This window comes from Onychomys torridus, chromosome 7 (assembly GCF_903995425.1).
Source record: "Onychomys torridus chromosome 7, mOncTor1.1, whole genome shotgun sequence".
NCBI lineage: Eukaryota > Metazoa > Chordata > Mammalia > Rodentia > Cricetidae > Onychomys > Onychomys torridus.
In genome coordinates, this window is record NC_050449.1 from 59076587 (window position 1) to 59144909 (window position 68323).

The window sequence follows — 68323 nt, forward strand, 5'->3', positions numbered from 1 at the left end:
GGGATTTATACCCTACAACCTGACCTGAAATCTAGCCCAGGGCTTTCTGGAACACTTTCCTCAATGGGACTATGATGGCAGGGGTCCAGGTTCATTCCTAACCAGGTCCAAGCTCTGAGGATTAAATAGAAGCACCGTTTTGGAATCACTGGGTAAACACTTGTTCGGCAAGTATCATCAGTAGACAGGGGGGTGGGGGCTTGCAATGGTCTTCCATTTCCATACCTCCCAGAACACTTGTTAGTTGCGAAAATAAAAAACAAAGCAAAGTAAAACACTAATTATACAGTAGGAAAAAAAAATCTTGGGTTGGGGATTTAGCTCAGTGGTAGAGCGCTTGCCTAGCAAGCGCAAGGCCCTGGGTTCGATCCTCAGCTAAAAAAATCAGACTCATTGCCCAGGTGATCAAAACAAACATTGATGCTGGGGATGGAGCTCCATAGTGTTAAGAATTCTTACAGCAGGTGTAAGGCCATGGGTTCAACCCCCAACACCATGAAAGAGGGAGAGAAAAGAATATCATCACTGAGGCACAAGATGTCATGGGTTTCCAGATGGGATACCCTGAGAAAGACTGTTGGCACTCATGTAATTTTCCAGCTGGGAATTTCTAACCTCCACTTAATCATGACAAAACCCCAAACCCAAAAGAGGTCTATTACTAATAGGGGAGAGCTAGTTGTCACCTCGGCACACATTTTTTGTAACCCCAGCACTTCTGAAGTGGAGGCAGGACCAAGGATTTAAATTCATCCTTAGCTACAAGCCAAGTTAAAGGTCAGATTGAGTTACTTTAAAAAAAAAAAAAAAAAAAGCCTGGCCGGGAGGTGGTAGCACACGCCTTTAATCCCAGCACTCAGGAGGCAGATCTCTGTGAGCTGGAGGCCAGCCTGGTCTACAGAGCAAGTTCCAGGACAGTCAGGACTGTAACACAGAGAAACCCTGTCTTGACAGCTGTAGAGCCTGCATGGGACCAGATTAGACCCTCTGCATACAAGAGACAGTTGTTGTGTAGCTGGGTCTGTTTGAGAGGCCCCTGGCAGTGAGATCAGGATCTATCCCTGGTGCATGAGCTGGCTTTCTGGAGCCCATTCCCTATGGTGGGACACCTTGCTCAGCCTTGATGCAGGGGGCAGGGGCTTGGTCCTGCCTCAACTGAATGTGCCAGGCTCTGCTGACTCCTCACAGGAGGCCTTACCCTTTGGGAGGAGTGGATGGGGGGCGAGTTGGGGGAGGGAGGAGGCTGGGGGGAGGGAATCAGGAGGAGGGATGAGGGAGGATCTGTGGTTGGTACATAAAATGAATAAAAAAAATTCTTAAATAAAAATTTAAAAAGAAAAGAAACCTTGTCTTGAAAAACAAAAAGAAAAAATGCTAGGGGTTAGGGCACAGCTGGTATGGTGGCACATATGTGTATCCTTAACACTGGAGGAAAGCCTGAGGCCGGAAAAGAGTTTAAGGCTGTGCTTTCTATCAAGATCCTGTCTGTCTCAAATTAAAAAGAGGGATGAAGAGGTGGGTGGATCTCTGAGTTTGAGGCTAGCCTGGTCTACATAGGCAGTTCCAGCCCAGCCAGGGCTATATAGTGAAACTCTGTTTCAAACAAAACAAAACCACAAAAAAAAAGCTGGGTGAGGTAGTACAGAATTTTAATCCTAGCACTTGGGAGGCAAAGGCCGAGGGATCTCGGAGTTCCAGGACAACCAGGCAAAACAGAGAACCCCTGTCTGGGGGTGAAGGAGCACACACACAATAAAACAACACCCAGAAAGGGTTGGGGAATAAATGGGTGGAGGAAGACATCTGTCTGTAATCCCAGCTTGTGGCAGGTGGAGGCAGGAGAATGAAGAGTTAGTTCCATACCATTCTCATCCCATAACCAGATTAAGGATAGCATGGGCTACTTGAAATAAAAAGAAAAGAAAATGGGCTGGAGAGATGGCTCAGCGGTCAAGAGCACTGGCTGCTCTTCCAGAGGACCCAGGTTCAATTCCCACGTGGCAGCGCACATCTGTCTGACAAACTCCCCTAGACACACATGCAAGCAAAACACTGTACATAAAGTAGATCTTAAAAACAACAACAGAAAGTCAATGTTTATGAGAAAGAAAAGCATGCTGAGGAATTGCTTCAAATTAAAGGAAACTAAAAAGAAAAATGACGAAGAGCCAGGCACCACTTCTAACTCCGCCACTCTGGGGCTGAGGCAGGAGGACGATTGTGAATTTGTGGCTAACCAAGGCTGCATAGCAGAACTTTGTCTCAAAAAAAAAAAGTGAAATAAAATAAGTGCTGGATGTAATGGTACACACCTTTAATCCCAGAACTCGGGAGACAGAGGTAGGAAGATCTGTGAGTTTGAGGCCAGCCTGGTCTACAGAGTGAGTTCTAGGACAGCCAGGGCTACAGAGTGAGACCCTGTCTCGAAAGAAAGAAATAACAAGACTTTCTTTTATATTATACTGACTTTAAGTCTACTGTGGGTTATCACTGTATGTTCCAAAAAGACAGGATAGGTTGACTTATTTATTTAAAATATCTATCTATCTATCTATCTATCTATCTATCTATCTATCTATCTATCTATCTACCTACCTACCTACCTACCTACCTACCTATCCATCCATCTATTTTGGTTTCTTTTTTGTTTGTTTTTCTTTTGTTTCTTTGTTTTTGAGACAGGGTTTCTCTGTGTAGCCCTCGCTGTCCTGGAACTCACTCTGTAGACCAGGCTGGCCTCGAACTCACTGAGATCCGCCTGCCTCTGCCTCCCGAGTGCTGGGATTAAAGGCGTGAGCCACCACCACCCAGCTTAGATTGACTTTTTTAAAAAGTACATATTTAAAAGCACGATAACTACCTTTCCAGAACTGAGTTTGGAAGGCTGGTATTACCACTGACCAATTGCAAGAACAAGCCCCAACTGTTCTCTGGGGGCTGGCCTCAGTGCTAGCTCCCATACCAACATACAGGCTTGGGGCAGAGAAGTTCCATAAAATGAGATTTATTGCCAGATTTCAAGAAAGATGGTTCATAAGCAGAAGACATCGGATGCCTCCTTCCATGGTGACAGGGAGGCAGTCCTATGCAGTCCCCATCCCCAACCCACCTCTCCAGCATGAGAACCAACGGCATTTGGTCGTTAAGATAGTAGCCCCAAGACTACTTGCCCAACTAGTCACTTGACAGCACAGACTGGGGCTCTAATTCCTGGAAGCAGGGGACTTGGCAGAAGTCCAGCAGCCCTGGCTGCCGCAGAGGATGATTGTTCCCAGGGGAAGATGGCAGGGGATCAGGACCGGACACCTGAGGACATTCTTGCTCTTGTATGGGGAAACAGAGGGAAAGGCAGGCCGGCATAGGAGCCCAAGGAGTGTAGTTTGAAGCTGACAGTGAGTGGGGGGCTCGCAAGCCAGACATTGCTGTTTACTCTGCCACTGTCTACTACTACCCACAGCAAGAAAACAGTACAGTGATGAAGGCACCAACCTGCAGGGCTGGCAGGCCTTGGTGGGCACATCTGGCGGCCTGGAGCAGGGTGAGTGGAGAGGCCACTGGCTGCTGTGACCCTCCTTTCTCTTCCAGTAAACAAAAGTGCACATGCAGAATCCTCAGGGCAGATTCTATGTGAGGATCCCCTCCCTCCAGTCCTCCCCCCCTCCCCCCACCTCGCCCAGGCTCCAGCCTCAGTCCTGCTGGAGTCTCTTGAGTGGCCCCCAGAGGCAGAGGCAATGGAGGAGGGAGGGTGAAGGGGAGGGAGAGGGAGAAGACACTTGGAAGCTAAGGAGGGGCCACCCACCAGGGGCCTGATAGGTGGGTTTAGTCACAGACTCCGGGGTGGGTGTCAGCGGTCCAATCATAGAGACCCAGATAAATCCCATCTGGGAGGCACAGAAGGTGTGGGTGGGGCAGAGGCCTCTAAAGGTTGATTAATGATAATTACATACAGGTTTTTCAGATGGTAGCACAGGCCACTCTAGGGTTTTCATCTTCAGGAATGTGCAAAGATGGACGGAAGCTGGTCTGGGAGCAGAGACTGCTCCAGGAGGCCGGAGATCCTCTTCTCCCCTGAAAGCCTGATCATCTAATCACAGCTCTCCAAAGAGAAAAGGACACTACAGAGAAGATCTGCAGTTTGTAGAAAGGGAAACGCCAGAGTAAATGGCTCCTTCGCCCAGACATTTACCCATCTTTAGGTTCTAGCAAAGGGCCAGATTTCCCTCAGCTGACAGATGACCCTACAGCCTGGACCCAAGGTCCCTATAGCTACCCATAACAGGTGGGTGTGGCTGGTTGGAAAGTGCCTGCTGACCAGGAGATGGGAGCCTCAGGCCGCTCAGCTGTGCTCTACACAGAAGTCAGGAATGTAAACTATTGGGGGTGAAAACAGAGATGACACCATCCGGGAAACTCCAAGCACAGTGCCAAAGCCCTGGGGCAGTTGGCCACAACCACACAGACCGCAAGAGTATATGCCCTATCCCAAGTCCAGAGCCTGGAAGAGGCCAGAACTGGGAGCCAGACAGGTAGCCATAGGTGAGACCTGGCACCACTAGCCAGGGTAGGGTAGAAAGGACATCAGGAGCTTCAAGTCCTGGACAAACTTGATGTCCCCAATGGTGTGTCTACAGCCTGAGCTGTAGCTCATTTCTTCATAAGGCTGGGCAGTGTGACTTGGGTGGTAGATGAGTTTGTGCCTCGGGCTTGGCACCTAGGGTGCACTTCTCCTGTAGAGGGTCACCAGCTCCTTCCGTTTCTGCACTAGCCCAGGCGTTTCTTGGTTCAGCTCTCCCAAACCCCTCATTTCCTGCAGGACCTGGGTGGCCTGCCTCAGCTGCTCCACAGCCTGGCTGAGCAATGACTCCGCACACACAGGTTGTGCGTCGCTGCCCAGCACCTGGTGCAACAACTGCTCGGTCTGTTTGGAGGCCACCTTCACTTCCAGCTGGGCCCGATACAACTTCTCCTTGGGCAGCTGTGGATGCTGAGGTCCGTCTCTGAGTAGGTCCCCGAGGGAAGAGGAACGAGGGTGAAACTGTGACGCCAAGTCCCAGGAGGGTGGTGCTGGGGATGCTGCTGCATCCTCTGGGGCGGTTCCAGGGGTGCCCATGGCCTCAGATGGTATGGCAGACTCCGGATTGTCATCCACGCCATTCACAGAGACCTGTGTTGGGCCTGGGGCAGTCGTCTCAGGAGCCTCCGAACTCTGGGATGGACCAGAAGCATCCACCCCACTGATGTGGGCCTTCATCTTCTCTGACAGGATCTTGGGAGGGGGTGTGGGGGGCTTTTTGCTCTCCCTGGGGGCAGCCTCTGTAGTCTCCGAAGAGGGCACCCTGGGCAGCTGTGCACTCTCAAGAGCACAAGGCTCCTCTGGGCTGGGGTTCTCCCAGCTCACCTTCAGTTTCTCAGACAATGTGCTGTTAGGGAGCCTCTTAAAGCCACCGTCCTCCTCCTCCTCCTCCTCCTCCTCGGCCGGAGTCTCTGCATGGTCTTGACTCTCGGGATTGGCCTCGGGGCTGGCTGAGACAGGAGTTGGGGCTCTCTCTCCAGCAGGTGTCTCCATGGTGTCATCAGCAGCGCTGGAAGTCTCTGGTCCTGGGGAAGGCTTGACGGGAGGCATGAGAGCCCGAGGTGGCTCCTGGGGCTTGGTTTCACTGGCTTCGTCGACAGGAGCTGGTGGTCCACTGTCTGGGACGTCAAGGTCCAGGCGCGAAAGCCCATCAGAAGCTGCACTGGCTACCTGGTGTGAGGATGGTATCCAGGTGTCATCTTGGATGGCCACTGGGTCAAATATAGGTTCCCCAAACTGCCTACTTCACCTGCTTCTGCTTGCCTAGAGACCGCTATCCAGTCTTTCAGCCCTTGACGTGGCCCGATTCTGGGACCTTCCTCACAGTATGGGAACCAGTAGGGCTGAGCAGGAAGCCCCTTCCAAGGTCCCTCAGATGGTATGGGGGTGGGGTGGGTGGAGTCCAGCTTGGGACTCTCACACCCTTGTACATTCACCACATGGTCTGGCCAGCACTTGGGACCACTATGAGGCAGGCCCCTTCCTAGATAGATTCTCAGTCTCTTCTCCAAGGCTGGATTTCAACCTACACCACACCCTCCCCTTGGCTAGTCCTTCTTCTGTTTCTCTGTGACTCCTCTCTCTCAGCTGACAGATAAGAACAGGCTATCTCACATCAAGAACAAACCTTCCAAGGACCCTGTGTCCTTCCTGACTGTGGTCCCTCTTTGGGGCCCCTGCCGTACCTATGGCTAAACCGATTCTTTCTCTTTGAAAACATGCTGCACATGTGACCATTTACATTCTCCTCAGTTCCTCCCTTCCTATTGTGGCTGCCGGGTCCTGTACTGATGCCCCCAAATCCTAAGCCCAAGTCACCCAAGTCCACTTGCTTCTGCTAGCATTTCTTGATGATCTCTGTCCTAGCCACCAGCCCTCTCCTTTTAAAAGGCCTTCTCTTCTGTGGTAGCCATTGCTGGCGGCCCTTAAATGTATTTGCTGAGGATTTTTTCCTGCCCTTTAAAGCCTCTCCCCATCAGTTCTACAGTCTTTTTTTTTTTTTGGTTTTTGAGACAGGGTTTCTCTGTGCAGCTTTGCGCCTTTCCTGGATCTTGCTTTGTAGTCCAGGCTGGCCTTGAACTCACAGAGATCCACCTGCCTCTGCCTCCCGAGTGCTGGGATTAAAGGCGTGTGCCACTGCCACCTGCAGTTCCACAGTCTTTTAGAGGGTACTCCTTATGGCTTCCCCTTCTCCACACCTGCTCCCAAACTGCCTGTACCTGGGCCGGTGACATCTTTTGCTTCCCACTGAGTATTATCAGCCTTTCTCTTCCTCCTCAACCCCTGGCAGAACCCGGAACCCTCTCCCTTCGTTTCTTCTTTCAACCCAAATCCACCCTACAAAGGATCTCAAGCTGATCTCCGGAACATTTCTTCAGTCCTATCCCCAACTCCTGCATCCTAGGCCTCCGTAATCCCCCTTCATTCCCAGCCTAATCCCGAGCCAACTGAGCCCCTCCCTCGGCACACCCTCAATTGTCAGGCCTGGTGCCTCAGCTCATACCAATTCCTCCAACAGGCGTCCCTCTCACTCCTGCCCATCAACTAAACTGCTGCTGTCGGATTTTAAGCTATTGTCATCTTCAAACACAGCTCCTCCTCCACAGTCCCTCCTGCATCACTCTCCGGGGGTCATTTTACCTCGGGCACCAGTCACAGCAATAGGAGCAGGCCAACTTTCCTGCTGGAAGCCCGTCAGTCACAAGCACCAGCTTCCCCAGCCTGTTCCCTCAGTCCCAGGCCGCTGTGTGAACCCCAACTGAAAAAGGGCCCAGACATCTCTGTTGTCCTCCCTAAACACATACCGCTCAGCAAAGCCCAACTCCAGGCTAGCCCTGAGCGTTGATTGCCACCCTAAGGACCTGGAATCCCAGGCTCAGCTGACTTCCCATTATTCAAGCCAAGGGAAGACCTTACCTCCTTTAAGTGGATTCTTGTTGGTGGCCGGCGCCGCTGGCCCCCACGTGCCCGGTTCCGTGTCACATGCTCAAGGGCACAGGTCTTGTCTACTTTTACCTGGGAAGGTGTGAGAAGCGGGTGAGTCCCTGCCAGGTCTTGGGAAGATAGGAACACACTCACTGCGCCGAGTCAGGGCCAGCCTCTCCCTAGGTGTCTCCCCACTGTGCGCCTCTGCTTCTCTGTGTGTCTACCTTGTCACAGGTGTTCGCTCTGCTGCGTGGGAAGCGTTCTCATTCTCAGCCTCTTCGGCTCAATCCAGTACAAATACCTAAGCAGCCCCAAGGCTGCTTTGGGGCTCAGCTGGGGCAGGAGGGGGATGCCAGATCATGACCCCTCTGGTGTCTAGCATGCATGAAAGACTTGTGCCCTGACCTCTGTTACTCTTCTAACCCATGCTCAGGCCAGGAAAGGGCAGGGCCCCATGGCTGGACCTGACTCTGTGGAAGGTAGCCTCTCTTCTCTGAGTCAGGAAAGGTGGGCACGTAACATGGGCGGTCTGGACTCTGGATGCCAGAACTGGCTGTTCCTGTGAGGGAGGAGACTCCTACTCCACTGAGGAACAGAGGGAACCTGCCCAAACTGCCAGTGACCTGTGAGGCCATGGCTTCTGTGGCCACTTTGTCGTCCATGATGTGGCCTACCATCCCTTCTCCCATATAGGAACATTTTTCCATATAGTGAAAGGCTGAGCATGATACGGTGACGTGGGTGAACACACAGGACTCATAGGCTGGGACAGGGCAAGGAGGCTCCTCTCAAGTCTTGTCTTCTGCCATCCAAGTTGTTTTCAAAATAGATTTTAGCCCAAACAGCTAAGGACTCATGATATCAAAGGCAGATCCTTCCTAGGAGATCCTGGTTCCATCTTGACCCCAAGCCTGGCTTTTTTTTTTCTTTTCCGAGACAGGGTTTCTCTGTGTAGCCCTGGCTGTCCTGGAACTTGCTCTGTAGACCAGGCTGGCCTCGAACTCACAGAGATCTGCCACCACTGCCTGGCAAGCCTGGTCTTTTAAACCACCATAACCATAGCCACCACTATAGTACAGGGGCCTCAGGAATGGAAGATCATTGCAGACAAACAGGAAAGCCATGCCCAGCCAAGGTTTGTAGGCCAATTGAAGAAGGAGCTCATGGGCTGGGCAGTGGTGTAGCACACACCTTTAGTTCCAGCACTCAGGAGGCAGAGGCAGGCAGATATCTGAGCCCAAGGCCAGGCTGGTCTATACAGCAAGTTCCAGGACAGTCAGGATTACACAGAGAAACCATGTCTCAAAAAAAAAAAAAAAGGAAGGTGCTCATGGGCTCTAAGCTCACCCCCAGCCCTCAGGCTTGGGGCTGCCACTGTTTACCCACTGAGGTAGGGTTGGAAAGACATACAGACAGTTCAGCCAGTTAAATTCTACCCACTACCTACTTTCTTTTCTTCCCCCTTAGGTATGGGTGATTGAGCCCAAGAGCCTGTGCAGATGCCCACAATTATGCTCCCAGCCCACATGCTTTTTAATGTAAAACAAATGCCTTAAGGGCTGGGAATGTGGCTCAGCTGTTAGAGCACTTGTCTAGCATACAGGAAGTCCTGGTTTAATCTCCAGCACCTCCTAAAACCAGGCTTGGTGGCACACCTGTAATCCTAGCATTTGGGAGGTGGAGGCAGGAGAATCAGAAGTTCAAGGTCATCCTTGGCTGCATAGTGAGTTCAAAACCAGAATGCACAAGCTGACATTCTGTCTCAAAGGGGAAAAAAAAATTACCTAATTTCCTCAAGCCTTGGTTTCACCCGTCGAAACTGGATACTACCACTCACTTTGAAGGGCTTTTGGGAGACTAAATGAAGTTGGCTCCAGTGTATGTAGCAATGACAGAACTGGGGGTAGTCTGGAGTGAGGTGGGCACAGTCTTCTCCTAAACTGGTGCATCAGAGAACGAAGAACCATCCAGAGGACCACACCCCATACCTCATCAAAAGCCTTGTTCTTCCCGAGGTTGATTCCTTCATTGAGGGCTTTGATCCAGGATTCCTTTTCTTCCCCACTGGGGGCCTGGAATTTGATGTCACTGACCTGTGAGAGACAAGTGGGGAGGATGGCAGATATTTTTAGGGCTCACATTTGGGGTCTTTAGGAAGCATCCCAACCCAGCTTCCGAAGTGAACCCTAAATGGCCCAGAGCAGTTCTGACATTGGCTTTAAGTGGGGGAGGGGTCCCCTCCAGTCGGCAGCTTCCAAAGGCTTGGAGGGAATCCTGCAGAAAGGTTCTGATTCAGTCCTGCGTCATAAGGCTCTGTCTCGGGATAAGATAAATAAATAAAATCATGCTACGTGAAGTAAGAACAAGCCAGAGACGGAGTGCCTCCTGCTATGAGGTACCTAGAAAAACCAAAAGTGGAGACAGAAAATAGAGCGGTGACTGGGAGGGACTGGAAGAAGAGAGAATGGGAACCAGTGTTTAATGGATGTGGTTGCAGTTCCATGAGGTTTTTTTTTTTTTTTCTTCAGAGCTGAAGACTGAACCCAGGGCTTTGTACTTGCTAGGCAAGCGCTCTACCACTGAGCTAAATCTTCAACCCCAACAAAGATTTGTTTTATTTATTATGTATACATATTATGTATACAGTGGTCTGACTGCATGTATGACTGCACGCCAGAAAGGAGAACCAGATCTCATTATAGATGGTTGTGAGTCATCATGTAGTTGCTGGGATTTGAACTCAAGACCTCTGGAAGAGCAGTCAGTGCTCTTAACCTCTGAGCCATCTCACCTCTCCGAGTTCCATGAGTTTTAAGAGTTCTGAAGGAGGATGGTGGTGATGGCGCCTCAATAAAAGTGAAGTGAGCACCTCTGAACTGTTCGCTCAAAAGTTAAGGGAATTTTGGTCAGCAATAATAGTGCATGTTATTAATCCCAACACTCAAGGGGTAGAGGCAGATCTCTATGTGCTTGAAACCATTCTGGTTTACATAGAGTTCCAGGCCAGCCAGGGACAGGGGCTACATGGTGAGACCATGTCTTAAAAAAAAAAAAATTCTTTGTGTTTGATCATAGTTCTTACTTTTTCTTTCATATGTGTATGTATATGGTGTGTGTGCTGCATGCTCACATATGTTTTGGAGCATGAATATGTGTCTGCATGCTGACATGTGTTAAGTGTGATTGTGCGTGTGCGTGTGCGTGTGCGTGTGTGTGTGTGTGTGTGTGTGTGTGTGTGTGTGTGTGTAGGTTCAAGGTGATGACAGGCTGAGATCCAGTGTCTTCCTCAATCACTCTCTGTCTTCTGTGTGGGCTGCTCAGTATCTTGTGGAACCCAGAGCTCCCAGTGTGGCTGATCTGGCTAGCCTGATTACTTTAGGGATTCTGTGTCTCTGCCTGCTGTGCACTGGGGTTACAATGGCTTTCCAGGCGTACTGGCTGGGGATCTGAACTCGGGTACACATGTCAGTGTGGTCAGCACTTTGCCACTGAGCCATCTCCCCTGCAACAGAACTGTTTTAAAAAGATGTACCTAGAGCTTGGGATTCAGCTTGGTTATTGGTGGAGGGCTTGTCTGGCAAGCACCAAGCCCTGGCTTCAATCCCCGGCACCACACCAACCAGCTGTGGCTGTGTACGCCTGCAATCCCAGCCATTGGGAGGGAGAGGCAGAGGCAGATTTAGAGGTTCCAGGCCAGCTCGTATACCTGAACTAAATCTGCAGCTGGCCAGAATGAGTGCGTACAGCATCCCAGCCTTCACCTGGGCAGTCTTACTTTTCTGATCCATAAAATGGGATAACAGAATTACAAAGCAATAACATGATCAAAACTAAGGACTGGCACATAGTAGATGTTCAGTAAGTAGTGAGTGAATGAGACAAGACATGAATGAACTGGCCCTGGGTTCCTTCCCTCACCCCGTTTCTGGGCGGCTGCCTACTCTCTGACCTCAAGATGCCCTAGTTCTCTGTTGCTGTGGCCAGTTTGCCCATCCCCCGCCCTGGTATTAGATAGCACCTCCTGCCCCTCTGCCAGTCAGTTATGTAACAGCACAGTACAGTGCGCTTGGCCCGGCCCCCTCAGCATCCTCATTATATAACTTCCTCCTGGCAGTACCACCTCCTCCTCACACAGGACCCTAGGTCCCCCTCCACGCCAGCCACAGCCAAATGCTCATTTGCATGACCGGGCTAAATTAGATCCTGGCAGCAGATCTGCAGTTAAGTCAGAAACCCTAGGGCACCTTGGCAACTTCCTCTCAGCCCAGCCTTCAGGGCTGCAGGGTCTCAGGGAGAGACTACACGGCATACCGGGGCTCCATCGGCCACCCAATCCCGTGATGTGCTAGGGGTCAGCCCTTCTGACCCCTGCTGCTGCACCCATTAGTGGTTCTGAGTTTGTGGGGCTCCCTCCCTGGAACAGACAGGCGTCTCAGAGTTGAGGAACATACAGTGGCTGCAGGAGTGGGACAGGGAATAGTCAGGTGCTGAGTAACTCTGGTCTCAAAGGGCTGAGAACAGAAATATTAGACTCAGTTGGCCTTTCCCCACCAGCCATAGACTGCAGGGTGGGTATTAGCTCCCTAGGAGAGAGATGGCCTCAGGGAAAACCTACTTGTGTTGGCCAATGGGGCTCACAGAGACGAGAGAACACAGTGTCATGGGGATCTAAAGTACTATGTTACCCTGACTCAATGAGCTCCGCATACCACAGGGTTGACCGTCATAGGGACAATCGGAATGGACACCAAGAAGCTCCGCCTGGTGTGCTCAGGCTGCAGCTCCATGCCACAAGCCCTCTGAGGAAGCTCTAAGAACAGACTCTAGCAGGAGAATAATCCATGCTAATAAGAAGGGCTGCAGAACAGGCAGCCAAGGCCTGGGGGAGGGGGAAGGGCAGAGGGGCAGATAGGAAAGTGGGGGAGGGGAAGAAGAGGCCGGAAAGAGGAAAGGGCCAAGCTGGCCTAGACCAGCAGGGCAGCAAGGTCCCCACAGTGGCCACCCTGCTTCCTGGCAGCCGCTGTCTGTGACCTCATGGACAGGGGCGTGGGGATGAAGCGGCAGGGGAGCGGGGCACACAAGACACTGGAGTCTTTGTTTATTTGATTAGAGAGGAAAAAAAGGCAGCCTCAGGACCAGACAGCCAGGGTCACGTGACCTCCTGGCCAGCGAGAGGCCACAAGGAAGTTGGGGAACACCCAGGGCGATGGGAAAAGCAGGCACAGCAGGAAGATGTGCAGGGCCTCTGGGGAGCCCCACTCCAGTGTGGAATGATGAGGGTCAAGGGCCCTGGAGCGGGAGTCTGCTTGTATCTTCGTCTCCACAGCCGCACCACTGGCTCCTGCCCATCTCCCAAACTGTCCTGTTCCCCATCCCCCAGAACCAACTCAACTCTTGGAAGGGGAAGGGGCAGGAGGAAGGCTGTTACCACAGAAGCCGAGAGAGGCTGCTATACAGACAGGCTTCTCTGAAGGGGTCAGTCGTCCTACTGCTGGGTGACACCCTCCACCCCCCAGCAGACCACTAGCCGGCAAAGTAGGTGACATGGGCAAAGGACAAAGAGGCACCGTCTCCTGTCCCCCCACATCCACAGAAGACACGCACACACAATGACCTCAGGGCTAAGTGGTATTCACACATAGGGAAGCGCACATGCCTGGGCAGACAGAGGTGCTGCTGACCTTTGTGTACAAGGTACTTTTGCACCTCTCAAGCACAGATGCATACTTCACACTGCTCAGAAGGGCAGCAGGTCTCTAGGACAAGAAAAGGCTTACAGGGCCTGAAAGACCATTCTCTTGTCCTCAAAGTACCCTAAGCCACAGCTTATCAAATGAACTTGGGCCCTGGCCTTGACCCTCAGGACACCATAAACCTGCCCCTGTCTTGGTGATACATTCTTGGGCACAACAGACTAATGAGGAAAGCTCTGTGATATCTTCCAGGGAGAGAAACAGGATGGTTCTAGTAGGCCCAGACTAGACCTGCTCCCCTCACCCAGCTTCTGCAATGAAGCCTTGCTTTGGCAGGCTCCTGGTGATGTGGAGAGGTTAGGGTGAGGTGTGGCAGCAGCTGGTGAGAAGTACCATGCACTTCGGCTGACTTCAGATCTGATCTTCCTCCTGACATCCATGAAACTGTACATGTGTCAACAATACCCAGCAGACTTCTCTCTGGGAAAAGTGGTAGACAGGCTGAAGAGATGCTCAGTGGTGAAGAGCACCAGCTGTTCTTGCAGAGGACCTAGGTTTGATTCCCAGTACCCACATGGTAACTCACAACCATCTGTAACTCCAGTTCCAGGAGAGCTGACAACCTGGCACCTGGCATGCATGTGGTGTACAGGTATACATTCAGGCAAACACACTCACAAAAGAAAAATAAACCTTACAATAAACGTAAATGGTACAAACAGCAAACTTCACCTCTACCTAAAGAGAGTCTCAAGCAAAGCACAAAAAGAGGAAAAGCCAGGGCTATGGGCCTCCTAGCTCTGGGCCCAGGAGAAGCCTGGAGGGAGGATGGAAAGGAAGCCATATTCTCGCCTCTGCTCCTGACTCTGTCAGGGTAGAGGACTTTTCCATAGCTGCCCTCTCTCAGCCTGTGCCTCCTATGTCCAGAATTCAGGGTCTGCCTTCCAGTGCATGCTTCCAATTACAGCCTGCAATGGTTGTCTCAGGGCTGAGGAAGGGAGAATTTCCAGCACAGACCACATCACCCATCAACCAGGGGATGCTGCTGGATTTAGGCCTTGGCCCACCTAACAGGGAAACTGTGGACTGCCCTCACCTTGTTCCCCGGGGATCTCAGCAGGATAAAGCGGTGCTTCCGCTTGAAGACGGCACGAAGGTCCTGACACTTCTCATAGCTTCCGAGTTCCACGGTCTCTACACATTTCTGCTCGTCCTGGGGAGAGAGAGAGCCCAAAGAAGTGGCCTGGTGAGAGATCCTCCAACCGCCTCAGTCCCTGAACACTCACGCCAGACTCTGGTTCTACTCGGCAAGAACAGCGTATCACCAAGATGTGGTATTCAGACTCTAGCGAGGAAACAGTGCCAGTGTGTGCTGGGGGCAGGTGTCCACAGTGTTCACCATCCTGATAAGAAGTGGGAAACACGGTTTAGGGTGGGTTTGTGCCTAAGGGTTGGGTCCAGTGGGCCTAACCAGAGGCAAACGTAGGAGAAGCTAGGGAGGCTTAGAGGAGGATGCCTGCGGGTCTGTGCAGGCCCAGTGGCAGAGGATGCCTGGGGGTCTGTGCAGGCCCAGTGGCAGAGGATGCCTGGGGGTCTGTGCAGTGGCTGGGCAGAAATCTGTAGAAGAGGAAGCCTAGAATCCAGGATGACCTGAAACATGGTAAGATCTTCCCATGAAGAGCATGAACCAGACAGGCGTGGGCTCACATACCCTACTTTCAGCCTAGTGATCCGTGAGGGAGTCATCCAGCTCCCTCACTTGACATCTCCCCATCCAGACTGCTAGCTAGGCAGAGGGGCCCCTCACCCCAGGCTCAAGGCTGCACACAGAGAGGGCAAGAGCGTTAAGGACATCCCCCTCCGCCAGACTACCACTTCAGCTTCATCACTGTGTAGGCCAGTGGCCACGCAGTGCCTGGTCCCCACCACTGGCTAGTTGTCCTGTGACAGTCTCTGCCAAGACCAAAACCTTCCATCCTTCAGGGCAGCTCCTTAAGCAGTGAGGTAAATAACAACAACAATAAAGCTTTAAGAACTCCCTGAAAATGACCAGATTCAGTAGGCCCCTTCCCTGCCACAGGAAGCAGAGCCAGGTGAAAGGACTCTGAGAAGCTGAGCTGCAAAGAAAAGCTACCTGGAAGAGGTTTAGAGCAACCGAGGCATCTGAGGAGGACGCTCTCCAACCTGTTAAGCTGCCTGCTGTGCAGTGGACTCCAAGCTCCCAGCTTCTGTGAGCTGTCACCCATGCTGGGTGGGCTTTGGAGATGCAGCTGTCTCTAAGTCATTTCTGCTCCTGTAAGAAACCTCGTACCCATGTTCTGTAAGTCACCCCGAGAAAACTCACTTGTTCTCCAAGCTGGACTTCGGTGGTGTCCATACTCTGATCTGTTGTGGGCTCCCTGTCTGGGGTGAGTAGATGAGTGTGTTTTGCCTCCCCAGGAAAATTTTTGTCACACGACACCAGCCTGCCCTCTAAACTTCCTGCCTGCCAGCCCCAACACTAGAAAGGTTTGGGGCATAGGATACCTCTCGGGCAAGCTGCCTAGAATAAGCTCTCCCTTAATAGTGGTCAATTGGTTCCTCTTCTGGAGGTGACCCAGTTGGTACAACTTCCTGGGAAGCAGAAGCAGGCCGTGTGTGTGTGTGTGTGTGTGTGTGTGTGTGTGTGTGTGTGTGTGTGCACGCGCGCGCCTGCGTGTACCCCCGGATCCCCGGATAGCCTGCAATTTGCTATGTAGACCTCGAACTCACAGAGATCCGCCTGCCTTTGCCTCCCGAGAGCTGGGGTTACAGACTTGTGCCACCACCGCCCGGCTTGATTGATGCTTCTTAATTGGTTGCTCTGTGCCAGTGGCCCTCCAGTGCAGGATCTAATGCTCTCCTGCCTCTGAGGTCCCCGTCACTTACCTCAGAGCCACGCAAACATCTACAAAAGCGCCAGCCAGTGCATTAATACCACTTGATAACTTTTGCTAGAAATGCAACTTTGTGGGTGCCTTCTGACCCAATCCTAAACTTCGGGAGCATGGGCCTGAAATATGAATTGTTCGTTTGTTTGTTTGTTTTGTTTTTCAAGACAAGGTTTCTCTGTGCAGCCCTGGCTGTCCTAGAACTCACTCTGTAGACCAGGCCAGCTTCAAACTCACAAAGATCCAGCTGCCTCTGCTTCCCAAGTGCTGGGGACAATGTGAATTTTAACTATCACTCCAGGTGACCTGGTGTAAGTAAACCCCTGAGAACCATACACCAGACGTATTCAATCTCAGCAGCCTTGAGTCTTTTAATAACATCTAAACCTGCTAAAGACACCACACACCTTGGCTGCAGGTCAGAGAACTCAGGGGACTGAGCAGGAGGCTGCTTCCCAGCTGGCTAGCTTCCAGGGTGCTGGAAGGTGTTATGTGAACTGCTGGGAGAAAACGGTCATCAGTGGGCTTTTCCAGCTAAACACCTGCAAGCTACAAGTCAATCTGCCAGGCAAGATGTGCTCACTGATGCAATAATGTCACAGCTGTTATGGGTATAACCAACTTGTTTCTGACCAGAGCTGATGCCTGCTCTACAGAAGAGAATTCTTACCTGCTATTATTAAACCTGTCATGGTCTGGAGAGATGGCTCAGAGGTTAAGAACAATTGTTGCTCTTGCAGAGCACCTGGGTTCAGTTCCCACATCCTCATGGCATTTCATAACCATCCATAATTCCAGTTCTAAGGGAGGATCTAATGACTTTTCCTCTGACCTCCATAAACACTAGGCATGAATGTGATGCACATATATACATGTAGGCAAAAACATTCAAGCACATAAAATAATTTTTTTTTTTTTTGAGACAGGGTTTCTCTGTCCAGCCCTGGCTGTCCTGAAACTCCCTCTGTGGATCAGGCTGGCCTGGAACTCAGGGATCTGCCTGCCTCTGCTTCCTGAGTGCTAGGACTTAAGGTGTGTGCCACCGCTGCCTTGAAAGATAAATCTTAAAAAACAGTAACGACAAAAAATAAAATAAAATAAAAAACACCTGGTCAAAGACCATGTTGGGGAAGTCCAAGCTGGGAACTTACTACTACTGTTTTCTTAAATGCATATGTTGTCAAACTGCCTTTTACATATATGTCTATAATCCACAGATTAGTGTTGCTCTCAGCCTTGGTCAGAGAATTTCTGTTTACAGTGGCGAACGTTAATGCAAAGAGTCAGAACTGATCAGAGTGTTGAGAATAACTGTTAAGTGCTCAACTCTAAACAGGACAACTATATCAATCCCTTTAAGGATCAGAGAACATCACGGGAGTGTGGGCGGCAAGAATGTAAGAGCCAGTGGATGGGAAGGAGAGCTGTGAAACGCTGCCTCCTGGACATGATAGGACTGTTGCAACCATGAATTCCCAACAGTGGTGGCTACCTGCACACGATTCTCACAAGACTGAGCCCATCAACATTCTGTCATGGATGGGGAGGGGATCATGAGGCCCCACCCAACCCCGAGGAGCAATCTGAGAAAGAAGTCATATTCCTGGTGGTGTAATCACTGTTAACATACCCGTGCTTAAGTAAATAACCCCTTACTTACAGCCATGTAAGCAATCCTAGTTAAAGTATATACATACATACATACATACACACACACACACACACCATACTGGGTATGGTGGCACACACCTTTAATCCCATCACTTGAGAGAGACAGAGACAGGAAGATCTCTGAGTGTGAGACCAGCCTGGTCTACATACTGAGTTCTAAGCCAGCCAGTGCTATACACTGAGATCTTGACTTATAACAAAACCAAAAACAAACTCCAACCAAATATGGAACTAAATGAGGGACTTGTTAGGAAGAAAGAGTTCAACGGGAGTTGAGGGGAGTTACACAGGTAACTGGGGGAGGGGGGAGGTATGATCACAGTAAAATAATATACATAAAAATTAAAAAGAAAAGCAGAGAGCCAGCAAGATTGCTGAGCAGGTGCGCTAGGTAGTTTTGTGTGTGAACTTGACACAAGCTAGAGTCAGAGAGGGAGGAGCCTCGGCTGAGGAAACGCCTCCTTGAGATTCAGCAGTACAGCATCTTCTCATTTAGTGATCACTGGAGGAGGGTCCAGCCCATGATCCCTGGGCTGCTGGTCCTGGGTTCTATAAGAAGGTGAGCTGAGCAAGCCATGGGAAGCAAGCCAGTAAGCAGCTCCCCTCTGTGGCCTCTGCATCCAGGATCCTGCCCTGTTTGAGTTCCTGTCCTGACTTCCTTCCATCGTGAACAGCAATGCTGAAGTGTGAGCCTAATAAACCCTTTCCTCCCCAACTTGCTTTTTGGTCATGGTGTTTGGTCACAGCAATAGAAACCCTAACTAAGACAGTAGGTAAATAGTCTTACTGCCAAATTTGGTAGCCCGAGTTCAATCCCCAGGGCCCACATGGTGGAAGGAAGAAGAGAATTATTTCCTCAATTTGTCCACAATAACAGTATGGCATGTGTCCCTCCACCCCACAAGTAAGTAAATAAATAAATAAGGCAAAGGACTTTTGTAAGAACCCCCACACCCAGATAACATCTCATATCAACGTTAGAGGTGAGGCACAGACCTCAGTACTTTTCAAGGCAGATGGCTATATGGATAAGGTAGCTAACCACTGACCTGTTTTCTCTTCAGCCTCTCATGGGGAAAAAGACTGGATGGCCAGGGCACCTGATCTCTCTGTCAGGTTCCATCAGGTGCCATTTCCCATTTTTTTCTTCCTACATTCCTTTTGAACTACTGATCCTCAATCCTGTCCAGGTTCTTCCAAGAAGCATATGACCAGAAAAATGCTTCTATTCTGGGATACTCCCCTGCCATGATCCTCCAAACTTCAGTGCTCTTGTGTCTTACCCACTCCTGGGGAGAGGAGGTGCAAACATCTGTACAGTGCCCGCCAAGTACCACGCTAGATGCCAGAAACACTGAGCCTTGACAAGAGGAGCATGGTTCTCCGGTGTTCTGTCTCCTTTATGCTCCCCAGTGGCACTCCACATGAAGTAGTTCTCAGAGGAGGAACATAGGGTCTGCAGTGTAGCCCTGGGTTTCCTCCTCAGCATCACACAAACCAGGCATAATGGCTTGATGGCTGACAACTTGAGGGGGTCCCTTCTCTCCTTCTACCACATGGGTCCTGGGGATCGAATTGAGGTCATCAAGCTTGGCAGTTGTCTCATGTATCAAGTGATAAACACCATGACCCAAAGCAACGTGGGGAGGAAAGGGTTTATTTCATTTTACAACTTGGAGTCCATCACTCAGGGAAGTCACCATTAGGGCAGGAACAGGAACCTGGGTATAGGAGCTGATGGAAACACTGCTTACTGGCTTGCTCCTGTGGCTTATGCAGCTTTTTCATAGCACCCAGGACCACTAGCCCGAGGGTGGCACTACCTTTTGAGGGATGGGCATTCCAACATCAATAACCAAGCAAGAAAAAGAACCCACACGCTCGCCCATAGGCTAGTGTGGTGATGGAATTTTCTCAACTAAGATTCCCTCTTCCAAAATGACTCTAGCCTCTGTCAAGTTGACATAACAACTAGCCAGCCCAGAGACACACACCTACAATCCCTTGGGAGGTAGAAGCAGGAGAATTAGAAATTCAAGGACATCCTTAGCTAGTTCAAGGCCTGTCGGGGTCACATAAAACCCTGCCTTTAAACACACACACACACACACACACACACACACACACACACACACACACAGAGAGAGAGAGACAGAGAGACAGAGAGACAGAGACAGAGACAGGGAGAGACAGAGAGAGATGAGACAGAGACAGAGACAGAGACTCAGAGAGAGAAACAGAGAGAAACTAATTTGCCAGAATGGTGCCCAGCCTAGAGTAAGACCTCCAAAGTCTTCCTGGGCATCCAGGAGAAGCCCCGGCAACAACATCACACCCACGCCTCCCCAGTGGACAACTATCAGCCCAAATGTCCCCTCTTCTTAGGAACAAATTCAGCCATCTTCACTACCCCGCTCCCCAACGCTGCCTGGCTTGGGCCAACTCCTCTACACCCGAAGTGCTGAATCATGCAGGACCTTCTGCAGTTCAAGGAAAGGATAAGGCAGGAGGCACTGGGCGGGGGCAACGGTTTTGGAACATCAGCCTCTGACAGCAGAGAAACAGCCAAGAGCCGTCCACACTCGCCTGGGTCCTTACATCAGAAAGAGGAATTGAACTAATAAGCATTTCTCAATTCCTTCTCTTGAGCCAAGCTCCATCCCTGGGTGTTAAGTTCTTGGAATTACTTGTGAGTTTGTAATAGAGATTTTTTTTTTTTTTTTTTTAAAGTGTGATTTGGATTTTTCACGTTTAGGGAATGTGGAACCCTCCCTGCTTCCCAGCTGTGGCCAGATGTGGATAGGCAGTCTAGGGCAAGTATGGCAGTGCCTGACGGGCTGACAGCAGAGAGCCTGTCATTCACCTCCTGCAGCAGCTGGCACTGGAAAAACATATCAACCCTTCCCCCTTTTCTTTTTCTAATAAAAATATCCCTAGTCTGCCACTTTCCCAGCTGTGGCACATCCTAATTTGGTAAGTACAGAACATCTGGGAGGCTGTCTGCTCATTGTCATTCCTTACCATTCTCCACAGCTTCTCCATCATCCAGACTCCTGGGGACTCAGCAGGACAGAACAGCCTAGGTGCTTTTTCTTTTCCTTTTTCTTTTTTCTGAGACAGGGTTTCTCTGTGTGGCCCTGGCCATCCTGGAACTCACTTGGTAGCCCAGGCTGGCCTAGAGCTCAGAGATCTACCTGCCTCTGCTCCCGAGTGCTGGGATTAAAGGCGTGTGCCACCACCACCGACCTGGCAAGGCGCTTTTCAAAGGCAACTCCTTGAAACCCTTAGATCAGGTTACTTGGGCTTTCTTGGCCCAGGACACTTAGGGATTCTTGAAGCTGTTTAAAGGAGCTGAGAGAGGCTGATAAGTGAGATGCAAGCTCCTTCCATTTTCATAGAGTCTATCCATGAAGGCATATAGTATTACCCCATTCTCAGTGACCAGCCCTCTCGTGGCCTCAACCCCAGCACCAAGGACTAGCCATCTTTCCTCCAGGTCTTCATATAACAGCATTTCTGATGCTTCCTTAATTAATAACTTTAGCTTTTGTTCTGAGACAGGGTCTTATACTATAGTTTAGACTGACCTCAAATTCAAGGCAATCTTCCTGTCTCACTGGGATTATAGGCTGTCAATTTTAGTATTCCTAGTGGTCCAGATCCTAAGCCTAGGAAGGGGATGAGAGTCTAAGTGTAACCCTAACATTTCTGCTGTGAGATGGGAAACAGAGACAGGAAAATCCTCAGGAGGCCTGTGGTCCAGCTAGCCTCAAGTATACAGATAAGGGACACTCTCCCTCAAACAAGGTAAAGGTAAGAACTGCCTCCCAAGACTATCTTCCAACCTCCATACATGTGCCTTGGCATATACAAGCCCACAGATGAATACTTATGTATAAACATATGTTGTGCACATACATATATGTATGTATACAGAATAAATAAATCTTTAATAATTATCAGGCAGTTACAAAGTCTGATAAAGGATTCCAAGCCTCAGTGGAAGTTTCTAGTACCAATTCCAACTGGAAAACCCTTCAGGCCTACATCTGCTATTGAAGATGGCAAGCAGTATTTAACATTTTATTTGTTTCTTTTTTTTTTCCCCCCTCGGAGCTGATGATTGAACCCAGGGCCTTGCACTTGCTAGACAAGCACTCTACCACTGAGCTAAATCCTCAACCCCTGTTTCTTTGTTATTGTTGATTTTGAGACAGTGCTATGTAGTCCTGGCTATCCTGGAACTCACTATATAGATATCCTCCTGCCTCAATGAGTGCTGGCATTAAAGGCATCACTACCACTCTTAATATATATTTTAAATTTTTCAGCCAGATGGTGGTGGTGGTGAACACCTTTAATCCCAGCACTCGGGAGGCAGAGGCAGGCAGATCTCTGTGAGTTTGAGGCCAGCCTGGGCTACAGAGTGAGTTCCAGGACAGGCACCAAAACTACACAGAGAAACCCTGTCTCGAAAAACCAAACCAAACCAAACCAAACCAAACCAAACCAAACAAACAAACAAAAAAAGAGAGAAGAGAAAAAAGAAAAAAGAAAAGAAAAGAAAGAAAAAGAAACAAAAGCATCCTCACCTCGTTCTCGCAGACCAGCAGCTGGGCTTGGCAGAGGAGCAGGTAGCGGTCTTTCCATAAGCCCAGGAGCCCCCCACTGCTCTTCTTGATCCAGCCAGCCTTGTCTGCAGTCCGTGCCTCACGAGGCTTCTCACCCCCCTCCTTCATACTCTGTAAGACAGCACCGGGACACATCATGAGGGCTGTTGCCATGAAGCCATATGGTCCACAGACCACACAGGGGATGCATCCAGTGTTGGGTACCTCGTCCTACATGCAGTTTCCTCAGGAACCCTCAAAGCAGATACCAGAAAAAAACAGCAATAGTAACAGCCACCACCTTATACGTGAGCCACGGTATTGTACTTCACACATAGTTTCGCCTAACCTTTACAATTGCTCTCCAAGATGGCGGTCCTGTTAGCCACAAGTCACAGCAAACTGAAATTCAGGTTGTGTAGCTAGACCGAACCAAGATTCAAAGCAGGTCTCTCCGAACTCATTGTCTTCCCACTCCTGTGCCTCCTGGTGTTTATTAAACTGGCGAGCAAATGTACTGAGCCCATATAATGTCACATGTCACAGGAGAGAGAGCAGAAGCAATACAATCTGCCTTCATGGAGTACACCGTGGGGAGATGCAGCAGCTAAGCAAGCAAATGCCCAGAAACGTACACGTTAAGTAGTGCAAAGTGCCAGGAAGGGACAGGTGAGACAACTCAGTGAGTAATTGTCACCAAACCTAATGACCTGAGTTCCACCCCCAGAACCCACGTGGTGGAAGAAGAGAGCCAGTCTTCTGATCTACACACACACACACACACACACACGCACACGCACACGCACGCGCACGCACACGCACACGCACGCGCACGCACGCACACACACATGCACACACGCACACACACACACGCACATGCACACGTACACACGTACACACGTACACGTACACACACACACACACACACACACACACACACACACACACGCAATGAAAAAAGAAAAGGTCACAAGTAGGCACTGGTGGCCCAGAAAGACCTCCTGAAATAGAGGCTGTTTAAGCCAGGCCTGGGGACCAGGCAGTGTAAAGAAATCTCTCTCTACATATACCTTCCTGACTTTCTAGAGAATCCAATCCAGCTTCCTGTCCTGAGGCAGGGGACTCCTTAGTCCTCATCCCCATGCCAGGGTAGGATCGTGGGGTGGCTACTTCCTCTTCCGGGAACTGTCTCTTGGGATTACGTTTGAATCATTCTGTAGAAGGTAGCTACACGGCAGCCTCAGAGTCTGTCACTCACATCTCATGCCCCACCCACAACCTGTTCCGATGGCTGCATGCTGGGTACATAGGTACATACATGTCTACATGCCTACTCGATGGGGTCAGATTCACCTCTCGGTCGTAAACACTTAATCTTCTCCTTTGATACCTAATGAAAGCTGAGGTTCTATCTGTAAAAATAAAAATTTAAATATACCCTATTTGCCAACCACTGTGCTGAACTTAGAGGTTCCTGAGGGGGAAAGGTAGTGGAGAAAGGGTCAACAGAGCATCAGAATCTAGAGGATACTAGAAGGAAATCAACACTGACTAATTTCAACTACGTTGTAATTTACATAGAGCTCCAAAAAGGGGCCCCATTTAAAGGCACGCCTCTCCCCAGAGATACCCTGTGGCCACAGATGTCTTTGGAAGGACAAGCCCAGGCAGATATAAGTGTGGTGCGCTGTCAGGAGCTGGGCAGGGCCTGGCTTCTGTGTTATGGCAGAGGCTCCAGCCTGCTTGTCACTATGGCCCTTCTCCCTCCTGGAACTCCACACATTCTGCTTTCCTGGGAGCATGGGCTTTGGAGCCCAAGTCACACCGACCAGAAAGAGGTAGGGCAAACGACGCCACCTCTTTCTGCATCTCCATTTGTTCACCTGGGGAACTGAGATGCTAACAGTTCCTGTATGAATAGGAATCCATCTTGCTTTTCTGCCTTTCGACCGAGATCAATCTAGAAATTGACTCCACGAAGGCAGGGGGCTTTGTTTTGTTTGCTGCTGTCCTCAGGCTGTTACCTAGACAGTGCCTGGCACACACGCCTGTTACTGAACAAAAATAAGGCACATATCCTAGGAAACCTTGGTGATTGGCAGCTGTCACTCCTGTTACTCTTGTCACTGCCCATCACTGTCTGCCCCACTTGGAGTCTCAGGGAACTTCTCTCCAGATCCGGTTCTCAATTTAGAACCAGAGCTGAGCTATATCTGCTGGCCCCACATCTCCAGGAATGTGGGCTATCCCTTCTGGTCTTCTAACTTGTGGATGGCGAGAGAAATGGGGAAGTGGGCTGGTTCCAGATGATCTTCCCCGATGCAGGAATGAGGAAGTGAGGAGCCTGACAGTTATGAGCTACCCGGCCAGGGGAAGAGGGAAGAGACTTCAGGGCTCTTTGACAATAACAGGGAGTTTCTCCCATTCAATCATGTACCCAGCTGCCTCTCCCTAGCCACTACAGATATCACGCCATGTACTAGTAGGCTCTCAGAGGCTGGGGGATGCCCAGGGACCTAAGTCTTTCAGTGACCCAGGCAGGCTGCAACAAGGTCCAGGACTGGAAGAGAAGAACTATGGAACAGGAGTCCCTGTGCCCACATTGCATACACGCACCCTTCTATCAGTACACCAGAGCTTCTGGCCACCTCCAAGGCCCTGAGCTCTCCGTATCTCCTGAACTAGGTGGTGGGGACTGTGGAATGTGAAGCTGCTGATCACATATATCTCCCACCTCCAAGCTCCAAGTTTCTCTTCTGATTCCAGGGAGTGCAAACCACCACCCACGGTTTTTAAAGGGAATCCCATATCCTTGGGGTCTCCCCTCCTTGCCACCTCCACTGCCTGACATGTAAAATTTCACATCAGCTAGAAGCTCTGGGGGCCAAGGCTGGAACCTGGGCCTTGGTCGCTGTCACCTCTGGACTGGGTATGCACACTAGTGCCTAGTGAACACCAAGACTAGATTAGCTACGGAAGCTAGTCCAAGGTCTGTAAGGATGGGTGGGACCAGGATGGACTGGGCAGGAGGGAATGTTGGGTTAGGGGAGGGGACAGCTGAGGGTTTGCAGATGGTGTGAAGCAAAGCCCAACTATCCTACGGGAGGCCTGGCTAAATGCCAGGGTCCTGCTTGCCTCCACCCTCCACCAAACTCCCTCCCTGCCCCTTAGACCTCCTCCCACCGGGGGTCTGGCTACACCCCAGTAAGTTTTACCATGGGGCCCCTCCCCTTGGCAGGGTTCACAGGGGAGGTTTTGTCTTGCTCAGCCCAGTCTCTCCAGCTCCTCTCTTCTTATTGACCAGCTGACCACTGTTTCTGTTCCCCTCCCAGCCATCCTCAGTAGGCCTTCTCCTGTCTACTGCAAGCAGCTCCTGACATACCCCATGGCATCAGCCTGGCTCCCAAGGCCTGACATGGGAGTGTCTCTGGGCTATTCTTTAAAAAAGCAAGGGAGAAAAAGAGAGAGATGAAAAGCTACAACCAAGTTACAACAGACAGGAGCCAGCAGAAGAAACCTTGTTGGCGCGGCACATGACGGGCAGCTTGTGATAACGTCTGTCCTTCAACTAAACCCAATGATAGTCTGCCTAAACTCTAAAAGCTTCACTCCAAGGCAAGCATGGTAGAACACGCTTTTAATCCCAGCACTTAGGAGGCAAAAGACAGGAGGATCTCTGAGTTCAAGGCCAGCCTGGTCCATATAGGGAGTACCAGGTCACTAGCCAGGACTACATAGTGAGACCCTGTCTCAAAAGAAAAAAAAAGGCCGGGCAGTGGTGGTGCACACCTTTAATCCCAGCACTCGGGAGGCAGAGGCAGGCGGATCTTTGTGAGTTTGAGGCCAGCCTGGTCTACAGCGCGAAATACTAAGGACCTACTCTATAGAGCCTGAGAATGATCTTCCAGGCAGGGAAGACAGTATACAATCTGCCTTCTGGGAGCTTTAGGAGGGTGGGAGCTAGCTCTTGTGTGTTGGGAAACTGACGGCACTTACCCTGAGAGATTTCCCCATCCTAACCTTCTGCTGGGGCAAGGGCTTGGGGTTGGTAAAGAAGTTCTCTCAGAAGGCAGGTGTATGTGGAGAAGTAAAGGCAAAAAGGCATCAACGACTTGACATTCTCATGGCTCTGGAGAGGAAGCTCCAAGTTAAGAGCACTGGCTGCTCTTCCAGAGGACCTGGGTTCAATTTCTGGCAACTCACAACCATCTGCAACTCCAAGTTTCAGGATATCTGATGTCCTTTTCTGGCCTCCACAGGCACCAGGCATGCAGGTAGTTCATAGACATGTATGCACGCAAAACACCCATACACATTAAATAAATTAAAAAAAAAAATGTTAAAAGACTTCACATTCTCAACCCTTTTACCATAGAAAGAAAAGCATGCAGAAAAAGCAAGAGGTTAGCCCAGCGTCACGAAACCAGTGCTTTGACAGGACACGCCTGTCTCAATAAGGGTCAGGGCCGGTGGGCAGTCTGGAGCCAGGGAAAGGCATGAGTCTGGGAGGGCAATGGGGCAGAACCAGGGAGGCCTAGAGCTAAGGTTTCCAACCTTACTCCAGGGACAGCAACAACACCTCCATTGATATTTTTGGTTTTCAAAGCTTTTTGCACACACATTATCAAATTTCTGGATTCCCCTTCCCTTCTCATTTTACAGTTGGGAAAACGAGGACCAGAAAACACAGATAGACAGATGCCAGAGCCCAAAGCAGCACCTCTCCTAGCCTCAGCCTGACAGGGACCACCATCCTGCATCCTACACAGAGGCCAAGGGAGGCTGGGCCCCAGGGTGCCTGGGCCCCAGGAAGTGCAAAAGTGTGAGGGTGGAAAACAGCGATGTGAAAGTGAGGTGAAAAGTGGCCTGAGGTCGGGGCAGAGTAAGTGACCATGATCAAGAGGCATTTAAGAGAGGGTTGGGCCGGGCGGTGGTGGCGGTGCATGCCTGTAATCCCAGCACTTGGGAGGCAGAGCCAGGCGGGTCTCTGTGAGTTCGAGGCCAGCCTGGTCTACAAAGTGAGTTTCCAGGAAAGACACAAACCCTGTCTCGAGAAAAAAAAAGAGAGAGAGAGAGAGAGAGAGAGAGAGAGAGAGAGAGAAGGTTGGACACAGAGGCACAGGGAAGCAAGGGAACACTATTAATATTAAGTAGGAAGCAACAAGAGTTAGGAATACCAAAGAGAGGACAGGCACAGAGGGCCCCTGACTCTGTGGATGAGACCTGGGGGTTGGATAGAGGAAGTAACATGGGCAAGACTTTAATGACCCAGATGTGTCAGGAGTTCTGGGAGTCAGAAAGCAGCAATGTTAGCGATTATGAACCAGAGGGAGCACAGGGCTGTGCTGAGCCCAGGAAGCCCGAGGAGAACTTCCTTTAACTGGGGACCAGAGCACATCAGGAGATGGAGTAATCCTGACCCACATCCTCTGGGAACAGGGGAGGGGCCTTGGACAGAGAGCACAGCCATTGCAGAGGGGAACGGAGGGGCAGGCTGCAGCCCCACCCGTGACAGCTAGAGAAACCATAGCAAAACAGAGTAGCCCGACTTTGCCCTCTGCCTGCAACCACCCTGAGTTCAGGGACCACAAAATACTGTTAGGTCTAGGGGAGGAGGCTAGGCCCTATGTTTTATAGAAGAGGAAACACAGACTAGGAGGGGAAGTGACTTATCTACCATCCCACACAAACTCAGGGTCTAGCCTAGAGGGAGCAGAGCCTTGCTGCTCCAGGAAATACGCAAGTGGACACTGACAGGAACACAGGCAGCTGAGCTCACTGAAGGCACCCCCTAGTTGGCAGGGCGGCTCCGGGAGGGCAGACTTCATCATCTTTCTTCTCCACCCTTCAAAGGACAAGAAAGTTTTCTTTTTACTCGTTTCATGAGTACGCAGTAGGTGACTGCTCTATACCGGACCCCTGGATAACGGGAATGGTGCAAGAGCAGAGGGCAGAGGAGGCGCAAGGGGCATTGCTAATCCAGCCCTTGCTTCTGGGAGAGTTAGCTGCCCTGACCCTTCAACTAACGTCCTCAGACAGACAAGGGCAAGAGCAGTGGGGACTCTTGAGAGATGTACACAAGGAAGACAAAAGCAATTTCTTCGGTCCTGCCACCAGGCTCCGTTACAGCCTCATTCCTTGAGACGGTGGCCCAGGACCCCGAAGAACTTCCCTCCCTTAGCACACAAACATAAGCAGTCTGATCCCTTAGGAGCAGACCTGGCCTTGGCAGGCAAGAAAAGCCAAGAAAGGGTGTAACGGGATTCAGGCACAACAACCCAACCTACTTTCAGCAAGTCACCCAACTCTCCAGAGCCTCAGTCTCCCGGCCAATCCAATGGGAATCATGACAGGCACTGTTTCCAGTTGGTGAGAAAAGCGCAAAACATAACCGACGATGCTGTCGGCGAGGTGCAGGACGAGACCCCCATCCCGCCCCTACCCCATCGGTCCAGGCTCTGCCTGAAGGAAGGAAGGAAAGAGCGTACAGAGACCGGTGGAAGTAGGGCGGGCAGGACCCCAGTCCAGCACCCTGCTCCGTCTGGCCCAGCCCTCACCTCCTCCTCCATGGCGAGTCTGTGAGGTCCGGCGGTTCAGCCGCTTAGTGTTGCCCGCGCGGCGCGGGCTCCGCTTGCTCCATCTATGCGCAGCCGGGCGGCGGCTCGCTATCTTCTGTCCCGCCGGCCGCCCGAGGCCCAAGAAACTTCGGGGGGCGGGGCCGGGGCCGGGGAGGGGCTTCCGGGGGCCGGGGGCGGGGCCGGGGTGGGGTGCAGCGGACCCCCCAGCCCGCGCCCGCAGCGCAGTGAGGAGCGTGGCCGGGTGGGGGTGCAGGGGCGGGGCCGGGGAGGATCCTGGGAGGGGCTGGTCGTGAGCTCCGGGAATGGACGGAAGAACTCGGGCGGAGCTGAAGAAGCAGGAAGAGGGCGGAGAGAGGTTTCCCGGACCCAAGCGGGGCGAGGGACGGGGAGGGGGTACAGACTGGGGAGGGGGGGGAATACGGAGTGGGAGGGGGCTTCCGGCCCAGAGGCGGAGGCGAGGGATGCAGGCGGGGTAGGGCAGGGCGGAGGCGGGGCGGGGGCGCGGCTAGCAGAGCAAGCCTGGAGGCGGTGGGTGGTTGATGCCTTGGAGGTTGCCTAACCCAGTGGGGCCGGGTTGTGGGACTGGATCAGCAGCCAGGGCAGTTCAGAAATGAGTGCACAGAGAGCTCCCTCCTCTTTCCTGTTTTTTTTTTTTTTTTTCTTTTGGTTTTTCGAGACGGAGTTTTCTGTGTAACAGTCCTGGCTGTCCTAGAACTCCCAGAGATCCTCCTGCCTCTACCTCATAAGTGCTGGGATGAAAGGCTTGCCGCACGACCTCCTGGCTGGCTGGTTTCTCCTCTTTCCTCCCAAAGTCTGAGTGGTGGCGATGGTTTCTAGTCTGTCAAACGTTTGGGTGGGGCCTCGGCCATGAGCTTGGGGTTTATGACCAGAGAGTCAAAGTCGGGACTCCAGTCCTTTATGGAGGGTCTGTCTTCGGCTCTCTGACATCCCAAACTCCCATGCTCGTCTCTCCCTCATTCAGCCCCTCCTTGGCTCTCAAGTTGTGACTTCATCACCTTGCCTCCCTCCAGCCCTGACCTGACCACGTCGCTGGAGAGTGGGGTGAAGGGACCAGAGAGAAAGCCTTTAAATTCTATCATGCACTTTCATTTTATATTGGAGAAACAGAGGCCTGGGGGTGACTGCCACATCCAAACCTCCAGCAGCGCGCGCGCGCGCACACACACACACACACACACACACACACACACACACACACGAGCTTTCCTGGTCAGGCGTGCCCCATGCTACAGCACCCAGAATTTCGTGCGTGTGGGATGGATCAATGGTGACCTCCTTTGACTCTGGCTGCATAGCCTCAGCCACACCAGTTGACCAAACTTCTCCTTCACTGCCCTCTGCTGGCCTTTGGGCTCCTGGGTCCTTTTCAACTCTTCATGGAAGAGGGTGAAGCACACTGCCGCTCATTCCTAACCTAAAGGGTGGAGAGGGCTGGTGAGATGGCTCATTGGTTAGGACCCAGGTTTGATTCTCAGTACCCATATAGTGGCTCACGACTGTCTGTAACTCCAGTTCTAAGGGGATCTGAGGCTCTGTTCTGGACTCTTCAGATACCAGGCATGTAAGTGGTGCAGAGACATACCTGCAGATATAAAATAATAGAATAATATAATTTTTGAAGGATGAAGAAAACAATGCACCAGGACTCCAGTGTTGTATGGCTTCCTCCACGATTGAAACATTCCTTCCTGCATAAAGTCCTTAAACAGGAAGGTAAACAACTCCAAATAAAAATCCCACTTGTGGGGTTGGGGATTTAGCTCAGTGGTAGAGCGCTTGCCTAGCAAGCACAAGGCCCTGGGTTCGATCCTCAGCTCAAAAAAAAAAAAAATCCCACTTGTACCAAGCTTGTAATCCTAGCGCTTGGGAGGCAGAGGCAGGCGGATCTCTGTGAGTTCAAGGCCAGCCTGGTCTACAGAGAGAGTTCCAGGATAGTGAAGGCTACACAGAGAAACCCTGTCTCCCAACAAACAAACAAATAAACAATCGTGCTTACTGCTACTTGGAGAGCAGAGCCAGGTGGATCTCTGTGAGTTCGAGGCCAGCCTGGTCTACAGAGCGAGATCCAGGAAAGGTGCAAAGCTACACAGAGAAACCCTGTCTCGAAAAACCAAAAAAAAAAAAAAAAAAAAAAAGAGTGGAAGCTGGGACTCCGGGTGGCTAGGAGACTTCTGTAATGCAGGGTAGAGGTGATGCCTTCTAACCACAGGATGAGGAATGAGGACGGGAGGAAATTAATAGACTCTAAATACATTTTGGAGGAAGATCAAGTTTCAGTAGTAGGAGGGCATCAAAGATAGGGTGTAGGGTTTCAACTGGAGCCCCAAATGTTGGTGCTACTTAGTGAAGACAGGAGAAAAGCAGGTGTGTTCAGTGGTGCTGGAAAAGACTAAACGCTCTTTTCTGGAGACAGTTTGACATGCCTCCTGGCATCATATCGAGCTCTATCAGAAAGCTGAGTGGAGATGGGCAGGCTCAGGTAAAATATTGATAGTATCAAATGATAATTAAGTCATTAAATTGAAAGAGACAGGGCAGAAGTGTGTCTATGGGAGAGGGGAGAAGGGGGGCGGAGAGGCAGAGGCAGGCGTTGTGGGGTAAGGGAAGGGGGAGAGAGTGAACCCCTAGCAAGGTAAGGAAGCAGTAGGAGGTGAAGTCCTACTCTGTTTGGGGATTGTGTTTATGTATGTGGGTGTGAATATTTTGCTTTTGAGACTGGGTCTCACACTGTAGCCTAGGCTGGCTTCTACCTCAGCGACCCCCAAGTGCGATTAGAGGTGTGAGCCACTGTGCCTAGTTTGTGCTCTGGAAGATACAAAAATCATAAAATCAATACTCTTTCCTCGTTCATCTCTTCTAACCACATTTTCTTTGCAAGCTTCGGATTGCGGAAGAGGGAAGGCAAAAACTTGGAGGGAAAGGATCCTAAGGTCCCGGAGGGGTGGTGCTCTTTTTAGTATCACATGATACCGCCCTTTGCTAAAGTTACAGTTGTTTCTTTAGAGTGGACTGCGATCTTGCTGTGGGAGAGAACCGGTAAGACCTGGAAAGAGTTCTACAAAAGGAAATTTTGTAAAGGAGAAACCCCTCCCTTCAAATGTGTGCCTCCAACCCTGGATTGGGGTTTAGAAAAGGACATTCAAAAGCAGCTTTGTGCCTCCCTCGAAACTGACCTCAGCGGTAGCAGCAAGCACAGCATCGCATATGCGCACTACAACCCAAAGCAGCGAAGAAGGAAGTTGGACCACAGATGTAAGAACTCCCACTGGCTCCGCCCCTCTGTGTCCGTCAATCAAGACCCAAATGACAAAACCCCAGAGCTAAGGCGGGCAGGAGGGCGGAGCCCAAGGAACGTTAATTCTCTAGAGTGGCCAAATTGAGCTCTGGGTTTCTTTTCTTACAAGGACTCGCTGTTGTTGCCCTTACAAAAACTTAGGTGGGAAAAATGTCTAACACGTTCAAATAATACGAATCATACCTAGAATATCTCATAAATCCTTGCCCACGTGCTTATTTAAAAGAAATTAAAATATAAGTCAGAAAACATAGATGCTTGGACTGAAGAGATGGCTCTTCCAGAGGACCTGGATTTCATTCCAAGCAATCACAAGGTGGCTCACAACGCTCTCTTCCTACCTCAGAAGACACATGGTACACATTCTTACATTCGGGCAAAACAGACACATAAAATAAAATGAATCAATCTAATAGTTAAAAAAAAAAAAAACTCCAAAACTTCACACACACACACACACACACACACACAACCAGGCATGGTAGCATCATGTAATCCTAGCTCTTAGGAGGCATAGGCAGAATTGCTAGTGCAAGACCAGCTGGGGCTGTACCATAGCATGTCCTAGACCAGTCTGAACTATAAAGCAAAACCCTATCTCAAAAACTCAAAAGAAGCTTGACAGTGGTGGCTCACACCTTTAATTCCACAATTTAGGGGGCAGAGGCAGGTGGAGATCTCTGAGTTCGAGGCTAGCCTCCTCTACAGAGTGAGTTCCAGGACAGCCAGGACTACACAGAGAAACCCTGACTCAAAAAAAAAAAAAAAGAAAGAAAAGAAAAAAGAAAAAGAAAAGAAAAAGAAAAAAGAAAAGAAAAGAAAGCAAATATGGGACTAGCAGTGTTTCCCAGTGGTAGAGCACTTGACCAGCATGTGTGAGACTAAATAGATATACAAAATAAGCTCTCAGTGGGTGGTGGTGCCACACACCTTTAATCGCAGCATTAGGAGGCAGAGGCCAGAGGATCTCTGTTGAGTTCCACACCATCCTAATCTACAAAGTGAGTTCCAAGACAACGAGGGCTGTTATACAGAGAAACTCTGATTCAAAAACAAAACAAAACAAAATTACAGTTGTATGTGTGTGTGAGAGAGAAAGAGAGACAGAGAGACAGAGAGAGAGGGAGAGAGAGAGAGCAAATGTGGAGGTCAGAGGACAGTTTAAGAGAGCTGGTTCTCTCCATCAACCATATGGGTCCCTGGGATCAAATTCAGGTTGTCAGGCTTGGTGGCAGGTGCCTTTACCTGTGAGATAGTGAAAAAGGTTTTTTTTTTAATTTTTAATATTTATTTAAATATTATTTATATATACACACATATATGTATATGATTGTTTTGCCTACATGCTTGTATGTGTACCAGAGGTGTTGGATCCCTTGGAACAGAAGACGGTGAGCTACTATGTAAATGCTGAGAACAAGTGCTTGTAACTTCTGAGCCATTTCTCCAGTTCAGATGAAAAGGTTTTGATGGCTAGAGAGACGGCTCAGCAGTAAAAAGCACATGTTGGTTTTGCAGAGGAGCTGGGTTCAATTCCCAGAACCCATAAGGTGGCTCACAACTACCAGTTTCAAGGCATTCACCAGGCACACAAGTGGTGCACATGCAGGCAAAACATTCATACACATAAAGTAAAATAATTCTTAAAGGAGTAAAATTTGAATATAGATTGTTACTATGGTTGTACATTTTGCACCTCAAAACTAGCTGGGCGTGGTGGTAGACGCATGGAATCACATTTAGATGGAAACAGAAAGATTAGAAACTCAGTATCACGTCCCCGCAAGTAGCAACTTTGATAAGTTTGAGGTCAGCCTTGGATACACGATATTCTGAAGAGGAGAAGGGGAGAAGAAAGAGGGGGGTGGCAATTTAGTCTGTAGTGGTTATCATTATCCGTAAAATGAGGTGGCTCGACTCACCCTTCCAGCAATGTAATTTCAAACTCCAGTGAGGGAAAAATAATAATTATAAGTAAGTTTTCAAAGCTGGATCGTGTCAGGCGCCTGTAGTCACAGCTACTTAGGGGGCTGAAGGAAGATCCGTTGTGCCCTGGAATTCAAGACCAGCCTACACAGTGTAGCAAGACCCCAACGAAAGAGATTAAATTCTCTGAGCACAACAAAAGGAGTAAGAATTCTCTGAAGCGGGTTGGGGATTTAGCTCCGTGGTAGAGCGCTTGTCTCGCAAGCGCAAGGTCCTGGGTTCGATCCTCAGCTCAAAAAAAAAAAAAAAAAAAAAAGAATTCCCTGAAGACAAGGACTCCTTCCCTACTCTCTGGACACCTGACACTGGTCTTAAAGTTCTTTACCCACAGGTCTCAGCAGGGTGAAAGAGACAAGTGTATAGAATAATTCTTAGGAGGACAGAGAAGGGTGAAAAGAATCAGGAGACAGGGAAGCGGACTTGGCTGGCAAGTGAAATGGCCTTCCCAGAAGACAATGGTTCTGTGGGTGGAACAGAATGTGCAAGGGACGAGGGAGATTTTCCCTAAGGCCAAGCAATCAGGTGTCGGAGACAGTGTTAATAGGAGGGTTCTCAAGTCTTCAGAGCCGCTTTGGGTGACAGTACGCCACGCGCCGCGCAGCCGCAGCCTATCCCCCACCCCACCACGCCCACCCGTGTAACTCCAAACGCACGCTCCTCTAACACAATAAACCTCCCTGGGTTGAAGGCCGGGGAAAGGCCCGCCCGCGGCCACGCCCCTATCCCTGATTGGCTAGAGAATTTAAAGACCAGGCCGGCGATAGGGTGATTTTCTTATTTCCAGTATTTGAATGTTCTTGGTACTATAGCTTTGCTGACGGCCGGTTCTGGTCGGCTTTTTCCTCCAAAAGCAACAAGTAAGTTGGGTCCCTGAGGTGGGAGGCAAAGAACGGGCTTATTTTAGGGATCCTCGACGGAAGAGGTATAGATGAGTGGGTCGGACGGAGAGACAGTGGGCCTAGAGGTTTCATAAATTCCCTAAACATACACCCTTTCCAAAGCACGGGAATCACACTGACCCAAATACCTACTAGTTAGGTGATGAAAGGGGGTGTGCCTGTCTCAGCCTGTTTCCACCTCCAGCCAGTTTTCTTCCCATCGCCCAAAGTGTGATTGCTCTGCTTCCTTTACAGGTCCCTGACGAGTCCGGTGCTGGCCTGGGTGGTCTCCTCAAGCAGGCTTTTCTAAGCAGAAATCCCTTTCTAATATGGCCATTGCAGGACAACTGAGGCTCCCCAGCCCTAAGCGCATTTGACGCCACCTTCCACCGCCCCGAGAACTGCAGCAGAGGACATTTCTAGAGTATTTGTTTTCTTCTCGCCCAGAGTGTTTGCACTATCTTGGTAGCTCCTTTTGTTACCAGTGACAACCTCCTTGACCCCTTAAGTGTTCTGGACATTTGTTTGTGTGTTTGTTTTGTTTTGTTTATTCTTTCGTCTCGGCATCTCTACCACCTGTAACATCCCGATTTTCCGTAACTTGTGTGCTCCGGTCTCTGCACGCCTGCAGAGGCACTGGAGATGCTTTCTAGCACCCAGGCGGCGACAGGTGAATGTGACGACGCGGAGCTGCGGTGCCGGGTGGCCGTGGAGGAGCTGAGTCCTGGAGGGCAGCCTCGCAAGCGCCAGGCCCTGCGCACTGCCGAGCTGAGCCTCGGTCGAAACGAACGCCGAGAGTTAATGCTGCGCCTGCAGGCACCGGGACCTGCGGGGCGCCCACGCTGCTTCCCGCTGCGCGCGGTGCGCCTCTTCACCCGCTTTGCTGCGGCCGGGCGCAGCACTCTGCGGCTCCCAGCGGATGGTGTCCCCCGAGCTGGCTCAGTGCAGCTGCTGCTCTCCGACTGTCCCCCGGAGCGCCTGCGCCGCTTCCTGCGCATGCTGCGCTTGAAGCTGGAGGCTGCCCCCGGGCCAGGACCCGCCTCTGCACGCGCGCAACTGCTCTGCCCCCGGCCTCGAGACTTTGTCACCATCAGTCCAGTGCAACCGGAGGAACTGCGGCGTGCTGTGGCCAACCGGACCCCCGATTCCTCGCTGGAGAAGCAGCCAACAGAATCAAAGCCTAGTACGGTGAGGACCAGAAAGGGAATAGATGTGCTGTTGTTGAGAATGGAAGAGACCCAGGAAGCCCAAGTCTGGGGAAAGGTGGTCGGCAGTATTAAGGGGACCGCTGGTGATCTGAAATGCGCATCGTACAGCATATGAGATTCGATCAGGTATGGTCACCAATCTAAGATGCCTGGCACTGAACTGGTGAAATGCGGGAGGTGGAGGCTAGCTAGTATTTGTTGGGACGACCTCCAGATGAACCAGATCTGCTCAAAGTTCCAAATGAAGTCAACAGCGAGGCTGTCTTGCAATGCAGACCAAGTGGCATAGCAGAAGGTTCTGAGATAGCCCTGTTCCTTCCAGGAAGCTCCAAGGTGGCCCCTGCCTGTGAAGAAGCTGAGCATGCGCTCCAGCAAACCGAAGCTTTCTGAGGAGCAGGCTGCTGTGCTGAGGGCAGTCCTGAAAGGCCAGAGCATTTTCTTTACTGGGAGTGCAGGTAACAGAGATAGAATGGGGTGGAGGTTGGGGGTAGCCCTAGGGTGGCATGGAGGAGCAAGCAACCCTGACTTTGCCTACTGTCCAGGGACAGGGAAGTCCTATTTGCTGAAGCATATCCTGGGCTCCCTGCCCCCTACTGGCACTGTGGCCACTGCCAGCACTGGGGTAGCAGCCTGCCACATCGGGGGCACTACCCTTCATGCCTTTGCAGGTAGGTGCGAGCCTATGGGAAAGGAGGGAGAGATCAAGGGGCCGGGGTTTCAGCAAAGACTAAATAGTGTCATTCATAGGCATTGGCTCAGGTCAGGCTCCCCTGGCCCAGTGTGTGGCCCTGGCCCATAGGCCAGGTGTGCGGCAGGGCTGGCTGAACTGCCAGCGGTTGGTCATTGATGAGATCTCCATGGTAGAGGCAGACTTGTTTGACAAGCTGGAAGCTGTGGCCAGGTCAGTATGTACAAACAGTCACTGAGGTTTGAATCTGGTGATGTCCCCAAGGAGCCTGCCCACCCCAACCTTTCTAAAGCATTCTCTGCTCCTATCCAGAGCTGTCCGGCAACAAAAGAAGCCATTTGGAGGGATCCAGCTCATCATCTGTGGGGACTTTCTACAGTTGCCCCCAGTGACCAAAGGCTCCCAGAACCCTCGATTCTGCTTCCAGGTACTGGTCACTCCCTGGGCCCTGACCTGTGCTTTTGGGGGTTACACCCTGACTCCGATCCTATGCTTCTGGGGTGAGTCTTCTCTGCTCCCTGGCTTAACCTCTACCCTTCCCCACCAGGCCAAGAGCTGGAGGAGGTGTGTGCCAGTGACTCTGGAGCTGACTGAGGTATGGAGACAGGCAGATCAGACCTTCATCTCTCTGCTGCAAGCTGTGAGGTTGGGCAGGTGGGTACTAGAAAAGGGCCCATGGGATGAGGATGCAAGGATGGGTCTATATTGTTTGTTTGGGGGCAGCAGGCCTCATGTAGCCTAGTCTGGTCCAGAAGTTACTATGTGGCCAAGGATGACCTTGAACTACTGATCCTCAGTCCTAGGATTTACAGGCTTTGGTAACCACAGCTGGTCCAGGGAAGTGGGAGAAACAGTTGTCCTCAGGAGCAAGCAGTCTATACAGGAAAACAAGATTTGGACAGGACACTGGACAATTTAGGATAGAATATAGTCAAGAATGTTATAGCATTGGGCACTGTAGCACACAACGCAAGAGACTGAGGTAGCATTGTGAGTTTGAGGCCAGCCTAGGCTGTTTAGGGAGACACTACCTCAAAAAAACCAAACCAAACAACAAACCTACCATCAATACCATACCTCACATAGAAACATAGGCTAGCAGGCCGGGGAGATGGTTCACTCAGTAAAAGTGCCTGCTACACAAGCATGCGGACCCGAGTTTGGATTCCCCAGTGCCCATGTAAAAGCTGGGAGTGACAGCACATGCCTGTAAATCCCTGTGTTGGGAAGGTCAAGACAGGAGAATTCCTGAGCTTGCTGGCCTGGTGAGTAAGCTCCAGGTTCAGTGAGAGACCTGTCTCACAAACAAAGAAATAAAAGAGTGGTACAGGCTTTTAATCCCAGCACTCTGGAGGCAGAGGCAGGCCTCTGTGATTTCGAGGTCAGCCTTGTCTACAGAGCGAGTTCCAGGACAGATAGACCTACATAGTTGGGGGGGGAGAGCTAAAAGTAAAACATTTACTTCCAGCCTGTAAAAGTGCAAGCGCTCTTCTACACACACACACACACACACACACACACACACACACACACACACCAGAAAAAAAAATCCTCAGACTAGCTATTGTAGCCAAGACAGTAGGCAAGTGGCTAGAAGATTGTACCCTAAAGGCCAGTCTGATGATAGGATAGACAGTTTTACAGAGTATCAACACCAGTGTCTTGTTCCAGGCTTGCAAACCTCTGGCCCGAGCTCATGCATGATATCCCACTTCTTCAGGAGCACTGTGGGTTCAGAGGTGGCCAGTTCCTCTCGGGGCAGACACAGGAGTAGCTCCACCTATATTCAGAGTCTAGCATTCTTTTTTGTTTTTTGTTTTTTCAAGACAGGGTCTCTCTGTAGCTTTGGAGCCTGTCCTGGACTAGCTCTGTAGACCAGGCTGGCCTTGAACTCACAGAGATCCACCTGCTTCTGCCTCCCGAGTGCTGGGATTACAGGCATGCGCCACCACCGCCCGGCTTAGAGTCTAGCATTCTTATTCCCACGCTCACTGTCCACATCTGAGGGACAAGTAGACTGGCTGGGGGTTGGGAAGCAGCAAATCCTGTCCTGGTGCCCTTTTGGGGTCCCCAGGCTTGACCTGTGCAGCAGACCATACTGCCCCCACCTTTTCTGGTGTCCAGGGGATCTCTGGTCTGACAGTGCAGCCCCCACAGATGTTCAGATGAAGTGACCCACCAGCTCAGGGCCACAGCTGCCCATAAGGTGGAAAGAGATGGAATTGTCGCCACGAGACTCTGCACCCACCAGGACGATGTGGCCCTTACCAATGAGAAGCGGCTGAAAGAGCTGCCAGGTAAAAAGTTTGGGCCTGGCGAAACCAGCTGGGAGAGGCCATCAAAACAGGTGTGACACTCTACCTCCCCACGTCCCCAGAAAACTGGGCCCATGTTCTGTGTACATTTACAGATGAAACTGTCACCCAAAAGCTGTGGTGAGCAGATTCCAAGGCCCCAGCTGAGCTGACCCCGTCCTTTCCCAGAATCATCTTGATCTAATACATTTTTGCAAGCTGAGTCACAAGTCAATAAGTTTTTCCAATTCTCCTTTTTTTCAGGTGCGATACACAGCTTTGAGGCTATCGACAGTGACCCTGAACTCGCCCAGACCCTGGATGCCCAGTGTCCTGCCAGCCGTGTCCTTCAGTTAAAGCTGGGGGCTCAGGTGAGAAGTGGGGGGAGGATCTCTGATTATCAACACTCTACCAAGGCCCCTCGATAGTTGATGTGACCACGTTCCCCCACTTTCCTCTCTTCGGCTTTCCCCTTCTCTCTTCAACCTCAAGAGCCCTGTCAAGCAATGCCACTTGGGGCAAGTCAGTTCCCTTTCTGAAGCTCAGCTCCCAGGTGGAATGGCCCCTACGGTGGTCTACAGTAGTATGCCTGATAGATGGGCAAGTTCTGACTCCTCCTTTATGGGATGGGCAAGAACGGTAGACTTTCCTCATTGTCCATGGGGCACACATGGGGGATCTAAGCATGGCTGAAAGAGAGGAGGCAGGAGCTGGCGTCATTCCTCAAGGTTTATGGTCGTCTTAGCAGACGTAATCCCCCCTCTTCTTCTTTGTAAACAGGAGAACCATGTAGCCCAGCTGGCCTGGGACTTGTTATGTTGACCAGGGTGGCCTTGAACTCATAGATATCCGCCTGTCTCTGCTTCCTGAGTCCTGGAACAAAGGTGTGCGCCACCACATCCAGCTAGCTCTAACCCTTCTCAAGTCCTGGGATTCAGGTTACCCCCTTGCTTTACCACCTTCTTTCCAGGCAATTTGATGACTAGTTAGCCCCTCTGACATAAGATAAGGCCAAGATATTTCCAGGAAAACAGACAGCTTGTCTGAGAGGTCACAGTCAGCTGGAGTCATGCTTAGAATTGGGACTCAACTCCATGATAGCCTTCATTCTCTCTCTGAACCCTAAGTGCCAGAGAGGAATCAGGCACAAGAAGGGTCCCCCTCCATCCCTGCACTTCTTCCTCTGCAGGTCATGCTGGTGAAGAACTTGTCTGTGTCTCGGGGCCTGGTGAATGGAGCCCGGGGGGTGGTAGTTGGGTTTAAGTCAGAAGGGAGAGGTAAGTGATGATGGAGGGGGTCGTACTGCTTGGGTTCATTTCACATCAGGACAAACCATAGGGTGGCTAAAAGGTGGGACCTCCTCTCCATGCCTTCCTCAGGGCTTCCCCAGGTACGGTTCCTGTGTGGGGTCACTGAGGTCATCGGCACGGACCGCTGGACGATACAGGTCACTGGGGGCCAGTTCCTCAGCCGGCAGCAGCTCCCCTTACAGCTGGCCTGGGCAATGTCCATCCACAAAAGCCAGGTGACTACCCGGTGCAGGGGTGGGCAAAATAGGGTAGAGTGTGGGCAGGGTGTGCTGGGACATTCTGGAATGTGTCTTAAAGGCTTTAGGGGGAACTGAATAGTCCTTGGATGGAATGTTTCAGATCAGAACAAAATAAACCTACCGATCTTCCTTCCTTTTCCCTTCTTTCCATGGGGTCTCATGTAGCCCAGGCTAGCCTCAAACTCATTATGTAGCTATAGAAGACCTTGAACTTTTGATCTTCCTACCCCAGTCTCCTGAAAGCTGGTTTTACAAGTATGCACCCTGACATCTAGTTTATGTGGGTGCTGGGGATTGAACCCAGGCCTTCTTGCCTAAGCATGATAACAGCCGAGCCATACCCCTGGTCCTAAGCTTTTCTTTAGTGTACTTCCTAGTCTACATTCTTCTCCCCATTTCTCGGCGTTCCTCTACCATTTCCTGACCATGACCAGAATAGGTTAATCCTTTTAACAACCATATGAAGTGCAGATATAACTAGTAATAGTTGGTGTTACACAAGGTAGAAAATCAAGATTCTAAAAAAACCTACAGCTAGTGGAGAGACAGAGTTTAGCTCGCTACAGACTTAGCTCTGTTTGACCATTGCTAGAGTTCTTTCTCTTACCCCATCCCTCAACTCTTACCCTGGATTCCTGTCCCCTACTTCTCCTCCTCTCCCTATACCAGACCCAACTGGTACTCAGCTCTCCCTTGTTTGAGACTCCGGATAGGCTGATAAAAATCATTCAAATGCAAGAGACTTCAGGCTAAGTTGGCTGTGACTGTCCCTCCCTCACCCAGGGCATGTCTCTGGACTGTGTGGAGATCTCCCTGGGCCGCGTGTTTGCCAGTGGTCAAGCCTATGTGGCGCTCTCCAGGGCCCGCAGCCTACAAGGCCTACGCGTGCTAGACTTTGACCCCACGGTGGTTCGCTGCGATTCCCGAGTGCTGAACTTCTATGCCACCCTGCGGCAGGGCAGGGGCCTCCGTCTGGTAAGGAGTCTCCTAAAGGTGGGCTTTCTGGGTGTGGGCAGGCTTAGAAGAGCAAAGGGAAGGCCTGGTAGGTAGACCCCGAAGGCAGCCAATCTTTCTACTGACTCCTTTTGGGTGGAAACAGAAGGAAAGAGGTGGTGGTCCTCAGGCTGTGGCCCTGGGGACGGAATGGGCACAAACCTATGACTGGCTTTCTGGTTCTGACCTAGGAGTCCCAGGATGATGAGGCAGCAGACTCTGATCTGGAGAACATGGACCCAAACCTCTGACTCGGCAGAAAGAAGACAAACAGTGGACTACTCAATTTGTGGCTTCTTCGTGGGTCAAGGCCCTAGGGAATAACTGGGGGAAGGCCTCTGTTTCTTCCCTCATTCAGCCTTCTGGTGCGGGAAAGGACATGGTTCCCTACTTACCAGCTTTGTCTCAGCGTCACCCCTTTCCCTGGAGAAACTACTTCCAGGGTCAGAGGTTGGACATGGTGATTGTTACAGAGGACAAAGCTCTCTGCAAGGCTGGACACGCAGCCACAGAGTTTTGAGCCGTAGACTGGGGAGGCGGTGCAGACAGGTTCTTCAGCGGCCGCATCACCCCACAGGCAGGGCCTGTCTTAGCCCACAGCACTGATTTATTTTGTGTACATGGGAAGATCAGAGGACAACTTGAAGAAGTTGGTTTTCTCTTTCCCCGTGTGGGTCCCTGGGGGTTAAATTCAGGTTGTGGGGCTTGGTAGCAGGCACTTTTATCTCATGAACAATCTTGCCAGCCCCAGGGTCTGTTTTAGTTTTCTTTGTGTTATTTTAACAAAATACACAAGGCTGGGTACTTGATGGAAAAAAAATGGTTTATTTAACTCACAATTCTAGAAGATGAAGAACACGGAACCAGCCTGTGCTTAGCTATGCTGGGGCTTCGTGGCAGCTGGCACCACACAGCAGGTCCACGTGCCAGCATAACCATATAATGAGACAAGCAGCGGAAGACTGTGGAACAGTATCCATCCACTCCTGAGGGCAGGACCCCTGGCCTTAGTCACCTTCCATGCACAGCCCATCTTATAAAGAGTTACATCATCTTAACACTGCTGCACTAGGGACCAAGCACGGAAACCCATAAGGAATACCAACCAAGCCATGGCAGGAGCCTAGAGGGGATACAGGCCAGACACAGACCCAAGATAGAAGTTTAATTACCTTCACAGCTGAGCTCAGCCTAACACAGTCCTGAGTAAACACCCTCTGAGCCTGTCCTGAGAACAGACGCTGCAAAATGGTCTGTTTTGAGGGGGAGAGGTAGAGTTTGGGGCACTGAGATGAACGTTGTCAGGTCGTACTTATTTAGGCCAAATAAACGTGTGAAGTGTGTAACTGACTCCTGCCTGGTCTCTCCCTCACTGAGGGGTAAACACAGAGATATTTGTTCAGCCACGACGAGGTCCTGGATCACAGCAACCCGGTGTGAGGTCTGTGAGGTTTGGTCCATGGCAACTGTCATCTGAAAACGAACGTGGTGACGGATAATGGACCAACAAGGTGAGTACCTGTAACCCAAAAGCTAGCACAAAAATACGCTCAGGGAAGTTCTAAGTTCGGGCTCTCCCTGAGACTCTGGCTTTACAGTCGGATAGGGAAAGAGCCATCAACAAACTATGGCATGACAGAGGGGCGGGAGAGATGGCTTGGTGGTTAATAGGCTATTATGCTCTTGCAGAGGACGGCAGTTTGGTTTCCAGAACTTGTATCTGGTTATAGTTACAGCCACCTGTAACTCCAGCTTCAGGATGCCAGTAAGACAGGAGGTGTCTGGTCCGCCTGAAGCTGGAGTTACAGGTGGTTGTGAGCCGCTTGAGCGGGGTGCTGGGAATGGAACTGGGGCCTCCAAAATAGCAGTACACATGCAGATAACCACTGAGTTCTCTCTAGCCCATGAAGAAATGTTTCCTGACTTCCCAGAAGTCACACCATGAGAAGATCTGCTTAAAGATGCCTTTCCCTGAGATCGTTGGGTGCCTGGAAGCCTTCCCCTTAGCAATCTCCTTGTGAAGATGCCCCTGGAAGGCCTGGACAACAAAGGCCGGCATGTTCCTGAGGGGCTGCAGATATCCCTGCCCCTGAGGGAACACCATAAACCTAGCAGTTCTTTATTGGGGGCGGGGGGGACATCTAATTTACTATCCTGGAATGTGTATCCCTGAGGGGTAGAGTGAAATCTCACCTCAGTCAGGAGTCCAGACTCTCCACATGGAGGATGACACAGCTTCAGCCGCATCACCCAGGGCTTTGTCGTGGCTACCGACACCTACAGTGACCAGGATCCACAAGCAACAATGATGTCTGGGGTAGAGGAAGAAAGGGCAGCCTATCTAGGTGCCTCACACCCCGGGAATCCTGTCACCTTCTGGGTGCTCCCAGGGGGCTCTCTCCCCAATCTCAAGGCCCCTCCTTTCTGCCTTTCCTCCACAGCATCAACTTAAGAAACAGAAGCTAGAAAGCAAATTCAGTCAAGACTCCTTACACAGCTTCAGGATTTCAAACAAAGAAGCCAGTGTGAGGATGGTTTAGAATGGGGGAAAAGAAGGAGAACCAGAAAAGCAGAACAAAATAAACAGATTCTCAGGGTTCATCTTTCTGTGGGTGATAAAGGGAACTACCTGTCCATCTTGTAATTTTTTTTTCATGAATATTGATCAGTCACCCCTAACGTGTTAGGTGCTGGGCTCTGCACTGCAGATCCCACAGTACACAGAGCTGACACAGCCCACCTCAGGATGCTGAAGGAGATCTATCACAGGGGTAAAAATTGGAAAGCCATCCCAGAAACTGTGACAATGCTACGCAATCAGAAAAAAAATAGAGTTCACTTACAGATGGCGTATTAGTCAGGGTTCTCTAGAGAAGCAGAACTTATAGAATGAATATGTCTACATCTACATATGTAAAGGATTTATTAGAATAGCTTACAATGGCTGTCTACCAATGGAAGGTCCAGTAATCCGATAGTTGTTCAGTGTTTGAAGCTGGATGTCTCAGCTGGTCTTTAGCATATTCCAGAGTCCTGCAGAAGTAGATTCTAATGCCAGTGAAGGGATGGATTTGCCAGAGATGGCAGACCAAGAGAGAAGCTTTCTTCTTTCGAGTCTTTTATATAGGCTGTCGGCAGGAGGTATGGCCCAGATTAAAGGATCTTTCTTCCCTGTTGGGGGAATATTATTTTAAGGTGTGTTACTTTTGTTTATGTTGCATTTGTTTAACTCTGTGAAGCTGTGTTACCGTGCCTGTCTAAAACATTTGATGGTCTAATAAAGAGCTGAATGGCCAATAGTGAGGCAGGAGAGAGAAATAGGTAGGGCTGGCAGGCAGAGAGAATATATAGAAGGAGAAATCTGGGAGGAGAAAAGAAGTAGCCAGAGAAGGAGGAGGACTCCAGGGGCCAGCCACCCAGCTAGCCACAGAGAAAGGTAAGATTTACAGAAGTAAGAGAACGGGAAAAGCCCAGGCAAAGGTAAACAGGATAAGTTAAGGAAAGCTGGCAAGAAAGAAGCCAAGCTAAGGCTGGACATTTATAAGAATAAGCCTCTGTGTGTGATTTATTTGGGAGCTGGGTGGCAGGCCCCCCAAAAAGAGTGAAAAACAAACAATACTTTCCACTTCAAAAGATCCTGATTAAAAGTGGGTCTTCCCATTCAAATGGTTTGATTAATAAAAAAGAAAAAAAAATCCCTCCCTCACAGGTGTACCCAGCTGCTTCCTGATGTAGTCAAGTTGACTTCTAAGAGCAGTCATCTCAAAGGGACTCTGAGGAGGCGATATTTGAGCCAAGACTAGAAGCAGAGCAGAGGGGGACCCAGCAGAGGGCGCCGGTGTTCCTGGATAACCTTCTGGCCCGGATTTGGTTTCTAGATTGAAACATCCAGATTAGCCTTTGCAGACTGGCTCAAGCGCCACACCCCAGGATTTAGGCTTTCTAGACAGAATGGTCCTGAGTCTGAGCACAAGCACTGGGCTGTCCTTAGCGATGGGACTGTTTCCTTCATGAGAAAGCCTCTCAGGCTAGTGGTGGAGCACCTGCCTCTCTGCAGCACAAAGCAGCTGTAGGATGTGGAATGGGGCTGACCACAGCAGGGGAATGGATAATGAAAGGATGGAGGAATGCAAAAGGAGCCTGCTAAATGATCCTGCTGCGGCTATGGGACATCTCTGGTACCTCGGTTTCCATCCTAGCAATGGGATTTCCCAGTCTCACTCTCCAATAGGAGAGCTGGACAGTGTTGGGTGGATGAGAGAGAAAATCATTAAGATAGCCATTCATGATGTATTACCCCCTATGGAGTTCAATAGTGTACTTTTTCCCCTCTTGGCTTTTGAGACAGGGTTTCTCTGTGTAGCCCTGGCTGTCCTGGAACTAGCTCTGTAGACCAGGCTGGCCTCGAACTCACAGAGATCCACCTGCCTCTGCCTCCCGAGTGCTCGGAATAAAAGTGTATGCCACCACTACCTGGTTCCACTTCTTTTTTTTTTTTTTTTTAATAGAGACAGGATCACTTATATTCTAGGCTGTTCTCATATATTCAAGGCTAGCTTCAAACTCCCTATTAGGATGCCCTTGAGTTTTTGATCCTTTGGCTCCCACCTCTGGAGTGGTAGGATTACAGGGTGCACCACCATGCTGGGCTTATGCAGTCTGGGGATGGATCACTGGGCCTCCTGGACGCTGGACAAGCACTCTACTAACCGAGCTATGTGCCTAGCCCAATGATAGTCCACTTTCAAGCAAGACATGTACCTGTCCTTGAGAGGGTGGCGTGAGAGCTTAGCACAAGGGGAGCCAATCCCTGCTAAAAGGCAGGCAGGAGATTTGCTTGCCACAGTCCCTGCCGCTTCCCAAAAATACCCCTGGCAGGAAGGGAGCCCCACTTCTGGCTGCTTGCTCCTTTGCCTCGATGACCCCTGGGATCGAGGATCCCCTGGGATCTGCATCTGAAGTAACTAACAATTTATAAGTTGTCTCAGAACAAGGCCAATCCCCTAGTCCCAAGGGACCTGGCCTAACTATTTTTGCATTTTCACAGATTTCAGCACAACATTTTAAAAAGTGGACACTGGCCTGGTGGTGGAAGCACGTACCTTAAATCCCAGCACTCAGGGAGCAGAGTCAGGCGGATCTCTGAGTTTGAGGTCAGCTTGGTCTACAGAGTGAGTTCCCGGATAACTAGAGCGGCACAGAGACACCCTGTCTCAAAAAACCAAAATAAAAATAATAAATGGACACTCTGAACATTTCATAGACTAAGGGAGTACATTTCTATCCTCTGCCTGGGTGGAGTAGTCAGCTTTGTAGGATGCTGTGCCTTGTAAGACCCTGGTATATCCTTTTGTTGGTTTGTTGGTTTTGTTTTGGTATATCTTATTCATTCATACTGGCTAATGGATATTGCCAGGCCCTCCTAGGCTAAGTACTCACACCACTAGGGGGCACCAAGGAGTCCTCCAATGCCTCTCTGGAGACCCTGCAAATCTTTTGTCCCAAAGTCTCCAGCCTGAGTGGGGCACACCCTCACCTCAGGAGCGGGAAGGGAGGGGGCGTTGAGTCAATGTTGATTTGGAGGTTTCCTTTGTTCAGAAGCCTCCACTGGGCGTTAGCTCGTGCTTGGGGTTCCTTAGCCCCCTTGTTCTTTTCTGGAAGGAGGGTGGGACAACTGTTTCCCTGGTGGAGAAAGATCCCTGATGGATGAGCAGCTAGGTGATTTGGCCAGGGCCATGCTTGCTAACTGGGTCTGGAACTCAAGCCCCAGTTATAGGGTTTCCCAAAGGCTGATTCCTAAGTTTAAATCCTGGCTCTCTCCTTCCGGACTGTGTGTGACCTGAGGTTCTGCTTAAGTCTCCTGAACCTTTCATCATTAGTGAAACAGGGTCACCTGCCAGTCAACAGAATTAGAGCGAATAGGCCCAGGGACACACACAGGTCATACAGTGCGTGCCTTTAATTTCAGCATTCCACAGGCAGAGTCGGATAGGTCTCTGTTCAAGGTCAACCAAGACTATGTGTGAGCTGATAACCTTGTCTCAGTTAAACAAAATAAATCTCAGACAGGTCCAAAAAGAGCCAGGTTGGGACCGGCATGAGGGGAACCCTCCAAATTGGCTCCTATTGTCATTACAATCACCTGAAGGGGTAACTCCCCACCCCATACATAAGCTCCCTTCCTCAAACTCACTCCGTAGGTGCCTCTGGGGATAACAAAAAGAACTAACAGCCCTCTGAAGGAGTGGAAAGTCAGCTTCTACAGCCTTCCCTTCCAACTGTCTCCAGCAGAACTAGGCAGTGCCTACCCACTGTGGGGTGGGGAGAAGCAAGTCTTGTCTCTCAGATTTACCCATTAAACGGGAGATCCTCCCCTATCAAGTCCTTTCCTCTGGCCACCTCACCAGAACATGACAGAGTAGAGACTCTGACCTAGTTTACAGATTGAGGGCCAAGGTGATACAGCTGTAAATAGAAGATGGGCACCTGCTGGGGGGGGGGGGGAGATGGTGGCACACGCCTTTAATCCCAGCACTTGGGAGGCAGAGCCAGGAGGATCTCTGTGAGTTCAAGGCCAACCCGGTCTACAGAGTGAGATCAAGGAAAGGTGCAAAGCTACACAGAGAACCCTGTCTTGAAAAACAAAACAAAAAAACCAAAACAAAACAAAAAAAGATGGGCACCCACTAAAAGGACCGAATCATTCTCTCTCTCTCTCTCTCTCTCTCTCTCTCTCTCTCTCTCTCTCTCTCCAAGACAGAGTTTCTCTGTGCAGCCCTGGTGGCTCTGGAACTAGCTCTGTAGAGTAGACCAGGCTGGCCTTTAACTCAGAGATCTGCCTGCCTGCTGGAATTAAAGGCATTCCGGACTCAGAATATTTTCTTTCTTTTTTAAATTTAATTTTCTTTTTCATTTTTCATACCAACCACAATTCCCTCCCTTCTCCCACTCTCTCCATCACCTCACCCCCCCATCCACTCCTCAGAGAGGGTAACGTCTCCCTTGGGGAGTCAACGAAGTTTGGTATACCAAGTTGAGGCAGAACCAAGCCCCTCTCCCCACTGCATCAAGGCTGAGCAAGGCATTCCTCCACAGGGAATGGGCTCCAAAAGGCCAGTTCATGAACCAGGGATAAATCCTGGTCCCACTGCCAGGGACCCCACAAACAGACCAAGCCACACAACTGTCACCCACATTCAGAGGGCCTAGTTCAGTCCCATGCTGGTTTCCCCAGCTGTCAGTCCAGAGTCCGTGAGCTCCCACTAGCTTGGGTCAACTGTCTCTAAATGGGTTTCCCCATCATGATCCTGACCCCCTGTCCCAGAATGTTTTCTTGTCCCCTAGCTTTTATCCCTTAAATTCCACAGGTAAGATGTTATTTTTTTTTCTCTCTCTCTTGAGTGTTTTGCTGGGACATCATGCCCAGCACAAAAAACATTTTTTTCTTTTCTGTGTTTTATTTATTTTGTATAGGGTCCCATTGTGTTTCCCTGGTTGGCCTAGAACTTGCTATGTATACTAGGCTGGCCTTGAGCCCACAGAAATCCACCTGCCTCTGCCTCCTGAGTGCCAGGATCAAAGGTCTGTGCTACCACACCCAGTCAAGACTCCCGTGTGGGGGGGTGGGAGTCTGTGGTTGGTATATAAGATGATTAGAAAATCTCTTAATAATAATAATAAAGAGAAAAAGACTCCTGTTAGTGCATTCCAGGAGTCTTGGCAGGTCCAGAGGAGAGCAGCAGGGCAGCCAGGTGAGTGAGTCTGCACGTGAGTCTACACAGGCCAGCCCACCTTTTGCTCTACATCCCCTTGGTTCCAGCTCTTCGTCAGCCCCTCACATCCAAGCAGATGCCTGCCACACCCCTGAGGTGGCTCTCAAGTTCAGTAAGTAGAGACCCAGCTCACCTGGGGAGAAGCCTAGTGAGACAAGTATCCAGTTACAAACTAGGGCTGGGAGGTCAGACAGGGGCAGCCCGCAGGGCAAGACTGAAGTTCTAGGAACTGGTGTCACGGAGGCATACAACCATCTGCCCCCAACACCTGTTTCCATTCCTGGGGCACAAAGACCATGGCGTCAGCCGGGATAGTGGGGCTGTGCCTAGTCAAATGTAAAGGGCTATTCACAACCCTGGGGACGCTGGTATCCTCTGCTGTGACCAGCTCCTCTCTCTTCTCCACCAGAACAGCCTCCCCCCACCCCTCACCCTGGCCCTGGCACAACACACCATGCCTATTTAAGGCAAATCTCCAGATCTTTTAAATAACATTCGCTCCTTGTGAAGAAGGCAGGCCAGAGTTTAGGAAGAGGGGGTGGGCGTGGGGCAATAACCGCTCAGAGGGTGGGGTGGGGAAGACCAAGAGGAGGTGCAGATGTGAATTTCTCTCCTCCATAGGGTGTCTTGAAAAGATCCCAGCCCACCCCCAAACCCCGCCCTCCATTTGTTCTCAGGACTGGCTCCTATCCAGGAGGGAGGTACTCCCAGAATGCTAGTGTGTCCCTAGCTGGAGTCCAGGTGGAGTGGGGGGGAAGGGGTAAGACTTTGGATGCAGGAGGGATGTATGCTTGGGTGAAGGAACACACCCCGAGTGCCCGGCAGGGGAAGCAGGAGAGCCTGCAGGAGGACTGACCACTGACTGACCTCACAGACTGCCCAATGGGAAGGATCAACCACACTGCTTTTGATTCTATAACTCAAGGTTCAGAGCATCCAAGAGCCCTGCCAAGGCCAGCACAGCTGGTGAACACAAGGGCTGACGTTTTTTCTGCCCCACCCTGCCAGGTTTCTTTTGCTTGGGACACATGGGACACGGTAACTCTTAGCACAGGCCAGGCACCATTCAAAATCCACCCCCACCCGCACCTTTCTCTTTCTGGCTCCGGTAGGCCCACCAGATCAACCTTTTCTCTCACCTGTACTTCTGTCCCAGACCACCTGGATCTCTTCCCTTCCTCTTGGCCTTATTTTCCCCAGGCAGGCCCTCCCCATCCCCAGCTCTGCATTGCCAAGCCTCCTGGGGTCCTCTCATGACTGATACCTTTCCAGGGTTCAAAAGGAGACATCGAGGGTCTTTTACAGATCAGGTTGCCTTCTAAGGACCAGGCACTCACTTCACAGCTGTGTAAGCAGCAGTGTGAGCTGGCCCCCTCCCTGTGTCAGACTGGATTGCAGCTGGGACAGGGGGAGCAAAAGCCTTGGCTTGGCTTTCTTCTGTCACTTAGAGCTGAAAGAGCCACAGTAGTCCAGTTAATGGCCTGGGAGTACAGAGGAGCAGACTGTGGCCCTGAGAATGGCCCTCGGGGGTCCCAAAGTGAGAAATAAGCTTAGGTGGGTCTGATTGGGATCTCAGGTGAACCTCAGTCCCTGGGGTCTACTACAGGAGATTCAGCCAGTCTCAATGCCTGTGTTGGGGGGCTGCATAGGAGTGAACTCTAATAGGTCCTTAAACTTGTTACGGTCTTTCTAGTCGGGCTGGGTCTTCTCTTTGGGCCTTCTGCCACACAGATGGATTATATAGATTGTTTTGTTTTTGACAAGGTCTCATGTAGCCTAGGCTGGCCACAAACTGTAGTGAAGGATGACCTTGAACTTCCAATTCTTCTGTCTCCACTTCCCCAGTGCTAGGATTACAGGCTTGCACCTAGATGCCCGGTTTATATGGCACTGGGGGGGCTGAACTCGGGGCTTCAGGCACGCGAGGCAAGCACTCTACCAACTGAGCCACATCTCTGAGCTCCTGTGCAGACCTCCATCTCCTGCCAGTCCAGCCACATCCTCACAGACACCTGCAGAGCCCTTGATGTCTCCTTTTGAACCCTGGAAAAGTATCAGTCATGAGAGCCCACTGGGTGTCTCCAATTTCTCTGGCTACCACTCTTCCTTGTGAAGACCTGCCCCCCACAGGACCCTGAATTCCTGACGCTTCAGAACCTTCCAGGTTTCTCAAAGCCTGACTCAGAACAATCCACCTCATTATCCAGCATGTAGCCTGGCCTCCTGCACCCAGTTTCCTCTCTGCCAGGGTCGATAACAACCCCTCACTTGGGGTCTGGAGGTGGGTTAGCACTTAAGAGCACTTGCTGCTCTTTCAGAGGATTTGAGTTTGGCTCCCACACCTACCCCACATTAGGCAGCTTACAACTACTTGTAACTCCAGCTCCAGGGGACCTGACATCCTCTTCCAGCCTTTGAGAGCACCTCACTCCTGCACACACACAAATAAATCTCAGAACAAAGCAAAGCAACCCAACCTTTCACTTGGAGGGCTCCGAGACTTTCCCCTGAGGAGTCTGGGCAATGCTGGGTATCTTGGCCAGCTTCTCTGCTAGAAGTATAGCTGCCCACTCCACCATCCCCAGGCTTCTTCACTCAAACTGGCTTGGTTCAAGTCCCACTCTTTTGGAGAGAGGCCAGTCCCCTTCTGTAGGCCTAAGAGAGAGGGGACTTCCACCTTCCTGCCTCCGTGGGCAGCTCCCCCATCCTATGGAGAGGCAGAACTGGGGGCTCCTGGAGACCCCACTAGCAGGACACTTGCTGTAGGAGTGGCACACCACTGTCTGTGGTTTTCATGTGAGGTTGTTTTTTGACCCTCAGAGACATCTTCACTGCCAACTGTAAAAACACTTGAGTCGAGCCTCAGTGAAGACTCCCAACTGGAAGTTTTGACCCCGTTTTGCCTTGTTTCAGTGACTGACCAAATGAATTCTTGGGACAGCCCCGCCTCTAGAGCCCAGGGACAAGCTGACAGGAAAAGGAAGCTATTTGGATGGTTAAGAGAGAGGCCAGAACCTAAACGTTCAGCAGAGTCTGAACACTGCTCATGAGTTATAAGATGTTGGGGAGGCCACATGTTTCCAAGCTTTAGGTTCCTCATCAGTAACATAGGGCTGGTACCTATTCTACCCCAGGACACGGGAGTCAAGTGATGCGTACAAACTAGCTCAAAGCTGGCACCTCATCAGTGCACACATAAAACAACAGTAAGGTTAGCTACAGTGGTGCGTGCCTGTCGTCCTCCCTACTGCAGAGACTTAAGTGGAAGGATACTTGAGCCAACCTAGGCAACACAGTGAAACTAGACATCACAAAACACATCGGGGCGCTGCGGAGTTGGCTCAGTAAGGAGGAGCACCTTGAGCTCATCCTCAGAACCCACTGATGTGGTGTAATCCCAGAACTCCTATGGTGAGATAGGAGGCAGGGACCGGAGAACTGCCTGAAAGCTCATGGGCCAAGTGGCCTGAAGTACATGGTACAGCGGCAGAAACCAGGGAGACCCTGAAACCCCGCCTGAGCAGCAGAAGGTGAGAAAGGTCTTCGAAGTTGTCCCAACCTCCACATCTATGGTATGGCCGACCTCCACATGTATGGTATGGCCGACTTCCACATGTATGGTAGGACATGCATGTGCACACACACACACACACACACACACACACACACACACACAAATCACAAATAAAAATTGGTAGCTGTAGCTCTTGGGATGTTTTGTGATGTTGAGGATTGAACCCCGGGCATTAGCCCATGCCAGACAAACCCTCTACGACTGATCTGGACAACTCCTGGGGGTGAATAGTCTAGGGAAGTCATCTTAGGTTTGCTAAAGATGGTCAGAAGATAAAGTAAACAAAGTCTCAAACACGATGCTAAACAACCTACAATATCATCTCATTGAAGTCCGTTTCTTCCTCTGTTAAAAGGGATTTGAGACATGTTTCCCGAGTCCTCTCCAACTCAGGAAATTGTAAAAAACATTTTAAGTAATACTACTGTTCACTTTATCAAACTTCTTTCTTGTTCTGTTTATATTCCAATGGTTGCTTTGTTTTTTGGTCCTGAAGACTGAACTCGGGCCTGGTGTATGCTAACAGTTGTCAATGGTCACAAATGGGTTTGGACCTAGGACCAGGAGAGAGGCAGTATCTTTCGTTTGTTTGCTCTTGTGATGGCCTTGCTGTCCTACAGAGCCCTGCTTGGCTTGAGCTCACCATGCATAACGAGCAGGCATCAAATTTTCAGTGACTCTCCTGCTCTGTCTCTCCAGTGCTGGGGTTGGAGGTGTGTACCTCTTTCGAGAGTGGCAGGCAGTACTCAGAAGGACTTGGAGGGATGTGTCCCTTGAAGGCAGTGACATCATGGAAGCTTAGCTCTGGCTTCTGCCCAGCTTCTGGTTCTGTGGGACTATGTGAGGCCCAAGGCTTGGGCCTGGAACTTGTCAGCCTCACCTGTCAGCCCTCCTCTGGCCAGTACACAGGAGCCAGCAGTTATCACTGGAGACGGCATGGCTGAGGGAGAGGCAGATGTAGTCAGAGTCCGGAGATGTGCTCCTGTGAGCCAAGCATCCCCAGTCTGGCTGTACTGCTAGGCGACAGGCCCTGGGAGCTCTCAAAGACTCACTCTTTCGTGCATTCATTCATTCATCTTAGTGTTAATAAACTGAATACTCAGAAGCTGGGCATGATGGCACACACCTGTGACCCCGCATTTGGGAGGTGGAGGTAAGAGGATGAGGAGTTCAAGGGTTACAGGGTAGGTTCAAGGCCTGGGCTACATGAGACCTACCTCAAAAATAATTACACTACACATAGAAATTAAAAAAAATAACAGCCGGGCGGTGGTGGCGCACACCTGTAATCCCAGCACTCGGGAGGCAGAGCAGGTGGATCTCTGTGAGTTCGAGGCCAGCCTGGTCTACAGAGCTAGTCCAGGACAGGCTCCAAAGATACAGAGAAACCCTGTCTCGAGAAAAACCAAAAAACAAAACAAACAAAACAAAAACAAAAACAAAACAAAAAACAACAAAAACAAGAAACAAAAACAAAACAAAAAACCCATAAACATAAACATACATGTCCACCACACCTGGCTCTGAAATGGCTCCAGGGAATCAGACAAAACCTTCTACAGTCTAAGAGAAGCAGCTGAGTGTGGTGGTTCATGCCTGATTTCTAATAGTTGGGAGACTGAGGCAGTTTCCAAGTTTGAGGCCAGCCTGGGCTGAAAAAAACAAAGCAAAACAAAACAGTAGCTGTAACGGTCAAAGAAAGCAGATATGTGTTAGAAAATAACAGAAATTCAGTACTATAGAATTGTCTAAGAAAGCTTCCCGACACCCCCCCCCACACACACACCAACACACACACCCAGACAGAGTTTCTCTGTGTAGCTCTGCCTGTCCTGGGACTCACTCTGTAGCCCAGGCTGGCCTCGAACGCAGAGATCCACCTGCCTCCGCCTCCAGAGTGCTGGGATTAAAGGCGTGTGCCACCACTTCCCGGCTAAGAAGGCCTCTTTTCAGATGAAAAAGGGGTATATGGCTATGAAGAACATTCTAGAGAGAGAAACGGCTGTATATAAAGCCCTGATAGGAAAGCTTTGGGTGTTTGCAGAACCTTAAGACGGTGTAAAATGGGTACGTGGCAAACTGCTTTCTAATAAATGCCAATTGAGCAAATAAAAAAAGGATCACAGCCAGACAAGGTGGCACATACCTATAGTCTCAGCACTGAGGCAAGGCAGGAGAGCCGCAAGTTCAAGGTTAGCCTGAGCTACACAGCCAGACCACTTCTGAAAACAATCAACACAGCAAACAAAAATAACCAGAAACCTCACAAACACGTAAGTATTTCTGCTTCCAGTCTAGATGATGCATATCCCCATGTAAGACACAAACTACCATCTCCATCCACTGCATTTGAGAAACAAGGATTCTCCAGACGCTGAAAGCCAGACAAGGAAAAACAATGACTGCACCGTAGGAAACAGTGGGGTCAGTTCTATGAATGTCCCATCGTGTTGTCTAAACAGTTTCCAGATCTCAGCCTGCGGGAGGAGGCACGCTGGAGCAGTCAAGCAGCCCCTCTTCATTGAGAAAAACACACAGGCCAGGTTTTCAAGTCAGAGAACTACAAAAGAATATGTACACAGTTGGACATATTCCATATGTATAAAAAAAAAAATAGAGAGAGCGGGTGGGGGGTGTGTGGGGGTGGGGGGGTGGAGTGCTGTGTGACATGTGAGGCCTCACATTCCACCTCAGCACCACAAACAAACCAACACAAAACTGCCGTGGTGGCGCACCCCTTTAATCCCAGCACTCAGGAGGCAGAGCCAGGCGGATCTCTGTGAGTTCAAGGCCGGCCTGGGCTACAGCGAGAACCGGGCCCGGCACCAGAACAACACAGAGAAACCCTGTCTCGAAAAACAACAACAATAACAAAGTGACACAAGACCGAACACTTAACTGGAACTGCAGAGATGAAAAGCGCAGTGTTGCAATGAAAATCTTACCAGGCAGTCTCACACCCCGGACACTAGCCAGATGACCAGATGGAGACTGTGGCAAACACAGCTAATCCCAGCACTCGTGGTAGGTAGAGGCAGGAGGATCAGGAGACCAAGGTCATTCTTAGCTGCACGGTGAGTTCAAGACCAGTTTGGGTTATATGAGATTCTGTGTCAGAAGGGGATGTGTGTGTGTACTGGATGGCACATGCCTATAATCTCATTTCTTGGGAGCCTGAGGCCAGAGGATTACTATAAATTCAAGGCCAGCCTGATTTCATATGGGACTCCATGTTAGCCAAGGTTACATGACAAGACCCTGTCTAAAAATTTAAAAAAGGAAAAAAGAAAATTTATTATGTTTATTTATTACATTATGCCTGTAGGCTTGCAGGCCAGAAGAGGGCACCAGATCTCTTTACAGGTGGTTGTGAGCCACCATGTGGTTGCTGGGAATTGAACTCAGGACCTTTGGAAGAGGAGTCAGAGCTCTCAACAGCTGAGCCATCTCTCCAGCCCGGAAAAAGAAAATTATAATACAGTAAGATACCTCTAAATAACATAGGTACAAGTATTTAAATTGTTTTCTTCCCCTCGTATTTTATTTGGTGTTTTTGTTTTGTTTTGTTTTCGAGACAGGGTTTCTCTGTAGCTTTGGAGCCTGTCCTGGACTAGCTCTGTAGACCAGGCTGGCCTGGAACTCATAGAGATCCACCTGCCTCTGCCTCCTGAGTGCTGGGATTACAGGTGTGCGCTACCACCACCCAGCTATGTTTGGTGTTTTTGTTTGTTTGCTTGCTTGGGTATGTCTGTGTACAACATGCATGCAGTACCGGCCAAAGCCAGAAGAGAGCACTGGATCCCCTAGGACTGGAGCTACAAATGATTATGAACCACCATGTAGGGGCTGGAAATTAAACCCGGGTCCTCTGCAAGAAAAACAAGTGGCCTTAACCACTGAGCAATCTCCTCAGCCCCTTCAGGCTTTTAACAAGTGTTCTCTAGTCAAGCATGGAAGCAAACACCCAGCACTCAGGAGGCAGAGGCAGAGAGATCTCTGTGAGTTCAAGGCCAGCATGGTCTATATAGGGAGTTCCAGGACAGCCGGAGCTACACAGAAAGACCTTGCCCCCCGTCTCAAAACAACCAAACCAACCAAACACCTTGTTCTCTAGTTGGGCCCACATACTTACATGTCTGTGAGGGTTCTGGAGAGGCATGAAGAAACACCCAAGTCTGAATGGGGTCCAATATTCCAATGGGATAAAGAGCAATCTATCCAGTCTCTTACGACAAAGGAGTCAATAAACAGAGCACTCTTGTGTACTAGCATGTTACAGGCTTTCTATGGCTCCGGTGGACACACAGCCTGGTAGTATGTTTTACCGGGGGACACAGCCCCCCCCCCCCCCCGGTTTTTCTGTTCCATATGGCTGTTTTCCGACTGTGGTTACAAGGGTTGACTGTAGCGGCTCTAACAGACATGTAGTTTTGTGGCTTACAGAGTTGTGTGTAACTAGCTCTTTATGGTGATAATTACACAGATGTGTCCTGGTTGGTTTTTGTCAACCTGACACAAACCTAGACATATCTGGGAACAGGCAATCTTTTTTCTGTTTTGTTTTGAACTTAACACAATTTTATTGGTTCTTTGGGAATTCCACACCATGCACCCTAATTCCTCTTACCTCCCAGTCCCTTCACCCCTGTATCTCCCCCGAAAGAAAATTAAAAAAAAAAAAAAAATCAAACCAAACCAAGCACACAAACTCAACAAAACAACCTCTTTGCCCCTCCACCTTCCCTACCTCTCCACACTTCATGCAGGAAAAACACCAATGAACAAAAAATAAACAAACTAAAAGACGGCCTTTAATCCGAGCACTCGGGAGGCAGAGGCAGGTGGACCCCTGTGAGTTTGAGGCCAGCCTGGTCTACAAAGCAAGTTCCAGTGCTGCCTGATCTACACGTAGAAACCTTGTCTCAAAACAAAACAGAACAAAACCCCCACAAACAAATAAAAGAACCAGACAGGGTCACCTTTTGACTTCCTTGAGCCTTCTGTTTCATTCACCTTTCCTTTTTTTTTTCTTTTCTTTTCTAGGCTACGTGTGGTAACACACTCTTTTAAAAAAGATTTATCTATTTTATGTATATGAGTGCTCTATTCCTCGTGGTTGCTGGGAATTGAACTCAGGACCTCTAGAAGTACAGTACTCTTAACACCCAAGTCAGCTCTCCAGCCCCCTTAACCTGTAACAGTTTTTTTGTGTTGTTGTTGTTTTGTTTTTCAAGACAGGGTTTCTCTGTGTAGTTGTGGGGCCTTTGCTGGATCTCACTCTGTAGACCAGGCTGGCCTTGAACTCAGAGATCTGCCTGCCTCTGCCTCCTGAGCGCTGGGATTAAAGGTGTGTGGCACCACCGCCGGGCACCTGTAACATAACTTTTAATCCCAGCACTTGGTGAGTTCAAGGCCAGCCTGATCTACACAACGAAATCCTGCCTAAAAAAAAAATTGAAACATTTACTGTGTGTGTGCCATAGCGCGTGCGTGCGTGCGTGTGTCTGAGGACAACTTGTGCAGGTTGGTTCTCTGATTCCATCACGAGGGTATGAGGAGTCAACTCCTGTGCCTAGACTACAAGTGCTGTTATCTGCTGAGCTACCTTATAGGCCCAATATTAGTTCTGAAAATACTTGCTAGAACCAGCTGTTGCTGACTCTGCTGGTTGTAAGCCATTATGTGTATTTATGCATATGCACGCATATATGTATACCTATGCACACATATATGTATGCCTATGCACACATATATGTATACCTGTGCACACATATATGTATTTTTTTGTAGTTGCTATTCTTTTTTTCTTTGAAGATAGGGTCTCAGTATGTAGCACAAACTAGCCTCAAACTTGCAATCCTCCTGTCTCAGCCTCCTAAGTGCAGAGATAAGGCATAAACCACTCCACCCAACAAGTCATATCTGATTGTAAACTTTAGTTCCAACTCTGGTCCTGAGAACAAAGGGAGACTGGGGGAAAGTCTCTTTAAAAAGAGGGCAGGAGTGGGGTGGGGTGGGGCAGGAGGAGAGAACAAGGGAAGCTGTTGCTGGGCTGGACCAGGCTGTGCACAGGGAAAGCTCTGGGGAGTGCGCGTGCTGCAGGCCAGCAGCTGCCTAGGAAGGGAAGCCGAAGAAGGGGCAGACCCAGTTCTGAGGAACGGGACTGGGGTATGGTTGGTTCTCCCGCTTTTGGTATATGGGAGTTCAGAGTTCTTTGAAATGTGTACAGCAAACAGGCAGTGTTTTTGCAGCTGCATAGACCCTGTAGCTGAGTGGGGGGAGGGAGCCGAGCACTTGCCTAGAATGCCCTGGGTTCATGGCCTGCCCTGCAGAGAGGGAGAAAAAAAAAGATAGGAGGCTGAGGTCAATCTTCAGTGATGCAAAAGGAAAAAAAAAACGGGTGAAGAAAAGACCTAAAGGAATGTTCAAAATGTAAAACCCAGTAGCTTTGTGGAAAATAGCAAAACATAGCTGGCTTGTGGCAGCCCATGCCTTTAATCCATAATTCAGGAGGCAGAGGCAGGCAGATCTCTGTGAGTTCAAGGCCAGCCTGGTCTACAGAGTTCCAGGACAGCCAGGGTTACAAAAGGAAACCCTGTGTTGAAAAACCAAAACCAAACCAAACAACAGCCCGCCACCTCCCCCCAAAAAATAACAACAACAACAAAAGCAATAGATTGGGGGAGCAACTTAATTGACAACTGGGATAAGCTAGATGAGCAACCAGAAAACGTCCATCACATGGAAGTTGAATGAATATAGCATTATGGCCAGTACAAATTCCAGACACAGACTCATCACCAAGTTACTTGCTGAGAAAAAGAAACAAGATACAATGTATATGCCAGGCCATGGTGGCGCATGCCTTTAATCCCAGCTGCCAGGAGGCCGAGCCAGGCAGATCTCTGTAAGTTCGAGGCCAGCCTGCTGAGTTCCAGGACAGGCTCCAAAGCTACAGAGAAAACCTGTCTTGAAAAACAAAACAAACAAACAAACAAACAAACAAAAAAGATATAATGTATACAAGCTGCTACCATTTACATCAAAACTAAACACACAAACGTCCATATATGTTTCTGGCATCCCAGCCATATATATATATGTAAGTGTTGCTGGAAGACAAAACTAGGGATTGGAAGATTTATGATCTTAAGGATCAATATTCCTTTCATCAGACTAAGTAAAATTCACTGAACCCAAAATTAATCTTTTTGTTTTAAAATGTTCATATTTACTATTATTATTATTATTATATTGGTTTTTTGAGACAGGGTTTCTCTGTGCAGCTTCACGCCTTTCCTGGATCTCGCTCTGTAGACCAGCTCTGCCTCCCGAGCGCTGGGATTAAAGGTGTGTGCCTGCGCCTGCGCCTGCGCCGCCACCACCGCCGCCCGGCTGACTCTGGCTTTTTTCACCTCCCATATTTTTTCAGAGTGTTCATGTCGATTCTTTTTGTTGATGAATTTGCCAGGTGGCAAACATTTGGGTTGTTTCACTAGTAGGAATACTCACATAGGGGATTTGTTTGATGAGAGACTGTTCATCAGTTATTGGAATTATTGGGCCATATCTAGTTTCTTATTTTGTTTTGTGGCACTGGGAATCGAATCCAGGGCCTTGGACATGTAAGGCAAGCGCTCTATCACTGAGCTACGTGTTCAGTCCCTATTGGTCACATAGTAATCACATATTTTAACTCTATGTGATGGTTTTATATATCCTGGCTAGCCTTAATCTTGTAATCCTCCTGCCTTAGCTCCTGGAGTACAGGGATTATAGGGATATGCCATTGTAGTTGGCTCAAATTGTTTTCAGTATTCTTTTGTACAGTATTCACTTGTTTGGACTTTTTTTTTTTTTTGACAAGACTCATGCAGCCCAAGCTGGCCATCCTTAGCCCACATGTAGGTTTTATTCATACAGAAACACTGACTTCTCAAAATAGAAAAAAGAAAAGAGGGTATATATTCACGTAAGGGGAGTATACTATATACACAGGAGACTATTATTATGAGATAAGAAATTAGCAAGTCTTTCTCTAGCTAACTCCTGGAATGAAACTGCTAGTTGGACTCAGAGATCTCAGTTCAGATTAAATTTGCTTCCTTCACTGTTTCAGGAGTGTGCACATGGCACCCTGGGTTCAAGTTCCAGTTCTGACAGGTGCAGCTGTGCATCCTTGTGCAGGTTACTTGACCTCTCTGTACTTAAATGTAGAACAGAAAAATTCGCTCACAGAGCAGGAATGAGGAGTGGGTGGGCTCAGCTAGGACAGCCCAGCACACAGCTGGCTGCCTCTGTTGGTGGTCTTCTACCAGCAGGGCACAGCGACTCTTCTCTCTGCAGAACATTGTTGTCTACAGGGTATCACTGGAGCTGTTCTGATGCCTGCACTCTCAAGGAACTGCCAGAGGCCTGGCCCGGCTGGACACTATCCCCCTCCCAAACATTTCTCTCCCTTTAGTGCGAGTTCAGAAGAGGGAACAATTATGCTTTAGGGTGACAGGAACCATGGTCAGACGTTAAGAGGGCTGCCGTATGGCACTGTGGCACCAGTGGTTATCATGTAGGGAAAAGCTGGATGAAGTCATGGGGAGACAGAGTTGGGTTTAACTGGAGAATGGACTGCCCTTGTTAGATATACTGTCTCATTTGACTGCACATAAACATATGGGACAATAACCGTGCCCATTTCATGAATGGAGAAACTGAGGCTCAGTGGCTAGTCTTTTCCCTAAAGCTCTAGAAACAAATACTATGTATGACAAGTGCAGGGCCATCTCTATCTGAACTCAGAAGCTTAACTACTATGCTAAGAAGTCAATGGACGCTGGTCAATGGTGGAGCATGCCTTTAATCCCAGCATTTGGGAGGCAGAAGAAGGTGGACCTCTTTTAAGTTCTAGGCCAGCCTGGTCTACACAGCGAGGTCAGCCAGAGCTACATAGTGAGACCCTGTCTCGAGAAACCAAATGAAACAACAAAAAGGAATCAATGGACAAGTACTCAACAAACACTGGTATCCCCAAGTGGCATCTGGGAAGCTTTTCTGCAACCATGGCTGAAGGTGCAGCCGTGTGAGAAAGTGTGGGAACTATGAACTCCCCAATTTCTGGATGACACAAGGTTAGCTTTTGGTGGAAATTCAAATGTTTGGTGTAGACAAACAGATCTAGGCCCTAGGGTTCTGGTTGCTGGGTTACTAGGAAATTTCTAAGGCACTTAAGTATATATACATACTTTTTTAAAAAAAGATTTATTTATTTATTATGTATAGTGTTCTGCCTGCAAGCCAGAAGAGGGCGCCAGATCTCATTACAGGTGGTTGTGAGCCACTATGTGGTTGCTGGGAATTGAACTCAGGACCTCCGGAAGAGCAGCCAGTGCTCTTAACCTCTGAGACGTCTCTGTAGCCCCCTAGATATATTCTTAGATGTGGCCTAGGAATTGGCTTTTTTTCAAAAACTAATTGTGGGGCTGGAGAGACAGCTCAATGGTTAGGAGTGCTCACTGCTTTTCCAGAGGACTCCAGTTCGCAGTACCCATGTCAGAAAGTTCATAACCACATGTAACTCCAGCTCCAGGGGTTCGGATGTCCTCGGCTGCCCTCCACACACATGGCAGAGACTCAGACACATACATATGAATAGTAATAAAAAAAAAAATCTGGTCTGCAGGTTAAGAATGGAGTCAGCTGACCTTAGATGATATCTATGACCCTTGACAGATTCTATGATCTGCAGTTCCCTGTACCCTCCACTAAGGAGGTATCTAGGTTAGGGTATTGCTCTTTCCCCCACAGCCTTTAAGTTCTTGGAGAGGACGAGTGTGCCCTCCCCTTCATGGGAGTAAAAACGGAGGGCACAGGGGTGGCACTGACACCTTCAGAGGTAAGGGTTCATGCATCTCCTTGCCCCATCTCATTTTCTATAGTGCCTCCAGACCCACAAGATTGCCACTCGGCCCACTGGTTGTGGTGGTTTGAATGTAATTGACTCCCATAATCTCACAGGGAGAGGCACTATTAGGAGGTGTGGCTTTTACTCTTTTTTTTTTTTTTTTTTAAAGATTTATTTATTTATTATGTATACAGTGAGTATTCGGCCTGCAAGCCAGAAGAGGGCGCCAGATCTCATTACAGGTGGTTGTGAGCCACCATGTGGTTGCTGGGAATTGAACTCAGGACCTCTGGAAGAGCTGTCAGTGCTCTTAACCTCTGAGCTGTCTCTCCAGCCCCCAGGAGGTGCGGCTTTGTTGGAGGAGGTGTGTCACTGTGAGTGCAGGCTTTGAGGTTTCCCGTGCTCAGGATACCACCCAGTGTCTCAATCGACTTCTTGTTGCCTACAAGATGTAGGACCCTAGGCTACTCCAGTACATCTGCCTGCCTGTCATCATGCTCCCCCCACCATGATAATAATGGACCGAACCTCTGAAACTGTAAGCGAACCCCTTCAATTAAATGTTTCCTTTATAAGAGTTGCATGGTCATGGTGACTTTTCATAGCAACAGAAACCCTAACTAAGACGCTGGTCAAGTGCAATAGCTCCCACATCAATTCCTTTGGCCTTTTTTGGGAACTTGGGCTAGTAGGGCCAGCCTCCATACCTGGTGAACAGTTCTGTAATTTGTCTGGCTGAGAGGGTGGAGGTCACGGAGTCACACAGGGAAGCAGGCCAGAGAGGTATTTTCAGTGACCTTTGGTTCCCTGGGAAGGACTCAACAGCCAGTAAAAGTTTAGCAGGTGCTGTTTAATGGATGCCAGAACTTAAAACCCATTTCAAACAAAAACAAAACCAGAGTTGTTGAAAACAAAACCAAATCACTTAAGAGTTCCGTATGAAAAGATCTGTGATTAATTTTATTTTTTTCCTAGAAGGAAAATTTCCTTCTTGGTCCCAACTTAAGATCATTTTGCCTCAGCTTCCTGAGGAAAAAGATCTGATCACCTTCATTGTTTTTCTAGTGACCCTTTTAGTTCGCTAATACCTGAGATTAGATAATTTGCAAAGAATAGAGGTTCACTTTGCTCATGGTTCTGGAGACTGCTAAATCCAAGAACACGGCACCAGAATCTGCTCAGCAGCATAGGGCTGCATCACATACAAGGACTATTAACATATGAATTTGGGGAGTAAGTTTCCAATGTATGAACACGGAGGGAGTGGGCACTTTAAATCATAGTACTTACCATCTGCTTTTGAAAATAGATAGAAAGGGAAACAGAGGCAGGAGGACTGTTAGCTCCTGGCCAGCCTGGGCTACAAAGGAAGGGTCTGATGAGAGAGAAACAAACAAACAAACAAACAAACAAACAAACAAACAAACAAAAAACCCTGAAGGTTCCATGCCTGGAATCCCTATAAAAAGCCAGGTGTGGTTCCACATGCTTATAGTCTCATGGTTGGGAGGTGAAGGCAGGAGGGTCCCCAGAGCCTCCGGCCACCATCCTAGCCTAACAAAACAACAAAAACCACCAAGATGAACAGCTCCTGAGAAATGACACCAGAATTGACCCTTGGGGAGAAACAGAAACTGATACTCAGCATCTGTGTGTAAACTCAAGTGACTTGACGTCAGCCACTGAGCCTCAGTTTCTGTCTCCGCAAAGACCACTGTGGCTACCCAGGAATTCACAGGAAGGTGCTGGCTGCTGAGAGGAGGGTTGTCAGTGTTGAGGACAGGAACCTTTGACCTGCTCAGACACCCTATTAGGACTTCTCTGGATTCTTTTTTTTTTTTTTTTTTTTTCTGAGACAGGGTGTCACCATGCAGCCCTGAAGAGGCTGAAGAGATTTACCTGCCTCTGCCTCTCCAATGCTGGGATTAAAGGTGAGCCACTACAACTGGCTTGTATTATTTCTTCATCCGGTATAATTGTCCCATTCAGGTTCCTGGAATTCTACTCTCCCATTTTGAGGTAGGGGAAGAGTCATTGATATGGTAATTAAAAATAATACTTCTAGAGATTTTCCCACAGGAACACCAGCTTTCCTTTCCATTCCTCTTGCTCCCAAGTAGCCCAGGCTGGTTCACACTCACTGCACCGCTGAGGCTGACCTTGAGCTGCTAGAACGGTTTCGAGCCACATCTAGGACTGGGCACGTGTGTTAGTCACTTTTCTACTTCTGTGAGGAAACAGCATGGCCAAGGCAACTTTTAAAAGGAAGCATTTAATTGGGGCTCGCTTATTGTTTCAGAGCACTAGTCCGTCATCATCATGGTGGGAAGGCAGGCAGGCAGTGTCGGAGAAGTAGCTGAGAGGTGACCCTGATCTGTAGGCAGCAAATCCCAAAGACACATCTACTCCAACAAGGCCACACTTCCTAATCCTTCCTAAATAACCCACCAGCTGGGAACCAAACATTCAAATATATTAGCCTATAGGACTCACGTTCAAACCACCACAGCATGCCAGGCAAGCATTCAACTGAACCACACGCCTTACCCCTGAACTCTCCCTTTTTCCTCATTCAACACTCCTGCCGGGCAGTGGTAGCGCACGCCTTTAATCCCAGCACTCGGGAAGCATCAGCTGGTGGATCTCTCTGAGTTCAAAGCCAGCCTGGTCTACACAGAGAAACCCTGTCGTTACATTTCTTTACTGTATGTAAAGGGAAAGGACCTGAGTTTCATTCTCCAGCACCTCGGTGATCCCAGTGGGGAGAGGCAGAGAATGGATTCCTCAGACTCAGACAACATGCTGAATTGCTCCTAAGGAATAAATGTCCCTGCACACTTTAGTTCCAGCACAGGAGGCAGAGGCAGGTGGATCTCTTAAGTTTGAGGCCAGCCTGGACTACAGAGTGAGTTCCAGGAAAGGCGCAAAGCTACACAGAGAATAAAAACAAAAAGGAAGGAAGGAAGGAAGTCATTCCTGAACTCTTCCTGTCAGGACCTGGGGAAGGCACTCAGAAGTCACAGATTGGAGATAAAGATGAAAGACACATCTCTCTCTTCTGGGTGTCTCCTAATTTCCAGCCAATGGTGGAGAGAGGGAGTAAGCACATGTTTTGGTGTGTGGCTGGGAGAAGATATTGTCTTTCTAGAAGTCTGGACCTGGAATAAAGTTCCTAGTCTATTCCTCTCCTGACCTCACAACCATGCCCTCTATTGCCTTGGACTCTGTGGCCATCAGTGAACTGTCAGGGTTAGGAGCTCGTTGAATACTTAGGAAACCAGAGAGACCCTCTGGAGACTCTGAGAGGTATCTCTAGTTTTACTTTAGGAACGGTTGCCAGGTCATGTGAATGCAGACTCAGGTCTTCTGACAAACCTATTCTGGGAGTAGGAGTATTTTTCTTTGATTTGAACTTGAGATCCAGGTTCACAAAGTGGCTCAGGATAAGAGAAGCAAAATACAATAAAGGATGAGACTCTGAGACACAACGACCCAGATTTACTAGTTCATCTGACATTCCTGCAATTGAGCACTACCATTTCCATTTTATAGCGTGTTTATTGACACCTAGCTAGTGGCTTGCTCAACATCCCACAGTCAGAGTCCCATGTTTGTAAACCTGGCTCTCCTGGAACTTGCTATGTAGGCCAGGCTGGCCTTGAACTCACAAATATCTGCCTGCCTCTGCCTCCTGTGCTGGAAACTCAAGTGTGTAGGGACGTTTATTCCTCAGGAGCAATTCAGCATGTTGAGTCTCTCACTTGGACCTGAGCTGGCTGATAAGGCCAGGCTGGCCAGTGAGTCTGAGGAATCCATTCTCTGCCTCTCCCGACTGGGATCACCAAGGTGCTGGAGAATGAAACTCAGGTCCTTTCCCTGACACCCAACGCTATTTACTGAGGGCTAGGAGAGCTCCTCCAACAGTTCTGAGCCCCATTTTCTAATATGTAAATAGAATGCAGGAACAATAGGGGACTAGAGAAGACGTTTTCATCTAGGGAACAGCTTCTCGTTCCCTTCCCCCCAGACCTATTTCACCTAAAAGGTTGGAACTTAAACCCCATTAGCAACCAAGAAAATAAGCCTCGGAAACACCATCCTTTGAACTTCAAGGTCATCCTCAACCTCTGTTACTGCCCAGGATATCTTATGGTGGAGAAGTCGGAATTCCCAATCTGCTTTGGAATGTCTAGATAGACCAGGGCGGTGCTGCTCAGGAGTGAGGTTATCTGATTTTTTCCTACCTTTCTTCTTCATTCCTTTTTAGTAGCCAGTGTCTGGAATTTTTTCCTACTCTTAAGAATGAAATATTGCCGGGGCGGTGGCGGCACCGGTGGCACATGCCTTTCGTCCCAGCACTTGGGAGGCAGAAACAGGCTAATCTCTATGAGGCCAGCCTGGGCTACAGAGGGAGTTTCAGGATAGCCAAGACTACATAAAGAAACCCTGCCTCAAAAAAAAAAAAAAAAAAAAAAAAGTTAAAGAAAATAGAAAGAAAGAAAGAAGCATTGTGGCTGAGAGTGGTGATATACAACTTTAATCCCAGCACTCAGGAGGAAAAGGCAGGTGGATCTGAGTTTGAAGATAGCCTGCCTGGTCTACATGACCGGCTCTAGGTCAGTCAGGGCTAAATAAGTAAATAAATAACACTAAATATATGTATAGAAAACTGAGAAGGTGGCTTAGGTTCCAGACAAGCCTGAAGCATCTTCCAGAAGCAGCCCTAGAATTATTCATAAGGTTTGTTGCAGATCTACTAATAGAAGAGCACTGGTTAAGCTCTTCGGGGAGGCTACTCCTCCAGCAGATACTCCCGAGAACTAGGAAGTAGGCAGGATTCCCAAACAAGCTATTCCGGGTCAAAAGAGGGAAGGCCCTGAGCATGTGGAAAGGAGAGTAGGAACTGAGGAAGGGCAAGCTGGAGTGGGGGGAGGGGGAGACATGGGACTGTAGGGAACAGAAAGGTGAGCAGCTCAGAGGCTGAGCTACTGAAGTCACAGCTGGAGCACACAGGGGAAAGTTCCCGTCCTCCATGCAGGAAGGCCGACTTGTACTTCCACAGCTGTCTTTTCCATCCAGATGGGGACTGAACCTGTAGGCAGTATGAAAACCCTAATGACACACAGGGAATAGCGGCCAGCCTGAGTCTTCTGGTCTCCCTTATCTCCAAGTCTCTTTGTGGTTAGAGATACATTTCCAGGGGTTGCG

At 49.7% G+C, this 68323-nt stretch overlaps 2 protein-coding genes across 2 annotated transcripts; one reads left to right on the forward strand and one right to left on the reverse strand.

Annotated features, from left to right (window-relative positions):
* Window positions 1–2988: 2988 nt before the first annotated feature.
* On the reverse strand, window positions 2989–29093 carry Plekho2 (pleckstrin homology domain containing O2). The gene is made up of 6 exons (XM_036193926.1): window positions 28939–29093; window positions 22364–22513; window positions 14288–14404; window positions 9487–9591; window positions 7490–7588; window positions 2989–5743 (listed from the first exon to the last, which is right to left on the reverse strand). Exons 1-6 carry the CDS (start codon window positions 28948–28950, stop codon window positions 4712–4714), a joined length of 1515 nt encoding a protein of 504 aa, XP_036049819.1. The 5' UTR covers window positions 28951–29093; the 3' UTR covers window positions 2989–4711.
* Window positions 29094–35748: 6655 nt separating this feature from the next.
* Pif1 (PIF1 5'-to-3' DNA helicase) lies at window positions 35749–43208 on the forward strand. Its single transcript, XM_036193711.1, has 12 exons — window positions 35749–36327; window positions 36670–36802; window positions 36890–37015; window positions 37095–37248; window positions 37348–37462; window positions 37583–37689; window positions 39193–39332; window positions 39594–39700; window positions 40519–40606; window positions 40709–40854; window positions 41662–41853; window positions 42063–43208. The coding sequence occupies exons 1-12, from the start codon at window positions 35782–35784 to the stop codon at window positions 42120–42122; spliced, it is 1914 nt and encodes a 637-aa protein (XP_036049604.1). The 5' UTR covers window positions 35749–35781; the 3' UTR covers window positions 42123–43208.
* The last annotated feature ends 25115 nt before the right edge of the window (window positions 43209–68323 follow it).

What these genes read in the sequence shown, in the direction of transcription:
- Plekho2 (XM_036193926.1), bottom strand. An exon ending in TGCTGGTCTGCGAGAACGAG is followed by an intron (nt 14,405 to 22,363) that starts GTGAGGATGCTT and finishes CTCTCTCCCCAG; the next exon opens with GACGAGCAGAAATGTGTAGA. An exon ending in CAAGAATCCACTTAAAGGAG is followed by an intron (nt 5,744 to 7,489) that starts GTAAGGTCTTCC and finishes TCCTCACACCAG; the next exon opens with GTAGCCAGTGCAGCTTCTGA.
- Pif1 (XM_036193711.1), top strand. Translation starts at nt 35,782, where the DNA reads ATGCTTTCTAGCACCCAGGCGGCGACAGGTGAATGTGACGACGCGGAG. An exon ending in CAGAATCAAAGCCTAGTACG is followed by an intron (nt 36,328 to 36,669) that starts GTGAGGACCAGA and finishes TGTTCCTTCCAG; the next exon opens with GAAGCTCCAAGGTGGCCCCT. An exon ending in TTTCTTTACTGGGAGTGCAG is followed by an intron (nt 36,803 to 36,889) that starts GTAACAGAGATA and finishes CCTACTGTCCAG; the next exon opens with GGACAGGGAAGTCCTATTTG.